The sequence below is a fragment of the Lates calcarifer genome, linkage group LG1 (assembly GCF_001640805.2).
Source record: "Lates calcarifer isolate ASB-BC8 linkage group LG1, TLL_Latcal_v3, whole genome shotgun sequence".
Taxonomy (NCBI): Eukaryota; Metazoa; Chordata; class Actinopteri; family Centropomidae; genus Lates; species Lates calcarifer.
This window is the reverse complement of record NC_066833.1, coordinates 9,610,140-9,673,903: the sequence shown is the minus strand read 5'-3', so window position 1 is coordinate 9,673,903 and position 63,764 is coordinate 9,610,140. Positions and strand designations below refer to the sequence as shown.

Here is a 63,764-nt window from a genome sequence, read left to right as displayed (position 1 = left end):
GATGCTATACTATAACATTTTTTGAGCATTTTTGATGCCTTATTATACTATGACATTTTTTGACCACTTTTGATGCCAGACTATACTATGACATTTTTTGAGTGTTTTTGATGCCTTACTATACTATGACATTTTTTGAGTGTTTTTGATGCCTTACTATACTATGACATTTTTTGACCACTTTTGATGCCAGACTATACTATAACATTTTTTGAGTGTTTTTGATGCCATACTTATACTATGACTTGTTTTGACCATTTTTGATGCCTTACTATACTATGACATTTTTTGAGTGTTTTTGATGCCTTACTATACTATGATTTTTTTTGAGTGTTTTTGATGCCTTACTATACTATAACATTTTTTGAGCATTTTTGATGCCTTACTATACTATGACATTTTTTGAGTGTTTTTGATGCAATACTATACTATGTCATTTTTTGAGTGTTTTTGAGCACTTTTGATGCCAGACTATACTATAACATTTTTGAGCATTTTTGATGCCTTACTATACTATGACATTTTTTGAGTGTTTTGGATGCCTTACTATACTATGACATTTTTTGAGTGTTTTTGATGCAATACTATACTATGACATTTTTTGTGTGTTTTTGATGCAATACTATACTATGACATTTTTTGAGTGTTTTTGACCACTTTTGATGCCATACTATACTATGACATTTTTTGACCATTTTTGACGCCTTACTATACTATGGCATTTAATGGCCACTTTTGATGTCTTACTATACTATGGCATTTATTGGCCACTTTTGACTGTTATTGATACCTTACTGTGCTGTTTTCTGAGCATTGTTGATGCCTTACTATACTATGACATTTTTGATCATTTTTGATGTCATACTATACTAAGACATTTTTTACATTTTGGCATTATTTTAACGACATATTTTTACTTCTATTTTGGATTGCTGTTATTTCTGCATAGTTTTTATATTATTTGTTAGTTTTACTCTAGTATTACATTACTTTTAGCATTACATAAATCTTTTCTTATCACATTTTACAATTTACAGATTAAACTAAATTCAAATAAATTCTATTTGTATAGCACAGATTTTAGTAGTTTCAACTTGTACTGTTGAAACTAAATCCAGTAACAGATTACTTTGACTATTACATCTTACTTCTGATATTGCTCATTACTTTTACATTATTTGAATTACCTCTGTCCTGGTCTCAAACAACTTTTTCATTGTTACGAAGACTCTGTGATTGTGGACTACGTCTCTGTGATCGCGGACAATGTCTCTGTTCGTGGACGATGTCTCCCTCATCCTCAACAATGTCTCTCCGATCATGGACCATGTCTCTGTGATCGTGGACGACATGGTGGATGAAGTGGTGACACCTGGAGGAAATCAAAGAGAAACATACAAAGGAAAATGATCAATACTCTACTACCTATTCCTCATCAACAGTTTATCCATGAAAACAGATAATTATTCAATGATATGTTTTGATATTTTCATTTTATCCTTCAATTCCTCCTTTTCGTTGAACTGTTCTCACATGAACTATAAATAAACTTGATTAGTGAATTAAGTCTATTTTTGACAAATAATGAACTATTCAGATTGAAGATCAAATACTGAGGATAAACAGTTTGATGTCAGTGCTCTGTGTTGGACAGTTGATGTAAAGTTGTTTGTGAATTACCTGGAGGTCTCTGTCCTGGTCTCAAACAACTTCTTCATTGTACGAAGACTCTGATCGTGGACTACGTCTCTGTAATCGCGGACAATGTCTCTGAGATTATGGACAAAGTCTCTGCAACCATGGACAATGTCTTTGTGATCGTGGACGATGTCTCTGAGATCATAGACGGTGTCTCTGTAACCATCGACAAATGTTTCCATGATCGCGGTCATGCCGTCGAATCGAGGAACCACAGTGTCACTACCGATTCTTGCGCAGAGCTCTACGAAGCATGGGACAATGTCTCTGATCACGGACAACGTCTCTCTCGTCTTTGACAAGGTCGCTGCGATCGTGGACAATGTCTCTGATTGTGGACGATGTCTCCCTCATCCTCAACAATGTCTCTCCGATCATGGACCATGTCTCTGTGACCGTGGAATGACTTTGTGGATGAAGTGGTGAAACCTGGAGGAAATCAAAGAGAAACATACAAAGGAAAATGATCAATACTCTACTACCTATTCCTCATCAACAGTTTAACCATGAAAACAGATAATTATTCAACATTACAGTTGAATGAGAACATTTAACAAAACCTTTTTATGCCTTAATATTCAATGACATGTTTTGACATTTTCATTTTATCCTTCAATTCCTCCTTGTCGTTGAACTGTTCTCACATGAACTATATAAATAAACTTTATTAGTGAATTAAGTCGATTTTTGACAAATAATGAACTATTCAGATTGAAGATCAAATACTGAACATAAACAGTTTAATGTCAGTGCTCTGTGTTGGACAGTTGATGTAAAGTTGTTTGTGAATTACCTGGAGGCCTCTGTCCTGGTCTCAAACAACTTCTTCACTGTATAAAGACTCACTGTGATCGTGGACTACGTCTCTGTAATCGCGGACAATGTCTCTGAGATTATGGACAAAGTCTCTGTGATCATGGACAATGTCTTTTTGATCGTGGACGATGTCTCTGAGATCATAGACGGTGTCTCTGTAACCATCGACAAATGTTTCCATGATCGCGGTCATGCCGTCGAATCGAGGAACCACAGTGTCACTACCGATTCTTGCGCAGAGCTCTACGAAGCATGGGACAATGTCTCTGATCATGGACAACGTCTCTCTCGTCTTAGACAAGGTCGCTGCGATCGTGGACAATGTCTCTAATCATGGACGATGTCTCCCTCATCCTCAACAATGTCTCTCCGATCATGGACCATGTCTCTGTGATCGTGGAATGACGTTGTGGACAAAGTGGTGACACCTGGAGGAAATCAAAGAGAAACATACAAAGGAAAATGATCAATACTCTACTACCTGTTCCTCATCAACAGATTAACCATGAAAACAGATAATTATTCAATGATATGTTTTGATATTTTCATTTTATCCTTAAATTTCTGATTTTCTTTGAACTGTTCTCACATGAACTATATAAATAAACTTCATTAGTGAATTAAGTCTATTTTTGACAAATAATGAACTATTCAGATTGAAGATCAATTACTGAGGATAAACAGTTTTTTTTTAACTTTCTTTTTATTAATTTTTCAGTTCTTTTTTTCAACAATAAAGGACAAACAAGGTAACATAAAATAAAGAGAGAACTAAATTGTATAGAACAGACAGGTTGACAAGATTGACATAGGCCTTACATTAGAGCAAATGTGGTTATCAATCACCATGACAATGAGTTACACGTTAAAGTATAAGAAGTCCACTTTTCCCAGTACTTAGTAAACTGCTCAGCTTGTAGTCTTAGGATGAAAGACAGTTTTGAGGATAAACAGTTTAATGTCAGTGCTCTGTGTTGGACAGGTGATGTAAAGTTGTTTGTGAATTACCTGGAGGCCTCTGTCCTGGTCTCAAACAACTTCTTCACTGTACAAAGACTCTCTGTGATCGTGGACTACGTCTCTGTGATCGCGGACTACGTCTCTGTGATCGCGGACAATGTCTCTGAGATTATGGACAAAGTCTCTGTGATCATGGACAATGTCTTTGTGATCGTGGACGATGTCTCGGAGATCATAGACGGTGTCTCTGTAACCATCGACAAATGTTTCCATGATCGCGGTCATGCCGTCGAATCGAGGAACCACAGTGTCACTACCGATTCTTGCGCAGAGCTCTACGAAGCATGGGACAATGTCTCTGATCATGGACAACGTCTCTCTCGTCTTTGACAAGGTCGCTGCGATCGTGGACAATGTCTCTGATCGTGGACGATGTCTCCCTCATCCTCAACAATGTCTCTCCGATCATGGACCATGTCGCTGTGATCGTGGAATGACGTTGTGGACAAAGTGGTGACACCTGGAGGAAATCAAAGAGAAACATACAAAGGAAAATGATCAATACACTACTACCTATTCCTCATCAACAGTTTAACCATGAAAACAGATAATTATTCAACATTACAGTTGAATGAGAACATTTAACAAAACCTTTTTATGCCTTAATATACAATATGTTTTGATATTTTCATTTTGTCCTTAAATTTCTGCTTTTCTTTGAACTGTTCCCACATGAACTATAAATAAACTTGATTAGTGAATTAAGTCTATTTTTGACAAATAATGAACTATTCAGATTGAAGATCAAATACTGAGGATAAACAGTTTAATGTCAGTGCTCTGTGTTGGACAGTTGATGTAAAGTTGTTTGTGAATTACCTGGAGGTCTCTGTCCTGGTCTCAAACAACTTCTTCATTGTACGAAGACTCTGATCGTGGACTACGTCTCTGTGATCGTGGACTACGTCTCTGTAATCGCGGACAATGTCTCTGAGATTATGGACAAAGTCTCTGTGATCATGGACAATGTCTTTTTGATCGTGGACGATGTCTCTGAGATCATAGACGGTGTCTCTGTAACCATCGACAAATGTTTCCATGATCGCGGTCATGCCGTCGAATCGAGGAACCACAGTGTCACTACCGATTCTTGCGCAGAGCTCTACGAAGCATGGGACAATGTCTCTGATCATGGACAACGTCTCTCTCGTCTTAGACAAGGTCGCTGCGATCGTGGACAATGTCTCTAATCATGGACGATGTCTCCCTCATCCTCAACAATGTCTCTCCGATCATGGACCATGTCTCTGTGATCGTGGAATGACGTTGTGGACAAAGTGGTGACACCTGGAGGAAATCAAAGAGAAACATACAAAGGAAAATGATCAATACTCTACTACCTGTTCCTCATCAACAGATTAACCATGAAAACAGATAATTATTCAATGATATGTTTTGATATTTTCATTTTATCCTTAAATTTCTGATTTTCTTTGAACTGTTCTCACATGAACTATATAAATAAACTTCATTAATGAATTAAGTCTATTTTTGACAAATAATGAACTATTCAGATTGAAGATCAATTACTGAGGATAAACAGTTTTTTTTTAACTTTCTTTTTATTAATTTTTCAGTTCTTTTTTTCAACAATAAAGGACAAACAAGGTAACATAAAATAAAGAGAGAACTAAATTGTATAGAACAGACAGGTTGACAAGATTGACATAGGCCTTACATTAGAGCAAATGTGGTTATCAATCACCATGACAATGAGTTACACGTTAAAGTATAAGAAGTCCACTTTTCCCAGTACTTAGTAAACTGCTCAGCTTGTAGTCTTAGGATGAAAGACAGTTTTGAGGATAAACAGTTTAATGTCAGTGCTCTGTGTTGGACAGGTGATGTAAAGTTGTTTGTGAATTACCTGGAGGCCTCTGTCCTGGTCTCAAACAACTTCTTCACTGTACAAAGACTCTCTGTGATCGTGGACTACGTCTCTGTGATCGCGGACTACGTCTCTGTGATCGCGGACAATGTCTCTGAGATTATGGACAAAGTCTCTGTGATCATGGACAATGTCTTTGTGATCGTGGACGATGTCTCGGAGATCATAGACGGTGTCTCTGTAACCATCGACAAATGTTTCCATGATCGCGGTCATGCCGTCGAATCGAGGAACCACAGTGTCACTACCGATTCTTGCGCAGAGCTCTACGAAGCATGGGACAATGTCTCTGATCATGGACAACGTCTCTCTCGTCTTTGACAAGGTCGCTGCGATCGTGGACAATGTCTCTGATCGTGGACGATGTCTCCCTCATCCTCAACAATGTCTCTCCGATCATGGACCATGTCGCTGTGATCATGGACGACATGGTGGATGAAGTGGTGACAGCTGGAGGAAATCAAAGAGAAACATACAAAGGAAAATGATCAATACACTACTACCTATTCCTCATCAACAGTTTAACCATGAAAACAGATAATTATTCAACATTACAGTTGAATGAGAACATTTAACAAAACCTTTTTATGCCTTAATATACAATATGTTTTGATATTTTCATTTTGTCCTTAAATTTCTGCTTTTCTTTGAACTGTTCTCACATGAACTATAAATAAACTTGATTAGTGAATTAAGTCGATTTTTGACAAATAATGAACTATTCAGATTGAAGATCAAATACTGAGGATAAACAGTTTAATGTCAGTGCTCTGTGTTGGACAGTTGATGTAAAGTTGTTTGTGAATTACCTGGAGGTCTCTGTCCTGGTCTCAAACAACTTCTTCATTGTACGAAGACTCTGATCGTGGACTACGTCTCTGTAATCGCGGACAATGTCTCTGAGATTATGGACAAAGTCTCTGTGATCATGGACAATGTCTTTTTGATCGTGGACGATGTCTCTGAGATCATAAACGGTGTCTCTGTAACCATCGACAAATGTTTCCATGATCGCGGTCATGCCGTCGAATCGAGGAACCACAGTGTCACTACCGATTCTTGCGCAGAGCTCTACGAAGCATGGGACAATGTCTCTGATCATGGACAACGTCTCTCTCGTCTTTGACAAGGTCGCTGCGATCGTGGACAATGTCTCTGATCGTGGACGATGTCTCCCTCATCCTCAACAATGTCTCTCCGATCATGGACCATGTCTCTGTGATCATGGAATGACGTTGTGGACAAAGTGGTGAAACCTGGAGGAAATCAAAGAGAAACATACAAAGGAAAATGATCAATACTCTACTACCTGTTCCTCATCAACAGTTTAACCATGAAAATAGATAATTATTCAACATTACAGCTGAACCACAACATTGAACAAACATCAGAGGCTGCTTCAGAAAATCAACAGTTGACTGTCATCACCTCCTGAAGAACCAACAGCAACATATATTTGGGAAAACGTAAAATGATCATTAATTGTGTGTCTGAAGCAATCATGTATGTTACTGTGAACTGCACAACAATAATAATAATCACCCAAGTAAATTTTTGATTGCAGAATTTTAACTTACAGAATACTTTCTTCTGATTTAATACAAACTCATCAGTTCTTATTATATACAGAACTAAATTAATAAAATACCAAGGTTTGAGCTGGGATTTACCCAGTGATACTTAAAAAAAACAAAAAAAAAAAACAAAGCGACTGCCTGTATGAATAATTAATCTCATCAACACATATTTTTCAGACTGGGTAAATGTTTTGGACACATACCTGTTGGTCTGTAAGGTGAGAGCTGGTGTTTCTGTCCAGACTGCAGCAGCTGAACAAGTAGACCTGGACAATACAAATGCAACACTTGATTAACTAACTAACACAAAAAAGAAATGGCAACTTTATACCACTAAAATCCACATAGTGTAGGAGAACACACTAAAACACAATTACAAGTAAAACTGACCTAAAAGAAAAAAGCAATGTGAACAAATTGAAAGAATAACTTTGACTTTAAAAGCTTAAATTTTGGTGTAATCTCAGCTCAGACACTGTGGAGGAGCACAGAGTCAAAATGTAGTTTTCAAACCTTTAACACTAAACTGTGCTCAATCAAGCCTCAAGTCCAAACAAACCGAACCACGCTCTAGTCAAAGAAACACAAACACACTTTAAACCCCGCAAATAAGAACCACCACAATGAGGAAAAAGCCCCGAAGGCATCTTTAAAGAAACAAGGCTAATGCTAACGCTAGTGGCTATTGCTAACGCTGACGTCCAGGTGTAAAGCAGCCACGCACAGACACAATATGATACAAAATGACCACAAATAGACACAGAACGATGAAAACGACCGATATAAACCGAGTTAAAATGGCCAGGGTGGCGCACGAAGTTACAAAAAGATGCAGAATGTCGGTTAAAAAAGGCTGCAAACAAATACAACAGGGATTTAAATAGAGTAGCACGTGCCCCTTGTACTTTAAGTCGTCCATGTTGGAGGTCTACAACTCATGTTAGGGACGCCTCAGTCACGGAAACACAAAGACACGCTTACCACACGCGATAAAAAAAAGTCTGGAAACGTAAATAGGGTCAAAATCAAGGATCAAAAGATATAATTTAAAGAGAGGGCTAATGCTAAAGCTAGCCGCTAACTCAAATGCTAACGCTAGCCGCTAGCTAGTTCGCTATTTAACCTTACCTTCGTTCCGCATGTGTATTCAGCGTCCAGCCTCACTCCTGCTCGACAAAGGAGCAGCTCAAAAGCTTGTTTTAGCATTCAGGCTTCTTCCGAAATTCAGTTTTCTCACAGTACTTACAAACAGAGACAACGGCTCAAACGCTGGTATTAATCTGTTTTCCGGCTCCGTTTCTCCGCCTCTCTGGGCTCCTCCCACAAACTCATGACCAATGACGACACACACACGACGACCAATCACAACGCACGCAAGACGACAGACGGCAGACAAAAACGCCAATTGGCCAGCTGACTCTGTTCCGCCTAGCAACCGCCTCTGATTGGCCTTATAATACAGCCACGGGGAAGGTGGGATACCGATAGCCCAACATTAGCTTTTTACTTCCGGAGATTGTATTTAGGCTTCAAACACCAGAACAGTGGTGTTAATATGTGAGGATTATCTGATTAACTAAACCAGGAAGAGAGGTTTTAACAGCAGCCAAAGCGTTCCCCAACCTGCAGGTCTGGGAACACAAACTGAAGCAGGAGGCAGAACAAAGTGTTACACTACGAGTCAAGGATCTTATCAGAGTTTATTTTCTTTTTGTAATGGGGAGAATGCACAGACAAGGCAAACAGCACAGATGTCACATTTTACATTTTATATTCAGATTGCTAAACAAATATACATACAACAAAGCAAAAAAAAAAATGCGAACAATTGTTTCATTTTACGGACTTTTTTTTGTCCAATGAACTGTGAAGAAACTTTGTATTTGGGGCGTAGAGTCTGAAGTGTCACTTACTCTTATGAAATACATGACAGGACAGTTTAGATTTAAATCATAGGTGTAACACAGGAAAAATACTGGTAATCCTTTAAAAAAACATGATCAAAATGAATAATAATGATGTTAGAACAGTATGAAATTACATTCAGGTCCTGTTTAATCATTTTTAGCACTGAAATTAGATATGAACACAAGATGAAATAATAAAATGGCTGTAAGAGATGAAGACGATGCAGATGATGGGTTCTGTTCTGCTGCTTGCATGTTTGATTTTAGCTTAAAAAAAAGGCTCGTAACACTAGTTACACTACACCCCATGATCTTCACACACACTTAATTTAAAAAGTAACAAATGTTGTCAATATTTTAACTTGGCAGTACAAAGAATGAAAACAACTCTACACTCGACACGATGTCTGTACCGTTTCACTCATGCTTCATGCACGACTCAGTCAGATCGATAACATGACGATGATTTACAGCCAGTTAAGACACAGACGATGGATGTCACACAGTGACAGGATAAATGAAGCCACACACATTATCTGTGTGCTCCAGCAGCTGAAGCTAGGCTAACTAACTTAGCATGTCAATGGAATGTCAGGGCAGGGGTCGGGGGTCAGGTGGAGAGGGGGGCAGCGTCAAGCACCAGCCACTGAAATGCCACGCTCGGGCCAGATTTGGCACGGTCACCAGATTGGACTGTTCACACCCAAACAAACAGGAGTAATGGTTGTAAAAGAAAAATTAAAAACAATAATAATAATGATCTTTTGTCTTGTGGTTTGACAACCATTAGAAGAGCAGGGGGGCGCTCGTCTGAAAACACAGTGACGCAGGAGTGCTGTCCTCGATTGTCAGGAAGTTCAATGATTCGAAAAGGAACAAACATTTTGCTTTTAGCTGCTCGGCTACTGACACTATAAAGACTTCATGTATTTACAGTACATCAAAAAAAATCTGCATTAATGTGACAACTCAACCTCCTACTGTCATTAAGCGTCCACTGCGGGGCGGTCCGATCGGACAAAGCACCGCTTAGGAACTCAAAGAGGCACCCTAAATAAACTACACAACTCTTTGATGAGAATGTGTTTCACATTTTGAAGCTGCTGATTCTTATAAAGAAATATAAAATATAAAGGCCTACCAAGCCTACAGATTGTCAAAACCTTAAAAAAAATTGGTCAGACACTTTCTAAACAACAAAAAAAGAAACATTCATTACTGTAAATGCTAATTTGTAAAGGCTTTGGCAGCTGTGTTAGTTATTATTATTATTATTCAACTACAGAAGGTTTAACAACCCCACAAACTTCATTAGACAATTAAACCTAAGTCAAAGTAATAAATGGAGAATGCAGCAAAACTATAACACGTACGGTCAGGGGAACACTTTTCTAGTTTGACACAGCAGCTTTTCAGGAGAAGCAACGCGAGCTAAAGTTTTTTACTCTCAGCTGAGGCGAGCTCTGCGATGTTGTAGTGCTGCTCCAGTGGCCAGGGCTTGGCACACCGAGACGCGACACGACTGATGCGATAAGTTGGCGACGGATAGGCGGGTGGGATGCGCACCACAGATGATGGGACACAGCACAGGGGGGGTACGAGACGGCGACACAGGAGGAGGGGGATACGGCGACAAACATGCTAACAACAGGAGATGATGGAGAGCGCCATGACAGCAGGAAGACGGGCCCTGCTCCACCTCAGTATCTACAGCTCTGTTTTCTTTAATGGTTCAGAGCAGAGGTGGTGTTTTCTGGTTGAAGCTTTATTTTTTTTTTTTTGCTGCACAGGGAGCAGACAGATTGGAGCTGACGGAGGAGATGGTGTCATGAGATATGCATAAACCGCCGCTGCATGATTGGAAATGGAGGCACGGGGCTGTGAATGAGACTCACATTGCATGCAGGACTGGGATGCGTTACACTGCAAACAAAGCGTGATAAGGCCAAGAAGAACAATACTGAAACATCCAGCTCTCCCCCTCCTCCTCCTCTTCTTCCTCTTCTTCTACTAAAAGCCAAAATCAAAAACGATGCGGTCCTCGAAGATGGCGATGAGCAGCATGATGCCGAACCCGGTCAGCATGCCCAGGTTCTGCAGGATAAAGTGTCCCAGCTGGCAGCGCTTGTGGTCCTCGCTGTCCCCGTGAAGCATTTCTGGCAGCTATGAGAGAGAGACAGAGCAACCAGTTGGTGATGAGAGACAGACTTCCCCTGGATTAGCATTGCAGATCAGGAGGCAGAGGAGAAAGTGAAAGTTAAGCTGATGTTTGAAAGGAGGGAAGGAGGGAAGGGGAGGGGGGTAATTATCACTCTGGGGCTGTCGAATGCACCGTGCCAACTCACCATATCCACCAGAGCCACGTAGAGGAACATGCCAGCTGTGATGGCGAAGATCCAGTTGGTGACATTGTGTGTGTACTGGCCCACAACCGTGCCGATCAGCATGCCAACGTAGGCCATGAGGGCGGACAGCAGATTGTAGACAATGGCCTGCTTCACCGACATCCCGGCTTTCAGCAGCACCGCAAAGTCACCTGTCAGCCACGACACACACACACACATATGTTTAAACACCATTACACCAATTTCCACGTGTCCGTCTCTCATTCTGACACACAGCTCCCAACATGCAACACTGGTGTCACGACTGATTCTGCCGCGTTCACAAGTTGTATGTAAAGGTGTAAAGCAGTGACAGCACCGCGTCCAGTTCCTGTTTACAGTTTGCAAACTCTCTGCTCCCTGTCGGTGAAAAGGCTCTGGCACATGTCACGCTGTGTATTTTTTCCTGTTTCTGACTCCCTCCACACAGCTGAGAAACAGACCAGGAGCCGCTCTTTCCAAGAAATATGTCTTTAACTCCCCCTCTGTTGCACTTATGATTACATATGCATGCCGTAGCCTCTCTACCCTCTTCAATCATCGCCGGGCCAAATGCGGGAAGAGGCCCAAGTCTCAGCGGAAACGCCCTGGATTTGGAAAGAGAGATGAATACTGAGAAGGGGGTGGCCTACATTTCCTGCTCCGTGTAACAAGCGGCCTCTTTTCCTCGCTAATTACCACAATGAATATATTACCACTCTGCTCTCATCCATCAATCAAAGCCAGGGGGAAAAAAGCAAGTGAAGTTAAAGAAAGACAATCTGCACACACCTCACTTTCAATGGCCTGTTTTTTTTTTTATTGCTGCCTCCCCAGTCCCAGTCCCTCAGACACTCAGACACGCCTTCCGTCGCCTCATCTACTGCAATTAACACACCCATCACTGCCAATTAGCTTCACTCTGGGTGGTTAAAGAACCCTCATAATCATCATCTTTGCCATCCAGCTGCCAGTCGCAGGGAACAGCTTTTGTGTTCGGGAGGAGCTGAGAGCTGCACTCGTCAAACCGCTGGGTTTGTCTGACGAGCCGCCAGACAGGGGAGGAGGAGGTTGAAGCCTCCTTGAAAAACGGGCACTGAATTAAATGGGAAATGTGAAATTGCGTGGACAGAAAAGAGAGCGATCTCTCGAATCCTCACACGCTGCTTGAGACAGGACGTGCTGCAGTTAACCATCTGGAAACTCGAGCACAAGAGAGTGAAAATAAAGAGACAAAAAGTTCTTCTTCTACACAATCCTGAAGCCTGAATAGAGGACGGGAATCGCATTGCATTCTGGGTTGTCGCCGCGATGTTCCTGTTCACGCAGAAACCAAAACATACGACAGATGACGACGGGTAACGAGGATGAAGACACTAAAGAACGATCAGAGAAAAACTGAACCACAAGAAAATCACAAGCAAGACAGAGAGAAAGCATTAGGCTAATTTCAGCCTGTACAATACAGTAACTGTACTCTTTCTAAATAACGCTCCTCTGCCTGGTTTACATCTCATAGTTCTTCTTACTTAATATTTGATGTGGCACTTTAATATCTTCACATCTTTTACCTTGTAGTTGCACTAATTTGTACAGTGAATCTTTCAGAGGTGAAGTAGTTTTGTGTCGTTTATTATTCTGGTGTAGGAGAAGGAGCAGGAGCTTCACTGTCTTCATCGTCCAAGCTAACGGCAACGACTTCTGTGTGCCCACGGTGTAAAGACAGGACCCAGTCAGGATCAAACTGTCCCAGCATCAACTTTCAAATCCAAAACCAAAGTCAGTCTCCATCTATCTCCAGTCTACACTCGCGTTTGTGTGAACCAATGGCCCATAATGCATTGCATAACTGACGTACTGAGCTCTACAACAGATTACTGACAGTGTCCACTCTCCTCACATATTTCCCCCTTTTCTCCCCCAGACAACAGCAGGACAGGATGCTGCAGGGCAGACAAACACAGGCTATTATTCACCAGTTCACAAACTGCCATAATCGACACTACTCTATTCATCAAGCACACAAACGAGGCATGGAAAGTGCAGCGTGATGAGACACATCATTAGTACTGATCTGCAGTGGATGGCCCCATTGTCTGCCCCGCTCTCGCCACCTCTCTCCTCTCACTATAAACAAACAGGCAGAGGAGAGCACCGCAAACAAAACTGCTCGAATCAACCCGAATCAAAAGGGTCCTCGGAGACAACACATCTGAATGCAAATGAACGCACCGGCAGCTGTAACCGTCTCTGAGTCTGACTGTATTGAACAACGTGTGCCAGGCGCAGTGCATCATCTTCACTGACAGGCCATTTCGCCGCTGTCAGACAAAAAGCTGTTAATCTGGCCCCCCCCCAAAAAAAGAGTGATGATTATTGACACCGCTGGGTTTCTAACAGGTTTCAGGGGACAGATGATCACAAGACTCACTCAGACTCGCACTAAAGTTTCAGCTCAAGTGGGAAAAAGAGCAGAGGCAGTGATTTAAACCCCAAATTAACATTATGTGAACTAACTGTGCAGCCTCTGCTCAGCTTTGTTCTGAATAAATGAAGTGTGGAGTGTGTAACGACTAACTGACTTGTTGTTTTTTTTATTTTAACACTTTCTCTTGGTGCGCTCCACTCACCGAGTTCATGAGGTAATTCATGGCAGAAAACAGCCACTGATGTGCTGATGCCTCCCGTCAGGTTTGCACTAAACGCTGCACCTGTGGAGAAAAGTTCACAGTGTCAGAGAACGGAAAAGTTCAACATTACTTCATTTTAAAAAAATCGAAGATGTGGGCAGATTTTCAGAGGCGACAGCAAAACAGAGACTCGGTAAGAGTCCCATTTATTTTTCACAGAGACAGTGTTACGTGATGTACAGTTGGACTTTTATTTTTCAAAATAAATAATAGTAAATAATAGTACTCTTTGGAATCAGTGCAGTATTGATCAATAACAGTGAACCCTGCTGCAGTGTGCAAACGTCCACATCAAAGATTTAGATAAACCATTTTACTACTATAATCGCTTTTTATCTTAACCAGACTCCATTGACAAAAGCAGTAATTTAACTGATGAGAACACACTAACACTGCTCCCTCTGTCTGTTAGTTTGTTAAGTTACCATATGGTACTTTTACTCATGTAAATAATCTGATTACTTCCTCCAACAGTGAAAGTCAATCAATAACCCAGACAAACTAACCGATCGAGGCAGTGGTATTCCAGCAGCTCCTGTGTTGTGCTCGGTAAAATTACTGTTTTTGTCAATGGAGTCTGGTAGTGATTGTCAGGTAGTCTGTTCTTGATCAATAATGCACCGATTCCAGAGTTTTGTCTCCTGTTTTGTTCCAAAATACCAGATTATCCTTTCACTTGTCAACGTATTTGGCTATTTACAATCCATGTTCCTTAGATATGTGACTTATGAAACCCTGGATCTGGATCTGTGTTTTTGAGACTGTAATTGGCAGATTGTTAATATTATCTGTATCTGTATATCTGAGTTAATTTCAGTATATGATGGAAAGCAGGAGCAATTTTCTGGCTTTGTTCTTTCTTATTGGTTATTGAGTTACAGCCATTTTTAAACCTTAATTGTCTCACTCTCCATCTGATGCCAGCTTAAAGTCCCAGGATGTTGAATGTAGATGTAACTATAGATGGTTAACACCTGTCTCTGAGGTCTGACTGAAATGCCGTACTTTGGCAGCATCAAACACACTAACATTTGCTGGTGGATTTACACAGGAATTCTTGTGTGTTGTGTTGCACAGTGGACACACTGCAGAGGGTTGTTACCTATAGCCAGGCCGTCACTGAAGTTATGCATGCCGTCGCCCATTATGACCATCCAGGCGATGCTGGCTATCCCCGCATCCTTCATCTCCTGGTCTGAGTGGCAGTTCCCTCCATGAGAGTGGCCGTGGCCGTGGCTGTGCGAGTGTCTGTGCTGCTTGGCCTTGCGTCCGTTTTCCTTGGTGGGTGACAGGGGGTCCTGTTGGGGGTTTGCGGGTGTCAGCGGCGTCTTGTTGGTGGGAGAGTCGGGCGTCTGGAGCTCTGTGAGCTGCGTGTCGTTGTGACCGTTGTCGCAGGAGACGACCGTGCTGTCGGGGTCTGGAAGAAGAGAAGAGATGAGAGGGGTGTGTTTCAGCCCGAGGTTAACGAATCGCTGTGGGACGTGAGCTGCTGTAGCGATGTCTGTGTGTCCAGGTCATGGTACATCTTCAAGAAAACTATAAGAAGTCCAGTTGTCTTCAGCTCTGGCACTTGAGACTGCTGTAACGACTGCTTCTTACCTTCACTGAGCGGCTTCAGGTGGAGCCACTCTGCGTCTGAGCGCCGGTTTAGCTTGTGATCCGACAACTTCCTGCCGATCTTTCCCTCCTCACTCACCTTCTTCATGCCCTGAAAGCAGCAACACAGCTTTATTTCTCTATCCAGCAGCTGCTTGTGATAATAACTGCCAGGTTCGGCCAACAGGGCTCACGCTCATCTTACCCTTTGGTCTTTGTAGTGCTTAAACATGCCGATGCAGTGTTCGATGATGAACAGGAGGTAGATGCCGGCTAGCGCCGTCAGCCCCTTCCACACTCCATCAAAGGCCGTTACCAGATCGGTGTCGTGGCTCGACCCGTGCTCGCCGTGGTCGTGCTGCCCTTGGGACTGAGAGCAGAGAGAGCAACAGAAGACGATGAGAGGCGGAAAAGGATAACACATTCATCAGGACATGGATTTTTATCTCAAATCCCTGATGCCTCTTAAACCACTGATCAGAAAGAGCAGTGTACTCACAAAATCGCTCATAAAAAGAGCAATATTCGAATTAGCTGAGCTGTGAAACACAAGAATTCCACTAAACTTTTTTACAGAAATGTTTTATACAACATAACACGACAGCATAAACTATATTGTCGACATAAAAATAACTCATATAAGCTTTCTTCTTGCTCCACAAAAGATTTTTACTCGTCTTCCGGCTCTCTGTGGAATACTCACATGAGGCAGCAGGTGTAGTAGAGCGTCGCCACTGAGCGTGCCCACTGCCAGCGCCACCAGGAAGGTGAGCAGGAACTTGAAGCAGGATTGGTTGAGGATGGGCACGAGCACCACGCCCAGCAGAGACAGCAGGCTGATGATGGTGATGGACACGAAGCCCCAGACCCAGACCCAGACTGGAGAAAGAGAGGAAGAAAGAAAAAGCTAAATTATCTTGATACAGGAGAATAAATACGACATGAGCAGCTCTATCGTCGCTCGACTTCTGCCTGGATGTTTATTTCCGATCCTGTTCACATGTGAGGGAAACTATGCTCCGGAGGTTTTCCGATCCATGTGTCCTTGTGATGACACACGCTGCCTACGGCAAGAAACGTGAAGTGACATCTCAGCAGAATTTTACTCGCCTCATTTTTCATTCAAGGCTGCGCTCGTGAGACATGAAGCAGAAGAGGAGAAGTCAGAAACGTACACTATCATTTAAACTGTCAGTCCGGCTGTCAGCCCGTGACGCATTTCAAAACAGCACGAGACAGAGTGAGAAAAAGTTTAGAATTCTTTCGTCACAGAGGACAAAATGTTTAATGTGCTATGAAATTCAATGTAACAGCAAAGTGGGTGGTGTGTTTGCTGAAGTAATGCTGGGTCCTTCACTGCTGACATTCAGCTGTACTGTAGGGCATCCACTGACTAAAACACAGCGTGCATGAAATGCACATCTTACAGACAATTGACTTCTGTTTGGTATTTCAGAAACATGTCACAACACACTTGACTACTGCTCTGCACATGCAGTACTGAAAGGTACAGCACAGTATATTTGTTCCTCACTGATTTAGCGTTGATACCAGAGTTCATTCATTCAAAATACCAAAATAATCCTTAGTCGCAGCCCTAAAATACACCAGCAGCACTGATAAAGCTTAGCTCTCACACAGACAAGGACAAACGCTAACACTTAGCCGGAGGGAATAATGACTGATAACAGTAAAAACACACAGGCAACACACTTCCTCTCCTCATCTAATCGACCCCAGGTGGTGTCGCTTGTGAAGAGATGATCTGAAACATGTCTTATGCCTGACAGAGCAGACTTTAGAGCGACTGAATCAAGCTGTTACTGTCCCATTACCCAGCTGTAGGGTTTAAAAAAAAAAAAAACATCACAAAAAAACAGCCTGAGCCGAGGCAGCAGTGTCTGCAATCAGAGAACAGGAGGCTGGAGTTCCTCCTGGGGGAAATATTTCAAGTGAAGAGGCGGACGCTGATGCTTAAGTACTGATTACACAGTCGCTTGTCTTTAGCATTGGGGAAGCTCGCTCCCCAAACCCAGACTTCTGATTGCAGGTCTACATGTGTCCTCTGGAGCCATTTGGTGTTTTGATGATGGTGGTGGTGGTAGCATATGGTTCACATTATTTTCATACTCATCAAAACAACAAGAGGCCCCATGTTGTGTGTGGAGGCATTTGTTACAGTCCTCCACACATTTATTTAGACTTTTCCAGATTTTAGATACAACTGATTCTGTGTTTTTGTCTCTGTTGACCATCACTGGCTGATACATGGCCAAACAAAGCAGCGCCCTCAGCTTCACATTCTGCTACAGCTATAAACTGCCAGTTTATCGACTGTACGTGTTATGGAGAGAGCCTCATGATTAGGAAGGACAAACCGGACGTGCTAAATTCATTTTCTCATCATACTTGAAGATGTCTAAATGTAATAACCCTCACTTCTGCGTTTTACTGTTACAACCATTTTCAAAGTGCCTTACAAAAGTAGAGACGCCACAGTCGACTGCTTTCCTATTTGTTGCATCAGGCGGAACATGGCGTAACCCTGAGAGGCAACTGTATATCAGCCCGACAGTACATCAGGTCCTTCACACTTGTGCAGCTCATCTACTTCTCTGTCTCATTACCTTTATGCAGTTGTGGTTTTGTACGTGTGGATGTGGGCAGGGTGATAGAAGGCGGCGATAAGGAAACAAAAGAGAAGAGAAGGAGAACCACTGGTCTGTGTCTTCTCTCCAATTACGCATCTCCTTTGAGCCGTGGCTCAGAAAAATGGCCTAGGATGTCGCTTAGACTCTCCTAATTGGCACAGTGCAAAAAGAGAGAGGTGTGGGGGACCAGTGAGAAACCTGGCTGAAAATTTTCTGAGCTCCCCCACGGATGCCGGCAGGAGGTAAATGAGAGGTAGCTCTGCGGTGTGTGGTGATGTCTGTGGCTCAGGCTTTGGTACACCACTGCAGAGTATCCAGCGCCTCTGGTTTTCCACTAATGAGCAGCCATTCCTGCCCTTTTGACTTATCCGTGCTGTCTTTCCTCGTGGTCATTACCATTTTTATGATTGTTTTCAGTGGTGGCGCTCCACTGCCTCAGGCACATGTGATACAGGTGTCTCCAGAGGGGCGAGTGTGTTTAATAATTAAAGATTTAGGAGTGCGCACATAAAGGGAATTCCTCCAATCTCACAGTTCAACCTAAATGACACTGTTACTCCAAAACTGGGAGGAGTTCACAAAAGCAGCTTTTGCAGCTAATGATCTTTTCCGTCATAAAAACAGCACTTTCTGCCTCTAATTAAAATAAATTCAGGGTGTGCTGAACATCTTATGACCCCACACAAGTGACAGCTTCTTATCCACTGTGCATAACCAAAATCCAGTGTCACTGCAGGCATAATAACAAACATGAGGACAGCGTGGTCAGATTGAGTATTATACAGGTTCACGGTGTGTTTTTATCCCAGGTGTGGGACGGCTCACACACAGCATAACAGATAAATCCTAAGCCACAAAGATTTGCAGCCTGCTCTTTGGTTTTGTGTGCAGAAAGTGTGATTACTGGTCCTGGTTTGATTTGTGGTGAGATTTTATGGCTTTATTTCATGACCTGTAACTCATTAACTTTAAAACACTGTGATTTCACAATTTGCATTCTCATAAACCTACAAACACTGTGAAGTCCCAGAGGGAGGATTAACACTGACCTTCATTCTTTATGGCTCATCTTACAGCCTTTTTCACTGCTCAGTTTTCTCTGTGATTATTGTTAATTCAGAGATTTGGAGCACGAAGTGAAAGAAAAGAAAAGTCTTTTTCAACACGAGTGAGATGAATCCATAAAAAGAGTGCTGCAGTTAGCGATCATGTCAAGACTATCTCATGATACACTGTGATTTGGCGAACTGGCCGCCTGTTCATTCAAACATTAACTTTAACTCCCTCTCTTCCTGGAAGCAGTGGAGCTGGACTGACTCTTCCACACTGCTCTCCTGATACATTCACTGCCTGTCAGCTTGGCCAGTAGCGATGCATATGCTCACTGGGACTTGTGATTGACTGACAGAATAAATCAACTGATGATTATGGTAAATACTTGCTGCATCCACATCCAGGTCTAAAAATAACCAACATCTCTTGCCACTCATTATTCGCAAATCCGGCTCCATCTGTGAGACCTTTGTGGATATAAATAAAGGTTAAATAAATGTGACTGTGATATTGTGGTGGTGTGGCTGCACAAGTGTTATAAAGATCAAAGAGCACAGTTAACAACAAAAAGGAAAAACACTTCTCTCACTATGAGGCTGTGCTTACAGCTCCGAGTGACTGTAAAACTCATCCTGAGGCATTCAGAGACATCAGAGATGATTTCTTCTTCATCTCTAAATACAAGTTAAATAAGCATCTGCGACATGGAAACAAAAAACCCCTTGATATTAGTCAGGAACAGGCTTTTCAAGTCAGATTTGCTCTCAAATTATATGCACCGACTCGGAATATCCTGGTTTTTATACTAATGTCAGTGTTGAAATTACTCTCTGATGATGAGTATTCACTGCAGCTCTGAATGGCAGGAAATGTAGGAAAAAGTCATCCTCATTCACTGAGGGCCTGCCCTCTCCATGTACTGAAAATGAGAGGGGATGGAGCAAACAGTGGTGGGCATACCCAGGAGATAACGGGTACCATTCCTGCTTCACCTCAATTATTACCATCAGTATAAAATATGGCTTGATTAGTTCAAATAAACATCCTATTATGCAGGTCTTCTCCTCCTTCCCAAGAGAAGGAGCTCTAGGTTATAGATTCTGATAGCATCAAATTATAAACCCAATGGTTTATGGTGATGTCCCTGCGGTTTCCCGCTTGTGAAGATAGCTGCTTCCTCTGGCCCAAGGCAACAGATAAAGACAACAACTTACAGTTGACTTTTTTCCCCACAAATTCATTTCACTATACATGTTATTCTACAGCTAGTTTCACGGTAAATTAATCCAATATTTCAGTGGAATATAAATGTTTTACCTTCTCACCGATTATTGTCTCCATCCATCCTCTGTCTTTTGTCTTATTGAGGTAAAGTCGCTGCCTGAGGTGCGCTCACAGTGGTGATGATATCACTGTGTTATTAGGTTTTGACTACAAACACAGATCAGCTGAACAAACACACTGAGTGGATTCAGATACAAATCGTGTACTGGAAGGTGAAAAGGTACTGTTTCCTGAACCATTGTGCAAATAAAGCTTGTCACAGAGCAGGTAATGTTAAAAGACTGAACGCTGGCTGTATCCAAGCGTTACATGTTTGCGTCTTTGCTCTAGAGCAGGAGCCAGGACCGATTAAAAATATGTTTATTGCCATTTGTACTCCTAGATGCCGTAGGAAATATTTATATTTTAAACTTTTCAACCTAAATACTTGAGAGCTGTTTCATAGAAATGAACTTAAACAAATGAAATTTGAATACTTTTAAACACAGAGCTCTTTCTGAAGTTATGTCCAGATTCACCACTCGTGTTTTCTGGTGCAGTAATTCCTCACCCTTTCACCAGAAAAAATCTTTTGTCGTTAAACTCTGGGTGATTTGTAATCAGATGCTTTAGCTTGCCTGCTTTATGGCTTCACCTGAAGACACATGACATATTTTGGTCTTCCCATTCAAGATAACTCTCGTCATATTTTCTCAGTTGTGCTTGATGTATCCATTGTCGCTAGCTGACAACGCAAAATATGCTGCTAAAGACAAACTAAGGCAGCGAGTGACGTTCGCATGCTTTTAAAACAACCTCTTCTTTTACCAGGGTATTAGTTTTGTTCACAGCAGTGGTTACGTCAAGAGGTCTGGGCTCTCTGTAGTGTTTAGGTTGACACTTTAACTTGGACTGGATCAATAAGATACTCGGCTCTTACCAGAACTGACGGGCTCCAGGACTTCCTGCTCGACATCCATCTGGTGGTAATGGCGGATGCAGACGCGGCTATCTATCTGGTAGACCAGGGCCGGACACAGGTAGGTGAACTGGCTGGGGGAGATGAGTGAATCTGGACTCAGGCCGTAGTAGGTGAGGAGCTGAGTCAGGTTCAAACACTGGAGAGAGAGAACAGAAGAAAGGTGAGATAATAATCCAAACTTGTCAAATACTGCTTAAAACTATAGCTTATTTAAAATATATCTTTCAATCGATGACTGTTTGGAACATCCTGACACTCTGACAGCAGAGTGGGATAAAAAGTGAAACCACTGGAATCACCTGAAGCAAACAGTCAAATTTTATCCCACATGGAACGAGTGTTGACTTGATTTTAAAAGACAGGAAGCTACGATGTTGCTCTGGCTCCTGTGCCAGGTAACATTTCATCACAGACACAGAAAAACAAGGTTAAAGAAGTCTCACCTCCTCATGCTGATGTGACAGTCCACCTGGGATGCTGGGACAGGACGGGGCCCTGCAAAGTCCGGGTGTCGAGCTCTCCCGGTGCCTCTCTCTTATCTTTATGAGAATGATCGTGACCGTGCAGGTGTTCATGTTCATGGTCGTGGTCGTGGTCATCAGATGGAGGTGAAGGGGTTTTGTTGCGCCCTCTTTGTCCTCTGACCCGCCCTGGATTTCTGGGCTTCTTGGTCCGGCTTTCTGTCGGGGCAGGAGAGGACTGTGGCTCCCGAGGAACCTGGGACAGCTCCGGTTGGGAAGAGGGCACCTGCTCCGGGTTGATGGGAGGAATGTCTGTGCTGGTTTGTATTTGATGAACGTGATTGTGGTCGTGGTCGTGATCACCGTGTGGGTGAGAGGTCAGGTCCTTGTGATCAGACGGAGCCTGCACCTGCTCGTGTTTGTGCTCTTTGTCATGTGATCGTGATCATGATCGTGTAGGTCCTGCACATGTCCATGAGAATGTTTATGGTCACTATCCTTCCCCTTGGCGTGATCATGATTATGTTCTGCATCATGATCATGATCGTGGTCGTGATCATGTTTATGGTCGTGCCCTGCAGGTGCACCAGCAACCGGACTGGCAGCAGTCGTCTGCTGGCTGCACCGTGTAGGAACCTGTTCTGTGCCGGGCTGAGTGGGAGCCGGGCTTGTGGTGTGGATGAGCGTGCCCGTGGCCGTGCCCCCGCCCATGCCCGTGCCTGTGATCCTGATCGTGGCCGTCACTGGTGGATGAATGTGAGTGAAGCCCCTCCTGCATATCCAGCAAGTCGAGGTGGGCTACATGGTCGTGGCCCAGATCCTCGTGATCCACATCCACCACCTTTACTTCACCTAGACCCAAGCTAAACAGCAGACTCTGAAATCCCTGGAAGTCCATCCGGTCCTTCTGGCCGTAGCGCCTGAACAGCTGCTGGATGTAGAAGCGCTGCTCCTCCTCCAGAGCGTCCCCATGGGAGCTCCCGGACTCTGGTGTCACGGTGGCTCCTCTCACGTACGAAGCGTCAGAGATCTGCAGGTCGCTGTGGACGTGGCTGTGGTCGGCGTGGTGGTGTTCTCCATGGCAGTGGTTGCACTGATGGAAGAGGAAGGTGAACACACACAGGAAACAGAACTTGGTGTGCACGTGGACTCGCATTGTCCCGTCACTTCTGGTCCCCTGTGAAAACAAGACAGGCGATCAGTTTTTGATGAAATGCAGAGAACTTTGTCTCGAGTCAGCGGAAGTTATTTTCTGAATTGTTTAACGACTCATACAAGTTGTGTAGTTTAAACGTTATTTTAATAAAGCAACAGAGAACAAGACTAGTGAGAAAATAAATGTTTGTATGTCCGGCCATCTGCCCTGCAGACTGAGTGAGCATTGTTGTGTTTTTACTGGCGAGTTTATATTTGTCACTGGTGCTCCATAAACTTCACGTGGTGCTATTAACTTCATCATGTGGGCTTCAAAACTCTGAGAACTTTGAAATGATTTTAAAACAGAAACAGGCTTTTTAAAATTATTATTACTTTGTGGTTCCATGAAATGCGAGGCAGGCAGTTAAATGAGAAATTTAAAACTATTTTGTAGATGAAAACAGAGTTTCTGAGAATTGTTTTCAGGCCTCACAGTCACAGTCTGAGCAGCTGCATCTGTTTTATATACAAAATAAAATCAAACTGTAATCCAATGCAAGCAGTTGTGGTCCACTGTTATGGTGTTGCATTAGAAAAACAAAAAACAAAAGTATTATGGGTAAAAGACAAGAGGCATGGAGTAGCTTTTACTCAGACTCTGTTTAAAAAAGATTATGAACAGAAACTACTAGTATCAGATTAATCAGTCCTGATGTAATTAAATCAATAATCAATATTGGCCCTGAAAAGTCTGATTAGTGTTTGCATTGACACACTGATATCTTATCATTTGACAGGGTTGCAACAGTTCACATATAATTATAAAGAAACACAGGAAGAATTAGGATAATAAGCCTGAACATCAGACATAAAAAAAACACCTAAGCTGCCACCATTAGCTTAGAATAACAGATCTAATAGGTGAATCAGGGGAGTCGTCTGTAGCACAATAAACTCTCTGTTGAGAATTGTGTAACAAATTGCTTGTTTCCCTCCACTCTAAAAAGCCTGAAGCAGCAATATCATTCCAGTCAAATGATCCTCATAAGGTCTTGTGAAGCCTGCGGGTGGTTGATGTGTGAGGGGTGGGGGTAGAGTAGAATAAAGGGAGGTCAGATGAGGAGCACTACTGGGTAATGGTTAGATGGCACACCTCAGAGACCAGACACACACACACACACACACACACACAGATCTTTGGCAGTCAGCTTGTTAGCAATGTTTTTACTAGAGCTAGTAACGACTGTGGGAGCGACAACAACAACAAAAAGACAACAAGATGACTACTCAATACTCTGAAGAAGCAAGAACCTGCTAGACAAAAAACGCAAATAGAACATCGATGAATTCACAACAATTTATCCAACAAAAATAAATGAATACCTAATTATACAGTATCTGTAAGCATCCCGCTTAAATATTTTACAGATAAAACAATTTTAAAAAGTGAGACAAAGCCTTCCTCAAAGCCTTGATCATTGACCAGACGACATCAATAGCTTATCAGACGATGACTATTAACTCATTATTCAGTTCCCTCTCCCCATGTAACAAGATTAAGAGCTTGTGTATAGGTAAAGTAGAGTTTTAAAGTTCTGGGTGATCTGATCTAATATAATGGACACTTTTTTGTCAGAATCTAAATGCAGATTATTGTTGTCACTGCACAAATTACACTAAACAAAAATCAAAACAGCCACAAGAGACCAAAGGTGTTCACTTTTACAATGAGTCATCCAGGTGATAAACCACCTTTAAAGGACCTTAAGTACGGCACACACACTTCAAAAACCACCACAAAAATCACTGATTAATTAACACTGACTTCATTCGTTCATTTAAAATTACCTTGAGAAAACTGGAAGCGAGGCTACTTACCACGGTGTGTGCCCTTGACTGAGTGGTGTGTGAAATTAAGTTTGGCAAAGGGGGGTGAATGATGGCGCGCTGACTCAAGGCTGCAGACGTTATAAGTGCGGTTACAAGCCGACTTCACGGCTGTCGACAAGACAGTGTTTATAAACATGAGACAACAGTGACCTATGAACCTCACAGCAAATAGGTTGGGGCAAAGCCAAGACCTACTTCTAAGAGCACACCCTCTAAAGCAGCAACAGAGCTCGCTGTGTTTTCCTGATTAGAATCTTTCCTCTGTTCGGCCTTTAAGGGGAAAACGGAGAAAAAAGAGAATCTCAATCTAAAAAGTAAGCGTCACAAATTCATTTTAAGTGTGCCCATTTTATATTTTCTCTGAAGTGAGACTGAGTATTCACTTATTTTCTGCGTACATTTACAACTTGATCTTCTAATGAATGAAATAAAAATCACTGCACTGTGTCTTTGTTTCTGTTAAAGGGATGAAATCACTGTTTCACTGTCTCAACACCAGACAAGTAAATACTCCTGTCATTACACTCATTACACTGTGAAATGTGTTAACTTGGTAACTCACTGTAATACGATTCCTCCTGTTTGACCCCCAGTCCTGGTGCTACTGTATGAGGGGGTTTTCCAACTCTTCTGACACATGCACTGTGGGAAAACATGGGAGAAGACGATGAATTAAATTCAGACTCATTCATGTAGACTTCTGTAATACACACATATATATATATATATAAATCTGTAAATGCTCGACTAAACTGTACTTCTAAAGGCCTTTTCACTTAGAGTGAGATGCAAATATACAACGCAAAAATGCGAGATACTTGCCCGCGAATATACAGAAGCTGAAGCTGCACCGCAGCCAATTCCCGACATATTTTTTAGGATGTTTGTGGGACAGTTTGAGGTCCTGTGGGAGGAGGAGGCGGCGGTGGTGCCTTTATTTGCAGTGCAAAAGCTCAGAAAAATCAACCTCCTTTTGAAAAAAATAATCACTTTTTGTTGCGCAGTATTCGCATTCTGTGTGAAGGTACTCATAACGAAAAACAGCTGGAAAAAATTAATTAATTAATCATTAAAAAAATGCCCTCAGTCTGAAAAGACCTTAAGAGTAGTTATTTTGCGAAATACTTTTACTACTTACTGATAAAATACATGTACTTTTACTCCAGTACTTTGGGCTACATGCTTCTCGTCATTTTCATATATCTATAAATAAACTCAGCTGAGCTTTGACGCTCGGACTCAGAGATAATCATTAGCCTAATAGCCAGGGGCTCCCTCAAATAAAATAGCCCAGGGTGGGAGGTCTGCTTACTGGAGCTCACACTGCTAACTGCTACATGGGAGCTAACATTAGCATTTTGATCTGAATTGGATCTCACTCAGAGTACAGTCTAGACCTGGTCTGTATGAAAACATTATCTCATATTTCCCTGCTTCATACACACACTATTAATCATAAAGGTACTAAAACAATGACCATATCTTGTGGGTGTATAAATACTTTTTTACTCTTACTCAGTTATTTTATGAGTACTTTTACCTCTACTCGAGTCATTGTATCATCACCACTGCCAGAGACGTTCATTCATTCATTCACTTTTTAATGAATAGCACTGGTGTGGGCAGGCTGGGGACCCAGCCCGTGATGCCTTCAACTGCACTCTTGAACAAATCAATTAAGATGACAGGAGTCAGCATGGATCAGTGTCAAATATGGTAAAAGAGAGCTCACTCATTGCTGAGAGATGACGACTTATTCACAGGGAGGTTTGTGAGGGTGCTGCATTTTTGGAGACACCGGCACAAAGCCAAAATCTTGCACGTGGAGAGACGCTCAGTCCTAATTTAAAGCAGAATTTGTCTGGCTAATCAAAATCACAAGGACTACATCAAAACCCCAGCTGAGTGTCGCTTTTTGTTTCATTCATGAGCGGATACCGTGCAGGGTTTCTCTCAGGAAATTGGGTAGCAAAGGTGGTAAGGCCCCTGAGGGGTCGGTCTTTATTTCAGGTGTGGCAGTTGGCATTCGCTATAATACACAGCAGGAAACCCTGCTGAGCAAATGTGGAGTCCAGTGATGATTACTGAGCTGCATAAAGTATTCACAGCGATAAACAGGTCTAAAAACTGCCTGAAAATTACACCTGTGCTGGGCTTATAATCATGTTTTTATGTACTGTATGTGTGACCTTTTAGAAGTCTGCTAGACCACAACACAATAAAGCTTTTTCACTGTGGACACTTGAACATGTCACAGTAGGGAAAGAAACTGTCATAACTTACTGAGACACTTGTGTTTTCCCTTCTATGACAAATCAAAATGTCTGCTGTATGAAAAAGGCCTTTAGTGAACCATAATACTGGAAGAAACACTTACAGGTGCATTCAATTACCAGTCAAAGTAATGGAGCAATTAGCTTCTCACTGATGAATAGCAATCAGCAGAGAAAAGAGGAATGTAAATCAGTGTACGAGGATCATAAATACTTTTTTTAAAATTAATATTCTTTACAAAACGTGAAAAGTGCAGTAGGATACAAACAAGATAAACAAATATAAATAAATGTTGTTGCTGTCAATTCTGAAGCCTTTATCTCTACACTACTCCTTCCCACAAATATTTTTCCCATGTCTTTTCCAGGTTGTCCATGACAACAAGAACCTTGTTATTTCTCAAGGGGGAAAAAAAAAAGACTTTGGCCTTAAGCTGCTTCATATGATTCTCACACGACCATACACATTCTTCTCATCTCTGTATCAAGCCACTGTCTGCGAGGAAACAGAAAGAGTAATGAAGCGAAAAAAAATTCTATTCTGGTATTCCAGAAATGACAGCAAACGTCTGGTTACTGTTACTAAATAATTCAGAAATAAATGAGTGTTTTGTTTTTGCCACTGATCCTGATCTGATTTATGTTTCTTACAAAAATCAACACACTCAGGATTGACATGCACTACAACTAATTAAGCTGATAATGAACATCTCTGCATTAAGACAAACGTAACCTGACATTTGACACAATATTCAACAGTGTTTTTAATAATATACTTTACGCTCCAATAGTTAGAGAAGTGTGTTCAAACTAAGATTTCTGTTGCTCTTTAAGGTAAGAATAAATAAAAAACAATGTCTTCTAAAGAGCAAATGAAGTTAAATTCAATGTTTGGGCTAGTTGCTCACTAAGAGAAAAGATTAGATGCTTGCTGACAGATAAATTGTTTTGTGTGTTCACTTGTGTTTACATGATGTATTTTACTACAACTTTAAAGACAATATTTTAAACTTAAAATGTGCATGTGGTTTCTGAAGCAGCATAATATTACGAGCTTTTGAAATCCAATCAATCTTTAAAAAGCAAAGCAGTTTCCCAGAGCTGTGATGGGTTAGGTTGGGATCAGAAACTATTAAGCCTCCTTTTTTTGATTCCATACTCTTTATGCCAGGGAAGCTTTGACAACCAGAAGCTTGCTCAGAGTGCAGGGTGAGGCACACAATTTGTTCTTGAGACAGAAAATAAAAACATGTCAGAGTGGAGGTTTTCTTAGTAAGACCTGAGGCACAAGAGTGCAGATGTCAGCCGCCACATGGACCCAACTCGCTGCAAATGGTCTGTGGGAATCTTGGAGGACAATAAAGTAAGAAAAAAAAAAGAGACGAGACACCTGAGTTCAGGTGATCCATGTGACGAGCTGACATCTAGAGAAATAACAGCTTGTGAACTGTATTCAACGCTGTGTCCTAAGCATTCATTTGACTTGTGGTGAGGCGGCGCACTGAGACGTTACAGCACCGCCGGACAAAATGTGAAATCACTACAGCTTAGCTTAAGTGTCCACAAGAAGCACGGGCAAGTACATGCTGTGTGTTTACAGGTGTACTGCTTTTGTCATAACACGGACAAACACTCAGGACTGCTGAAAAACAAAAAGAAATATTGATCAAGGTTGTCATTATGACAAGTTGAACCAGCAATCCTCCGAACAAAAGCAGCTATCGTGTGGTCGATTTCCTGCAAATCTCCTGACTCAAGTACCTGACACAGTCTCATTGCAGCAGACTCAGCTCAGGTGGTCTAAGGCAGAGACACATATGTTTCAGTATGAGCACATCCCAGTGCACCTGTCATTGACCGAATTAGAAGACAAATTAATGACCAAGAAAAGTCTGAGGCAGGCAAATTACCAGCTTCACCAAACAGCTTTAAATGCCCGTGTCAGTGGCTTAAATAGTAGTAAATAGAAAACAAGCCTGACCCGCCGCATCGTTCAGCAAATACTTTAACACTTTGGGATAACATGACACAAGCAGGTTCAAAGGAAACCAGTGGACACAGGCCGCAACTTCCCCTGAACTTCTCACAAGTCAAACACCACATCAAGCTCAGGTTTCGTGGGTCAACATCTCTGACAGAAGATGCCGAATATAGTCCTGAATTCCTCGGGTGGAAGTGAGGAGCTGCGGCGCAAAACAGCGAGTGATCTCTGCGGTGAGACGCAGGTGCACGGCTGATGCTCTGTGGCCTGGAAGCGTGTTCATCGCAGTGCAAAAGAGTGCGAGACCACAAGGCTAGAAGTAAACAGAACAATCAGCTGAGTGATACACTGAAATAACACCTTGGCAAAACACAGGCTAATGCTTACCTCTAGACAGAAATAAGCCAACGAGGACGGGAGCTCACACCACACCAAAACAAAATGTTCACGCCCAGCACCGACATAACGAACAGGTTGAAATGTTTTGAGGAGTTTGAGTCCAGTGACTTAACTAATTTGTACAGGGAGGAGGGGGGAGCCACAGTGTGTGTGTGTGTGTGTGTGTGTGTGTTTCAGTCAGGGAGCTGAGTCTAGGATCAACCACCTGACCTGCTACTCATGATGTACAGTATATTTGTGTAGCTGCATGGACACGGGTGTAAATCAGCAGACTGAAAAGAGCAAGATGTACCACACTGCCCCAACACAGCGTTCTCCCTGATCCTCCTTGTTCATTAAAAAATGAGATCTTAACCTACAAACACGAGATGCAATGACTTGTGTGAGTCGTTTAACAACATCATTGGGCTGGTGGTGAAATAAAAGGATAATGATGCAATTTCAATGAGGAAAGAACTGATTATACCATAATAAATGTCTAAACTTTCCTCTTTTGCAAGTTGTTGCAGACAAATGTAAATGTTCAGTAGCTCAAAGGATTATTTAAATTTAGTTTAACCTCGTTGTTTTCAAACATTTATTCAGAATCAGGCCTGATAAGGTTAGAAATACATGATGGTGACTGTTGCTACTGACAAAATTCAAGTGTAGGAGGACAGCCGTATGGTCAAAACACCCTGTGTGTATGAGCAGCTGTGGTGTGGGAATGGTGTTACACGTGGCACAAACTGTGGACATATGAGCACTAAAACAAATAGACCAGCTACGCCTGTGTTTACTGTATTCTAATTTGAAACTTGCAGTTGGCAGCAACAGTCACTTCACTGATAGTCTGTACTGTAAGATTCAAGGTGGAGTTACATTTAAAAAGAGTTTAACCTTCAGTAAGATAGATGTTTTTTCTGATAATTTAGAGTTTGTTTAGTCACGTAAATTTCAGCATCACTGTGTTTAATATCCTCATCGTGTAGCTTTGTCCTCAATGGACCAGAAACAACAGAAAACAACAGAAAAAGAACCTCAGGCTGCATACTCTCCAGTTGTCCCAAAACCTCCAAGCCAGGACATGACAATGCAATCCTGTGTTTGCTTTCTTTGTATCCCTGTGTAAAGCAAAAAATAGGCAGCAAATCTCCTGTAAACAGTTACATTTACAGGCCTAAGTTTTCTGTCCACATACAGTAAGCCTACTTTAGATGTTTAGCAAGCAAAGCCGAGAAAAAACAACCAACAATTCCAACAGCAGCATTCAAAGTGTGGGTATTTGATATGAGAGACAAAGATAGTTGCACTGCAGAGCTGCTGGACTCATGAGGTCCCATCTGTGTTTGCACTCAGCCGTATCACTGTACATCTTGGGATGTTTGGGACTTTGGGTGTGTTTACGTAATCAACAGTTATTCATTTAGCACTGTAAGCACTTTAAAATGCACAATAACTCTGTGGAATAGCGTCACGCTTTATTTTCAAGCTGCAATCATAAAGGGCTGCTTGTATGTTGCAGCTGTTAATAAGGTTTGGTTACACCGCTTAACACCAAAAGGGGAACTCCAATCATATCAGAAACAAAGGCCTTTACAGTTCTTAAAGCATGGTAATGGTTAGTTGATAAGCATGGTGCATATGGAGGAACAGGTGACTGTACATATGTGACACAAATCGGTTTAATTTATTAAAAGGAATTGACGTGTCAGCACTGAATCTGTGTTATTTCAGGTCACACCGTCTCTAATCCTGAGAGCGTAACATCTTGCCTTGTCAGATTATTTAGATTAGCTGTATTTTTTTTACCAGTGCACCTATAATTTTGAGTTGTATCATTTGTCTTGTGTTTTGATGAACTCTTCCATAACTTGTATGATGGGAAACGTTTCGGCATCCTACATGACAAGACCCACTTTGTTAATTCTGGGTCAGGTGCCTCCAAATCACACTAGGAATATTATTTTAGTAGCTTCATTAAATGCCAACAACAAAAAAAAACTTTAGAAAAAGAGTGTTTTATAAATATTGTCATGTGAGCAAGGAGCACACACTCACATTCTGTGGGCGGTGTTGGATAATGGCTTGTAATATTAGGTACAGTGTACAGTGATTAGCTTGTTAACTGATTGGAGCAATCACAGGCCAAACTGGATTTATATTTCCAAAGCAATTACCCAAATTAAAATGTGATTCAGCACCAGGAGCTCATATGGGACTGAGAGCCAGACCTGATGTTTGTGGTTACTATATCTGACCTTATCTCTTTTTTTAACCTAATGACAATCAGCCTTTGGGTTAAAAAAGGACTTATCTTATGGCTGAAACATTCAGATCAGGAAGGTCAGTCATGTGGTTTTGTTTTTGCTGGAGTATCATAAGCACCACACTTCCTGTCATCCCCGTGGGGAGACATAACCATGTGACTCCTGGCTTCTGTAAGGTATTTGCCTGCATATATTGTACAATTTATCTTTTCTTCCTCGACCTGTCAGCACTTGGTGTGTTAATTGAGAAGTGTCTAAGTCCACCACAGAGCAAATCCAGCAAAAACTTAGAGATAGAATTTAAAATATGGAAGAGAAAAGCTGTGCCACAGGTGGGATAAATAAAGTCTATCTTAATCTTAATCTCTTAAATCTTGGGAACTTGTTGCACATCTGCATCTCACTTCTCCAAGATTACAAAACCCATCAAGGATAATGTGCAGATATTTTAGAGGAGGGGAGCTGACAGTAGTATCGTTTAATATTAGATTTAGATTAAAATTTGAATTAACATGAATGTACTGGTTTATAAAGATGCCACGTGACTGTGTGAAATTAAATAAATGCACATTTTATGATTAATTTCTGCCTAGATTTCTGTATGAAATAAATGCGTGTAACTCGTTTATCCAGAACTTCATTAAAACACAGCCATGGGAACAATAATAACACCGTCTTGATGTGACCACAGGCAGTCATTTCTCTGCTGAGGGTCCCACACATGCAAAATAACACGGATTAAAAACGCGATTTAAATTTCAGAAAACAACAGACAAACGCAGCCATGCTGCTGGTTACCGAGGCGGAGCAGCGAAACCGCCCATCACAATCAGTCTGATCAACGGAGGCTGCTTCCGCGCTGCACGTGGTGCGCATAATGCAACACTGCGCGAGCTTGCCACTCTTCCTCGTGACAGGAACGTTACTACACAACCGCAGCGCCTTAAACCGGTCAAACTGTTAAAGTAACCAGCACATAACTACTCCCGAATATCCACAGAAACACCCGTACACTTGCCCACCACCCCGGAGATAGAAGTTAAAAAGCAGCCAGGCCCGTTTGTTTTGTTTGACTCGGACGGGCTAACGCTAGCCCGCAAAGGAAGGCAACAATTCAGACAGCTAACGTTAGCTAGCGACTCACAGGAAATTAGCTTTCAGTGTACAAAGAGCAACGCTAATATACGCTGTCTGAGAGCCCGTAACTAACGTTCACAACGGCGGTTAGCAACATCTACACGTTGTGGCAAACGCTGCCCGGGTCCATGTTGTGGGAGTGAATGATAACAAATGGGTTTTTTTATATAGTTACCTCACTCGAGTGCCGTGTGCATCTCCTCTCCGCTCGGTACCAAAAAAAAAAAAAAAAAGGGAAAAAAACCGTCTGGTTTACGTCAACGCACGAGAGGGCAGCCATTCACCAACGGCTCCTGCGGGGTTTCCGTAGAATGGCGGCAGGGGAACACAAGCAGGCTGCGCTAAGTGCGCAGTGCGCCGAAGAAAGCACTGACGTTTCTTTGCGCCAGATTGTCTGGGCTGTCATATGACTAGCTGAGGAAATGATGTTCAGAAAACAATGAATAACCGCCACAGCACAGACAGAACAAAGCTGCCATGATTTAAATACACCCTCTAATTATGACTCATATCATCTCTGTGTTTTGGAAAGCTTTTAAACACAGTAAGATGATGTTATAACCTTTTAATAGAAACTATAAATGTTTGGTTTGTCATTAATTATCATGTCTACATAGAAAGAAAAATATTATATATTAGCACCAAAATCAAAACTGTAGTTCAAAATTGCTTTACCAGGTCAGTGTGGTCTTGTCTTCGTTCAAAAAACATAAAAAATTAGGCAAATGTGCCACAGAAAAACACAAATAAAGGTATAATAAACCTTATTTAAAGTCTTCACAAAGTGCTGTGAAACTGCTGGTAAGTTAGACCGAAGCACAATGAGGACAAAGTGGGAAAAAAAACAGAATAAGCTCTGCAATCCATCAGGCAGAGAGAGGAGAGAAGAGCTGAATATGCAATTGAAACCAGCTGAATCTGTCTTTTTTGGCATGCAGGTTCCCCATTCAACTAGGTCTGCCACAGGTTTGAACTAACACACACTTAACAAACTACTGCAGCCTAAGAACAGTGCATTTTACAGTAATTACCTGAATGAAATCTACTCAAAATCCTACTATAAAAAGTTTGTCACATGTGAAACAACTTGTGCCATTATTACCATTATTTACATTTATCTAATAGTTAAGTGAAGTTTTATCAAGCTAAAAAAATAATAATGAACCATAACTGGATTATTTTTGACCTCAGAAACTGCATTTTTACAAAAAATATCTCAATTCAAGATCCACTTATCCAGAGTCTGCTGGACTAAGATCATTTGGCTTTGACACAGGACTCAAGTTTATTTAGATTTCTGACATCTGTTAGTTTCTGCGTCTACACACACTGCAGGAATTTTGAGGGCTGCAGGGGGGATAAATCTCACACACTATAAAGATAATAAATAAATAAGGAGTGAATTTGGACGCAGCCTGGGTAGAAAAGTATGTTTGGATGTATAACTACTAATCACTGACATAAGTGCATTAAAAAAATCATGTCTTTGATTGACACAAAAGTGCCTCAGGGGCTAACTATCTCTGTGTTGATTTTACGTTTGACCTTTACACTCCGTCTCTGGTTTATTTACCTTTTGCAGTGCTCCAAGAAATCAGGTGATGTGCCCTGAAATTTCATGTCTTTCTATATTATGAGGTGTGTGAACAACTGACCTTCAGTTTGTGTGTGTGTGTGTGTGTGTGTGTGTGTGGGGTGGACATTCAGAGCTAATTTCTGTTGGTCGTGCACCAGCTGGGTCCATTTCCCTCCTCCTCCGGTTTCTCATGTCGGCCGCCCTCCCGTGATCACACAAAGATTAATATCAAGTGATTGGCAGCCATGTTCTCACTTAGCACTCCAGTCATGGTGCCCCAGGGCCTCTGCCAGTCATAAAGCAATGGTGGAAGTGCCATTGTGGCTTTCACTGTCATTTAGCCGGTACCCAGCCCCGGCAGACAGAGGATGAAAAGTGCCAACGGCCGCACTGAATTATGAGCTCGACTCAGCCCCGGCCATATATACACCCCAGCACAGGGAGCCATTTCCTGCTGAAATGCCTCTTGCTGCAGATTACTGAGGTAATATTTCCTGCACTGCAACTAGAGTGGTTACGCTCCGCGGGGCCAATCTACCTGACGCAGCTTTTGCCCACGGAGCGACGGGCTGGCATGAAAGACGAGGCGTCGGCGCGTGGCGGAATTGCCCTTTTTATCACTCAGTGGTTAAAAAGGTGAGGTGATTTTTAATGAGGACAACAAGTGTAATTTTTCACACCAGCCTGAGACCATAAGGGCCTGAACGGCTATCACGTACATAATTACAGACACGAGTGAAATAAGTCTTTCGAGTCATATACTCTATTATAAACCTATATTACCAGAGTCTAATTAAAGTTGTCCATCTTGAATGTGTCCTTCTACTTGATGGTAATAGGAATTGGGAATATGCAGCTTGTGTGTGTGTGTGTGTGTGCATGTTCCTGGCTGACATTTTGCTGATACAGAGCAATACTGGCACCCCAGCAGACCTGCTGGAGCTCCGTCCTGGAGGCCAGCCAAAGACAGGAGGAAAAAGAAGGAAAGAAGGAGAGAGAGAGGGAGAGAGATACGACAAGTGACAAGTTTTAAATATCAGCTCATTAGCCACCTGTAAACCCATCTAATGAGCACTCATGGATTTTTCATTCCCTTTAATCGGGTAGAGGTTGGAGAAAGGCGAGCCGAGCACACTGGCTTGTTTCCCCTCAGGTTTGCTGTACTTGCCAAGGCTGTAATGCACACACATACCACTCTAATGGCCCGACCAGCACCTCACACATCCCCAATCGATGGAGGCATGGGAGTTGGTCCGCGTGAATACCGTGCTTTCCAGCGGACGAGCAAATTTAACAGAAAGTTTCCTTCGTCTTCCGCATCTTGTCATGACTTCCACACTTCTCTGTAGCTGACATTTCTCTCTGACATTTCAGACAGGGGAACGTCCGAGCTGGACGTGCTTTGATACCGTTTAAAGCCTCCTCTGCTTTGTAGGTGTCAGTTAGCTTTACTCCCAGATCTGGTTGTTGAGTGTCACCACACTCCGCAGGGTTTAAAGACTCAGAGAGTTTATCAGCTGTTGACTCATCCTAACGAGTCAGGAAAGGCCTTTCTGCTTCGCTGCTGATTGATTGATTGAGTTTACTGGATGATTAAAAAGCACACGCAGTCATTACATGCATAAAAAACATCACAGCGGATAAAAACACAATAAATGTGGTCTTCAGACAAGAAGAAACAGCAGCTACAGACAACACAATTAATACCATAAATGATAATTCAGTAGATAGCAGGAGGTGAGTAGCTATTTTAACACTTTCTGCTGGGGTTGAATTCACTTCTGCATGTAACTAAACATTTTTAAGTGAAAGATAACAGCAAATTAGTATTATATGTATTTATTTACATATAGAACCTCCCTTAGACAAAAACAAGACGATCAGAAGCTCTATGAACAGACACTGAAGGATGTAAACTGTTATTCACATGAGTCAGGAGCAGATTTACATTGGCACAAGATCAAGTGTTCACTGTAAAAGAGCATTATTCCCTCAAACCAAAGCCTTTTTCCACGTGCAGAGGAGTGTGTTTGATTCCAGACAGCCCTGGCATTTTCTTAAATCCAGCCACAGCTCCTCCTGTCAATAGCAGCTGTGTTGCTATTTCTCTCTCTGTGAGATGTTACAGGGAAGGAGCTGGGTATGTTCAAAGGCTCCCTGCAGAGAGACATAATTTCAAAGGTGCTCAAATTCTCGTGTCTACATACCAGGGCCAATTAAAATAAAATATACGGGATAAAGATGACGGGAGGCGTGTGACAACACTGTTCTCTCCATGATGTTCTATAAGAAGACTGGGTCTTTCCTCCTCTTATTCCTCACACCGATGGAAACCTTCTGCACTTATTGATCCCTTACTCTGCATGATCATATTCTACAGCTACTGGACCATTAACTAAGAGTTTCCCTCAATAACCTCCTGATTCCTGCTGATTGATAGGAAGCAAGGAAGCTGCTGTCAGAGTGGAAATGTATTTATTTTTGGTGCTAGACAAACATTTTCAAACACATAGAAAAGTTTTTTTTCTTCCTAAACTGCCTAAACTTCGCCTCATAATTTATAGTTTTCTCTGATGCCGATACAATAAATACAACTGAAATGTCGTTCTCGAGGGCCTGGACTAACGACGTGTTTAATTGTTTAATTGAGACGACCTGTTGCATGAGCAGAGACAGCAACCATCAGAAACGTAAAGCTCGTCTGTAAACAGGAGTTAATCACTGGTTCATCCACCTTACAGAGTTTCTCCACTCCATCTCCTCCCACTGTCTCCTACACTTTTTATTTTTATTTTTTTACAGCCCGCCTATACCTGGTTTCTCGGGGAGATCACAAGGAAAAATTTATGAGACCTGTCACTCAGATGAAGCATTCGTTCTGGGTGTCATTCTTTACCCTTTATTCATCTGCTATCTTTCTTTCATTCTTTCAGTTTTGGCTTTCTTTCTTGTCCGTCCTCTTCATCTCCAGCGACAAAAGACACACGAGCGCACACATTCATCACACACACTTGTGTCTTTATACTGTATGTGATCAGACACACGAGCTTTGTATGAAGTTAATGTAATGTAAGAGCTTCCTCTTCTTCTGTGGTATCTTCCAGGTATTACAGCTCACACCAGATGATAAAAATAATAACTGACATTTTTATTTCACTTGCATGAGATTTCTGTATTTTCTTATCATTTCTTCTTCTCTACATCCAGTGCTACTCGTGCACAATCACTCCTCCTCTCCTCTACAGTTACAGATAGCCCGCAGCGCAGCATAGCAATACAAAAGGTGATTAGATATATACAGATTTTATTACACTACCCAATCATTACCATAATTTTACGAGTTTTCCGTCACATTTGTTTCGGAGGATGTTCATCTGATGGTCGTGCCTTGCCTCTACCCCGACATCACGATCCATCAGTTTAATTTGAAAGATCACAGACGTATATAGCCACAAGCATCGACGCTGTTATTCAATAAGGAGGCCATGTTTCATTCTTCATCTGTCACGGAGCCGGCGAGAAAAAGTGCAAAGGGAGCGCATCTTCCCTTTTATCCTGAACGCAGACGGATAACCCGTGAGACCCGCCGCTCACACATCTGTGGGAATACCGGTGATTTTCTAAAGGTCAAAGGTCAGCTTCATAAAAGTCACTTTTAACACATCTGAGAATAAGGTAAAGGAAGGCGTGTGAGATAAGAAGGGAATTTAATGCTGAGGTGGACAGAAGATGACAGGCACCAAAGGAAATATATCCAGGAAACGAGGACGCAAAAAAGACAAATGCTGCGGTCGAACAGTCAAAAATAATCTCCTTCCCTGACCACTTCTCCTCGACCTCGATGGAAAACGTCATGAGGTGAAGGAAAGATGTGAAGGAGAACTGATAAGGAATCAGTTTCTGATCGTGTCCCAAACATAAAACAGGAGCTCTGTCGCTTTAAACGCTGCTGCTGCAAGGAATCACGGGACATCATTCTCTCCTTTCCTTTGGTAAAGGAAGCTCCAGTGTCTCCTCTGCTAAAGGAGATAAGACAGGAAGCACTGCTCTGATCATGGCTGACACTCAGATACTTCAGGATCATTCAGTGTTTAGACAGAAACACCTTCCTCTACAACGACTGACGCTTCAAAATCTACTTATTCAGATCATTTTCAAAGCAGCCTGGAGAGCAACTCCACTTCTCCAGGACTTATCTCTCCTTAGACCAATTAAAAAAGAAATAACCTGATCAGGGAACGTAATTATTCCCCGTGCTGTATTGTCATATCCGTCGCCCAGGAGAGGCACGTCTCGTGTCTTGAGTGAATTGAATTCCACTTATTTCAAACAGCTGAATGATAGAAATTACATGTGACTGCTGGAGAGAGAGAAAAAAAAAACAGACAAGCAACATCAAGTCTTATTAAGAGTCATCATATTGTCAACCAGTAAATAAAGTTACCTCTCGCTATATTAACTTAATTCTTCTGTGTCAGCAGAAGCAGTTTTATTTTTTCCACCTTCTGAGTCTGAGCAGCAGCAGTGAAATTATTTTTTTTTGTGCATCTTAAACATTGATTTAATTAAAACTATTGAGCAGGTTGCTCCTGTCAGTAAACACCTATCTGGACATTGACGCTCGCTGCTCCTCGTGGACCAAATAATCCATTTGTCTTCACCGACACACAGTATTAATCTAAACCTCGCAACCTTTTCATTTAAGTTCAATTTAAGCCTTCATTTACTCCTGGAGTTATTCTAATCTTCCTTCAGGAAATCATTGCAGTTGATTTAAGACCGGGCTAAACTCAAATCATGTCTCAGAAAACCAATTTTTGTTAATCTGATTTTAAAGACCACTTTATTCTAGTGTGAGACCTAATCCTTGTCTTTGAAATTGGAAGCCAAAGGGAGTGCACATTGTGATCAGCATGCAGGAGCTCAGTCAGACTGTGCCAGGGTTAGAAAATTCTGCTTCATCACAGTAAAAAAAAATAAAAAAATAAAAAGAAAATAAAAACTTGTTTTACGAGTCCTTAAGCACGGCTGTGGATTTCCCCCAGTCTTTCATGATCTCCGATGACATTTCGATATGAGGCAAAGGGCTTGGTGTTTGAGTTCATTAATAACAGTCTGAAACACAAAGTGAATGAAGATAACTTGGAGTTATTTCTTCGAAAGGTCAAGTGGATCACGTGCAATTACTGAGTGATGGGATTCCGGATTCATCCAAGGAAAAAAGTGCACAAAGGAAGCTCTTCTAACCCTGAAACCTCAGGAATCTCGATTAAAAGTTCAGGACACATCCACGTCTAAGACAACAGTTTTAGCATCTGTGTGCATGGATTTGATAATTACTACAGTAAAGCTCTGTGTAAGAGCTGAAAACAGTTTAATATTATAATTATTTTAATTCTGGTGGAAACTGGGACATTTAAATGATTTGAAGATATTTGTCTGGACTCGGAACAACAACCAATTTGAAACTGGGACAATCCTGGACAAACTGGGACATCGGGTCACCCCAACCTTGTGGGGTCATAGTTAACTTTCCCCCTGAAGTTTGTACATAGAGGCTTGTACCCTCTACTTGTTTTTGTTTCTAACACAGTTGACGATGAACTGGAAAAGTTTCATGCCAACCCAAGCTGCAGAAGTGGAACGTGGGTAAAATGAATGAGCCAAAGGCGGTGGTGTAGTCTAGTTAGTAGTAGTGGGAATTCTGTGATGACTGAAAATACGGTACAACACAAACACAGACTGTGGGTCAAAACAACTATAAAAGTACACATATATTTAGCTTGATGTGCACTTGATAACCTCAGAACGAGCTAACGCCAGATTGTTTGCGTGAAAACCCACGTCGTCAGTCCATTTGTACCATTTTATAAACTCCAAACTATTTGATTTTTAAGGTTACATCACCAGTGACCACATGGGACGAAGCACAAAGAGACTAACACTGGGCCATTTATACCACATCAATCAATACAACTTCCCATTTAAAAGCTCAATGTGAAGTGAAGTAGTTGGCGATCTTTATTGGTGCTGCTTTCTTTATGACCCCTGTTTTCTGTTCTGTTCTTTCTGTTCAGTCATGGCTGAGCGTGTTATGTGACCTATTTGATTATTCTCTTGTGCTGCTTGTGATATAGAGAGAGAGGGAGACAGTGTGAAGGCAAATGGAGTGATTTAATATGAAGCTGTCCTAACAACACCCTTCACAACAAGTAAACACCTAATTTATGATTTGTGTCTGTTTATGTGAAACCTTTTTGTAATGCCTGGTTTTATCTCTGTGAATACGTTAAGTGTCTGTAACGTTCGAGTGCGCCTCGGTCTCTGTCTGGCTTCTCTTTCTCGTCCTCCCTCTCATTATCTGCCATCCGCCAGGAACAGACTGACATCAGAGCGCTGAGAAACTTCTACCAGTCATCCAGCACCGTGGGGCTCTGGCGTTACGTGGCAAATCGTGACACCTCCAGCGCGGCAGATGTGACAACGAGACAGCAAGTCAGTTTTCCTGCCATGAAAGTGGAGCTGTTACTAAATTAATGTGCTATTATGAAGGAACAGCTCTCTGTGACCTTCGCAGAAGCAGCTCGCTCACTGCAGTTCCTTCTTTATCGATAGACTCTGCTCGTACGGCTCCACAGATGAATTTTATTCAGGTAATAAAAATTCACCTGCCGCATATGAATTCCTAATAAAAGTCTCTTAACACTCTTTCTGAAGTGCTGTGTCTAGTATTCCTCACTCTCCCCGTGAAACACACACCTTCTCTTTCTCATCTGGTGCAACCAAAGTCTTTACATAATATCTGGGTGGTGAATAAGGACATTTCACTGGATACAGTTTTATCAGGGAGGTAATGAACTGTCGTCACCAACTGCGCCACTGACAATCTCTAACATCCCATCTTGTTCCTGCAGGCGTGTGCAGGCTGTCATCCCCCAGCACAGTGTCTGGATAGTGGTTTAAATGAAGCAGGGATCACAGTCTGAATGTGGCATTCACCGATCTAACTCTGGACCATTTTATGTTTTAATGTGGCAAAAGAATTATCAGCTCTCACAGTGCAGCTGCAGTTTTCTTTTTCTTATTCTCTGCCAAGAAAATTCTGGCATCAGAACGTATACGCTGTCAGCTAAGCTAATTTGCACTTTGTAGAAAAAGCAATGCAAGAACAAGGAAATATTTATATTCATATTAAACATTTACTAAAGGTTTGCTGTAAACATGTCACTTGTCTTCCCTGAGATTATCCATACATGGCAACTAAAGCACTTCATCAGAGGAAAATAAAGGTTTTCAACTTTGTGTAGTTCCCATAAATGTGAGTGTTTGAGTCAGTCTAACTCTGCACTGGAGGAAAATGACTGTAGCCTCAGTCTTACACTGAAATCTGAGTAAGATCTTAAATGAAGGAAATATATGCTTGTTTCTTCTTACCAGTTAGTGTTTTTTTGTTAAGAGCATTTCACTTTCTTCAAGCGTTGCAGTCCTTAATTATTTTAATAAAGTATAATAACGTGTTGCTAAGATTTTAATTCTGGTTCTGAGTAAGTTAATGCTTGAAACCAGAAGTACTATAATTATGAGGCTGACGAGAACAAAACTGCTTTGTCAAAGTCAGCATCTTATCCTTTTCATCTCTTTATATAAACATATGGTTGTGATCTTCCCACAGGCCTTGAATTGTAATCTTGACATGATGGTCTGTATGTTTTGGTTCTTTTTGCTTTTGAGCATAAGGACATTTTTCTCTTTAAATTCCAGGTTATTTCACCTTGTTCAAGAATACTGCGATAGCATTGGATGCTAAATTTAAGCAAATTTTCCTACATATTGAAAAGATGATTCTAAAATATTTGCTTTCTATCACACTGGTTTTAAGATATCAATGCATTCTTTGTAAGCTAGATAGCTTCATTTGTTTATATCCCTCATTTTATTACTTTTTTCCTTGTTTTTGAAAGCAGAATTTTTGCAGCTTTATTCACGTAGCTGTATCTAGCGTCTAGGTAACGTTCCCTAACCTCCCCTCCACTCTTTATTTCTGTGTCAGGGCATGAAACAAGTGGCTCCAGTTTGATAAATGCTAATTGCTGATCGAGATATACTCGATTTATTATGTATAAACAACGTTTGGCAAAGAATAAGTCCAGCGTGTCTCTGGTGAGTCGGGCAAAGCAGAGAAAGGAGAGAGAGAGAAAGCAATATGTTTTGGCCCTTTGGGAGGCAACTGTCTTCTGTGCAGATTGTAAGTCATGGAAGCATTTTGGGCCAGAATGAATAAGTAATGGAACACAGAGTAAAGCAAGAACAAGCTGGCTGAATATTTCATCCCTGCAGCCCTGTGCTGTGACCTAAAATTTGGGCTGCAACAACAGACTAGTGGCAATTCTAAAATATCATTAAAATGAATGGAATCGTTCCCACTAGGGTGGAAATTGTTCCCACTTTAGCGTGGTGAAGCTTGAGGCCTTGAGGGAGGTTTTTAATGGAGCAAACACTAATATTATTCTCATTCTGAGCTTTGAGTATGAGGCTAATCTCCTGTTCTTAAAGCTGCTCGGGGAACCAATTCACCTGTGGTCGTTGCTTCAGTGTAATCAGCAGCAGGTGCTGAGGTTCCCATTAGCCAGTGATATATTTTTTGTGCTATGTGGAGCAAAGTTTGCAAACTATAAAAACTGCAATGAAGAAAATTTTCAGTGTATGAGAGTAATTTTCTCTTGAACTCAATTTCAGGCCCAAATTGATCTTTTATTTTTGTCATGAGAAGCGAGAGGAATCCACCTTTAAGCTCTCTCTTGTTGTAAAAACAAAAACAAAGCTCAGGAGTCTTTCCTTGTCAGATGCTTCATTTCAGTGGTCCGTATTCTGCAGCCTGCCACTGGCACTTAAAAGTAATTCGCTGTCACACCACCATACAGGTTGCAGCAATCACATGTGCTCTCGCTGTCTAGTTGATGCTTGAAAAATGGGTCTTGCACGGCGCAGACATCAGTAACCTTCTCCGGTACGCCCACAGAGTCTCCTGCATCGTATTCATCCCTTCAGCACAGATCAGCGTTCGGGGTATGACAGCCACAGTTTATTGTCACAGCAACCTATTCAAGTGCAGGAGCCGTCGGTTTGATCCTCGCCCATCAGAGTCCGTCACAGAAAGCAGCGAGGACATAATGTTATTTCTGATGAGACACATGAAATCTTTTTATTTGTAAATGATAATGAAGTTTTCATAGACGGGTTGATTAACATAAAGATACAGAAACAAATTCATGATGACAAATTTAAACCTCTGTTATTCAGACAAAGATGAGAAATGAAACAGACATGAGAGAAGATGCTGTGAGCAGGTTAGAACTGTAAAACTGAATCTGTACTGTAGGAAGAATAAATTGTGTTGCTATGCAACTATCCCTGCATCTGTCAAAACGACTGTACTGGTTTCACGAAGGATTGAAAACAAGGAAAGGTGAGCACCTATAAAGTAGTCAAATGAAAAGAAAATCTTATTCAGACTGATCATAAAAGAGAGAAAAGGAGATAAAGAGAGCGAAACAGAAACCCAAAACTAAACTAAAAACGTGAAATTGTATGATTTATTATCAGAAGTTTAAACCTTTAAACAGTTAAGGCAACACTGTGTAACTTTGCTGAGATGCCCATTGAGGCTCCAGTTTTCTTTCTTCTGCGACAGAACCTGGAAGTTTTGCTGTGTTCCACTTGTTATCAACTGATGTTGCTAACAACAGCTACTCTGAGATACGTCTGAATCAGTTCATGTTAAATGTGAACGTTTCTTTAAGAACGTTCTGAAGCGTTTACGTTAAAATCAAACGTTAGCAACTGAGGTGTTCTTCAGGTGGAGCAGATTTGTTTTGAAGTCTGAAAGAGCAGCTATAAAGTCTCTGTGAGCGTCCATGTTCTCACTTATGAACTGCGAATGCCGTCAACTCAGAGGAGACGTTACGACTTCCGACCTTCGACACAGCGCTTCACTTTGTCTTTCTATAAACTCTGCAGCCTTATGTGAGCTGCTTCCTTTTGCAGAATTTATTGAATTTTAACTGAAGATTCTGTCGTGTTTTGGTCAATTAACATAACGTATAATTAACTCCAATCATTTTTCCATTAATCCCTCCACTGTTATCGGGATGGTTACTTATTAAAGATGAGGTCTCCTAATGGGTCTTAACTGCTTTGACCAAGTGCAGGAAAAGAGCACCGGAGCCGATGTGTGGCAGTAACTCGAGGGCTTTTGTTTCCAGCAACAGAGACCACCATGATGTTTATTCATGCCTCCTGCCGAGGGACTGTTGCGTTCAGGTTGCCCCTTCTCTCTGGCAAATATGAGACGCCTCAAAAATTGGCAGCACAAGGGGGAGGACTTGATTCACAACCCTCATTAATAGTCGAAAGCTGTGGCACCATCTAATTATGAAGCTCATCCATCAACTGTAACAAGGGCTGTCATCGATATTTAGTTGGGCATAAAAGCCGGCACGCTCTGCTTTATATGCCGAGCGAGATGCCACAAAGAATTTGCAAGTTCCCAGTCTTGACACTAATGGCTCTCCATAATTTAATGAATGATGAATTAAACCGAGGTGGGAACCTTGGAGGACTGGACGAACGAGCTGGGAGATACAAACAAAAGTCACTGCCTGTAATTTACTTGAGAAACTCTTGACCTATGTGAGGGAGGGAGGAGCATCACCTCACCACCTCTGCTTTGAGCTGAGCGGGGAATCGGGTGTTAATATGTTTTTCTGCGGCGAGCTGTCATTGGAATGCAAAGGCCAGCACCGCTTCTCGCTAATTAACACCTCTTAATTATAATGAGTTGACTGATCAGCCATGCGCATCAGCAGGAAGAGAGATGATGGATAACAGTTGACGTTATCAGTTATTGCTTCTATGCAGATAACCCAATAATAACGATCACGACTTCTAGGATGAATCGCTCTGAACGACGGGACCGATCCTCTCTCAGTGAAACAGAGGTCGGCATTTGAAAGAGCTGCTCTTTGACATTGTGCTCACTGATGTTTGCCATTAACAGAAACTAAGATTTGTGTTTGTGGCTGTGAGTTGTGCTCTCATGGGTGGGGTGAGATAATATGCGCCGCCAACACGTGCACATTGAAATTCCTCCTCACAGGGCTGCAATTTTTCCTTCTAATGAAGCCATTATTTTGCCTGTATCAAATTTGGTAGTGTGAGGTTAATGGCTTCATTAGGCAACAAATCGCCACCCAGGGCCTGGGTAACGCTCTCTGCCTGCTCCGTCTTGGCTATATTTCATCGTTTGCCATCTATGAAAGTATTGAATTACAGGGAAACAGATTAGCCCTGGCTAAAAGCACGGGATGCTTCTACTGCAGAATGAAATTCAGAGCAACAATTTATAATAAAAACAGGGTCTGGTGCTGATGATTTAGCGCCCTGTGGGCAGGGAGCCAGCACTGGTAGGTGTCCTCCAGACTGGTCTGGATACGACCCACAAGAGGCTTGTCTGAAATAACATTTGTCGGCACGGTTTGGTTAGCTTTAGACACAAAAACTACACGGTTAGGTTGAGGAAAAGATCGTGGTTTGGGGTCGAAATAGGTACTTCGTTAGGGTTAGACGACCTTCATCGTCATGGTTATAATAAGAAAAAACCTCCTCCTGTCACAGACTTTCTCTCCATTTACTGACTGTGGGTTGTAATAAGCTGCTTTCACAAACGACCTCTGGCTTATCTTTTACAGGAGGACGGTCAGTCTTTGTTAGGACTTGAACGTAGACACTCCTCTTTCAAAAACACTTCTCTTACAATAAGAACTTCTCTTCCTGACCCATTTATTAAACCAGACAAAGTGTGTCCCTGAAAAAATCATGAAGCATTATAATCACTCTCCTGAGCACTGTAGAGAGTATTGAGAATAAGTCTACATCATGAATAAAGTCTGTTCATGACCATTTACAACGACACAAAAAGAACAACAACCAAGATAAATGACTGACTTTTCTGTCCTCTTTTATGAGCTTTAAACGTGACAGTAAAGTGCTGTTTAACTAAGCATCTGGTGTCTACCAGCTCCTATTAGCTGTACAGCTCTGACTATTCTGTCCCAAGAATACTTGATGTGGACAGGAGGGGGTTGAACCGCCAACCCTGAGATCAGTGGAAGCTAAACGGCACTAAACTGCTCGGAGCTGGGTGGTCATCATGATGAGGTTGAGTGCGGGGGTTCTTGATTGTTTCACGTGTATTGAATAAAAATACTTCCAGTGTATAAAAAAATATTCAGATCCTTTACTTAAATAAAAGTATATACTGCAAATATCAAAAAACTTAATGTCATCAATAAAAGTAAAAGTCCTACTTTCAAAATCTGACTCAAGCAAAAATACACAAACGTACTAAATACTCAATATGCAGAACAGATAGATAGATAGACACACCAACATATCCAAAGGTCTAAAGATGCAGAAGAAGAAAAAGAAGAAAGCCTTTACAGTCATTGTACTGAAATACAGTGAACTTTGGAGCGCTACTTCCATATAAAAGAAGACCTACATGCAAATAACATAAAAATGATTTTAAAAAATAAAAATAAATAGATAAATGTAAAAGTGCATTATATGATAACAGTAAGGCCTCTTTCACACTGTAAAATGTTACACAGTATGTATTAGTTTGTTAGCAACCTTTCAAAAATGTTGCAGCTCAGTCAAAATGGAGCTAATTCTTACATGAGCAGATGTTACACAAGTGTCAAAGACAAAAATCTGTGTTTAAAACGGCAGAAAACATAAATCCTAATGCTAAAATACTCTGACTGAACGTACCAGAGGCCCTGCGGTGTTTGCAGCCTCTACACATTCTTCATGAGATGCAAGGTTAGTTCATTTCACAGTGTTTTAGAAACAATCATGATGCACTTTTTGAAATAGGGACATGAGCCTGTGATATGTGTCTCTCTGTAATTATGGGCAGCCATGCACTCAAAACACAGGGTTTAGCAGGCGATGCCTCGCCGCTAACTCTGCGTGCGGCCGCTATGTTTAATTCATGCCCGTGTGTTTGACTCATTCTATTCCAGGTGAGTCTGTGACAGTCTCTGTCAGTATAATGGAGCTGGAGGGGGGGGTTCTCTGGCAATAAAAATGATAATCAAATGACAGACAGACGCCACATTGAGCAAATAACTGGAAAGCCAGCGGGGTGAGTCAAGTGCCAAACAGCTGCCTCGAGAGTCGAGCTTTTTCTTGAGGTTGTGATCTTATCTTAAATGACAGGATGCTGCAAAACGGGGATTCAGGGGGAAAAGGAAATCCTGGTTAAACCCTGACTTCAATCACCCCTGACCTGCTCTCTGGTAAACAAACGCAAAACTAACTGTTTTTCTTTGTCATCAAAAGCTTGTATCTGTTAAATCTGTCAGTCTATTTTCACATCACTGATAACAGTTTATAAAAGCAGCAGCAGCAAGAAAGAGCAAAAACTGAACGAAAACACTCACATTTTCTTTGTTGTCACTGCTGCAATTTGACATTACACTCATTAAAACTAGCCAGAAGTCCGTGGCTGCTTTTAGAGGATTTATAAAAACGTGTTGGGTTACACAAAAGACGGATTATAAATTGTTACTGGGAAGAAAAACCTGAGCTTTTTTTTAGTCTTCTTTGAGCGAGCGGGGACATATTCTGAATGCATCCTGTATTTCTGTCAGACCTGTGCTACTGTTTCCTTCAGCTTCAACTATCTGTGCTTAATGATAAAGCATCTGAAGAAGAGTGTTTTTAGCAGCTTATTTCAGTAACTGGAACCAAAACAGTGACAGATGTGGCGCTAATATTAAAACATCCCCCAAGAAACCAAACATCATGATTAGAGAAGAGCAGAGGAAACTCCTGCGACTACATTAACCAGCTTTCTTTTTTTTTTCTGGTGATTCTCCAGCTAGAATCAGATTAATCTTCTGTGTATCTGACGGATAATTTCATTACATGTGTTTGGAGGTTTACGACATCCGAGCCCAGCTGTAGTCTAAATGAGCATAAATGACTGGTTTAATACATTTAGGTGATGTGGAGACGACCAAAGACCAAGGCAGGTTTTTCATGTGTGTGTGTATTTCCTCCTTCAGCCACTGTGGGTTGAAAAAACAGCTGTTAAATCTACGCTAACACGTTTTAGCTATAGATGCGTTTAGCTACGCTGTTGATTCTGAAGGCCTTCTGTTACCATGGCAGCACAGGGCTGAAATCTGATTGGATAAAAGCTCTAACATAAACAGGAAGCAGGCTACTGGGAACAGTTTAATACATGAAATAACGGGAAAAAACATACATAAAAATATAATTCAGTGACCACAACGGCCAGAAAAGTGTTTCTGCAGAATGTTACGGTGTTGACCTTTGACCTATTGGATGTAAACTGTCATCACTTGATCATTTAATCAGAATTATCATATTATTTCTTGAGTTATGGCCAAAAAAATTCTAAATTATTAACTTCTGAAGGGATGATAAGAAAAGAAAGAAACAGTTTGAATCAGCGCAGTGCAAACGTGATAAAACGTGATCATCATCAGTTACGAGAATGTCACTGAACAATTTATCAGGTTTGACTGTGTGTACACACACTCACACAAACAAAAGACCTGTCCACTGTAAAACAGACAAACATTACTCGTCTTTATGACAGTGGAGTAATGACAGAGCCCGTCCTGTTTTGCACAATTAGCACAATTCAAGCATCAGACATCAGTTACAGTTACATCTCTCTGCTGGCCTCCCACACACATCCTCCTGCCATCGTGAAAATGATACAACTCCTACACTTTTAAAACAGACCCAGCAGATCAAACGCCTGTGAAAATGGTTTACAGATGTTTATTTTGTGATGATTTGGTAGGAAAAAAAGGGGTCTTTCTGGGGGCAGTGTGCAAGGTGAGTTAATCTGATTCATGATGGAACAAAACAAAACTAATGCAGAGAGGCAGACAGGCAAGATTCAGCTTAGCAGAATGTATTCAGACAGTGAAAATATTTGATGGAATCTAAAACAGAGAGATTTTTTGACAGGGTAAAAAAATGTCCTAAAAAAGCCTCTGTGGTTTTTGGCGTTTGAAACAGACAAACTGTATTATTCCACACGGTTCGTTTACAGAGGCCTCACGTCTGCACGGATCAACAGGTAAATGATTAACGAGAGTCTCAATTAACTCTCGGAGCTGCCGCTGTCACATTCATCTCTCCCCTTAGCCAAAGTTGTTACACTACTCTTATGATTTCTGTCCCACAGTAATGATCTCCTCTGGGGCCGCGATGCCACTGGAGACGAGACAATACGCAGAAAAAGCTCAAATCGATGAATAATGAATACCGATCAATCACTGGTGGTGGAGGTGGAGGAGTACGTGGCAACAAAGGAAGCGCTCCCGGTCTCTGGCATCTCTTTGATTAATGCCTTGTCTGGCAGTGCATGGTGACCAGGACTCCCATAATGCATTGCAGACCACTGTCTGGAGACTTAATTTTCTTCAACCTCGATCCCCCAAACCATCTCCATCCTCTCGTAGCTTTACGTGATGATGCCTCCCAGCTGACTGAGGCAGTAATGCGGCCATTAATAGTGTTGCCATGGCAATTAATCACAACCCAGGACTGAATCAAAGCTGGCTGCGCCGGCTGAAACAATGGGTTTTCGGGGGGCCACTTGTTGTTGCCCTTGGTTTGACTCACACTTACTGCATACCACCTGTGCAAAGCCACATTAAAACCAGCCTTTCAGATCAATAAATCCACTTAATTTCAGACCACATAAACCTACCAGCTTTAGAGAAGCTTAACGGCGCTGCTGCATCGTGGTTATACGGCGCATTTCTCAACAGTGTAGCTCCTGTAGGTGACTCATTGGTTTAACAAACGAGATGAGGTGTGAAACGACAGATAAGACAAAAACGTAATTTGATTCCTGTGGGGAATTATTAGACCGCTGCAGCAACGGCAGTAATAGGATTCAGCAGGAAATGCACAGAGGAATGTGAATGAATGGTAAAATAACTAAAAAACAAAACATCTAACAAGAAATAAATGAAATGCATGAAGGCACCAGATTTGGTGAAGGAGTTAGAAGAATAAAAACGAGTGAGCTTTAGCTGAGAAACACTGATTCACAGTTGGTACATACTGTACAAATGTTGCAGGCAGACATTACATATCTTACAGATTTTACAGTCAAATTATAATTCTACATAGATACAGATATCTACACTATTCACTCTACTGTCATTCAGTATCTTTAAAAACAAATGTCCATATATGCTTCCTTCTGTACAGTAGTTTTCATTGTTCGTGGCGGGGTCCGCCATTCCTGCACTGGATTAAAGCTGCTGTCACACACAAGGGATTCACAGGAAACAATGTAGATTTGTAATCCAGCATTACTGTTAAACAGTTTATCATTTGTTTCGTTCTGTATCAAGTTAATGCAAATCCGAGATTTCCTGCTGCTGCCTGTTCATATTAAAAGGCCTGTTATGACCCTGGGTCATAATCTGAATTAGTATTAATATTGGTTTCTGTCTGTAGCTGTTGCTGTTCTCCCTCCCTGCCTGCAGCGGTCTTTCATCTGTTCCTGTGATTTTTCTTTAAAGTCTGGCACTCGCTACAAGATTTAAAAAATCTGACCTGATGTAGAAAAGGTGAGAGAGCACACACATGATGACAACACATCGATTCACCACCAACAACCAGAGTTTGGACTCTATTAACTCTTATTAATACTGAATATGTTTAATATTACAAATCAGGGAGGGTAAAATCAGTCTGAACACAGCTCACACTACAGGAGAATCTGACAAGACCATCTTTACAACCATCAGATAATCAGGCCTGAGGACTCTGAACCCCTGGAGAGGATGGATGCGCTTCAACCGGACTGTGCCTTGTTCTTGCTTCGATTGATCTCAGTGTGTGATCAAAGTGAACACAGTGTAAATAAATGCCTAAGAGCAGTTCAGGTAACTGCAGGAGTGAGAAGCCTTTTTAGTTGTAAACCTGTTTTCTCATGTTTATGTCGGGGAGTTAGGGGTTGGATCCCTGTATTTATTTTTGTTTTCTTTCATTTGTCCAGACGCTTTAATAGATTGTTTTGTTTGCTATTTTGTCTGACGCCACTTTTACCTGTGAAAAGCAATAAATCAATTTTGTTTAGACTGAAATTTGGTTGTGGCACTGGTCGTCTTTGGGGAAAGAGAAAGTCACTTTTAATGCTGCGCTCAGGTTTCCCCCTAGGCCAGGCGTAACAGGGCTTTTATTGTGAAGTAGCGTGTTTTATCTGCTGGTCGTTTTTGTTTGTTTTTTGACGGTGGGTCAGTTTGTCAGTCCTGCAGGGTTTAATGGAGCAGCCACAGTGAGATGCGACAGGCTGGACACCTCAAGCTTTGGTCTACACAACCTCTGCTCCTTTTTTTTATTCAGATAAGAGGACAAACCTTTCAGAAATGTCTGCCTTTATATTTCACTCTGGACAAAGATAATCAATAATGGCAACACTTACTGTCAAAACAAGCTCCTAGACTAATTTTGGGTCTCCTGGGAAATTAGTTTGAAGCATCTTTTGAGAAAAATTAAGTTTTAGCCTTGAGCACTTAAAATGGCCGAATATAAAATTATTGAAATTGTGAGCATAGATCTTTGCGAGTGGTCTTTATTGCCTTCCCTCTGCTCTTCAGAGGCCACAACAAGTGCACACAAGCAAAGGCTGGATTAGTGGGTAATGGCTGGCATCAATATGACTGTAATGTCATTTCGTGATGCATCCCGGTCGTTACCGGGCCGGCAAAGAGTGGTCCCCAGCTCGCTGTAATGACTGGGATGTCAGGAAAACAAATGTTATTACGCAGCAGTATTAAATATAGCTGTTATTTCTGTGACAGAAGTGGGAGAGGAGAGCAGTCAGCTGATTTCTAATGCGTTTCTTTCAGTCAGATGAAGGCGACCTGCTTTACTGTGTTTCCTCAGCAGCACAGAAATATTTCACTCCTGTGAAGAAACAGTGGCTTTCTTTGGGTTTTACTGAAGCCAGATTGAATCATTTTTTTTAGCCGTCACAAAGACTGTAGAAAGATATGATTTTTGTTGATGTATTGAAAAGATTTTTTTATGCTTTCCATTGCTGTGTGCCGTGCAAGTCCAATTTAAAAAAAGAATGGGTCATTGTTAGTTAAAGCTGATGGAGTAGTGCCTCTTTGTTCGCAGTAACTGTGGGAGATAAAGCTGAAATAACTGGGGTTGGCAGTAAATTGCAGACTGACTGGAGTAGTTTTAATTACTGTAGTAAAAAGAGAATCAGCCTGTACTTGGTGTTTATTAGCTGCTCGGGTGTAATGTTTGATAACGGGGCTTGAATTGAAAATTAGTCTTTGTGATTCCTCTCTTCTTTTTTGATGTTTCACTGACTGATAGTGGAATTTGTTGTTTTATGTGATGCCTTTTATGTTAATAAGAATAAAAATAATCTACAGAACTGGATCTGAAATATGAGGCATATGTCCCGAATTACTCAGTGAGACAGTTTTTATTATGAGCACGGCTGCACAGGCTGAGATATGACGAAAATGCATTCTGTAATTTAACATAATCCTTTGGTTATTTGTTTTGGTCTGGGGAAAAATAAATACAATTCTGCACTCAACAACACCAAGGTAGAAGCAAATGAACAGCGACCCTGAGCGTATGGCTGCAGTTCAAAGTTGCTGAGGGGACAGTGACACAGTTTGGATAGTTAGCGTCGCAGCAGAGTGTATGAGAACGGAGACGATAAGGAAAAATAAAAGCGAGGGGAGCTGCATCTAAAGGAAGTAATGAGACCTCTGTGGTCTGTATCCTCCCATCATTTCATCATATGCAGACTCTGGTGTATTATTGCAACTCTTCTCCTGTATGGATTCATCTTGTGCTTTAAACTGATGATACAAAATCTGTATATATCTACGCTAAGCTTTCATTTGTCCCCCGTCATTCTCAGCTGGAGCGGCACTCTTCAGACATCAGAAGGTCAGGCTGCACAGCTGCCCACCGCCGTCATTACGCCTGCTGCTTTTACTCACTTTTTGAAAATGGTCTCAGAACGTGTTATTATTAAAATGGACATCGTCTCTGAGAGCACTGAAGGATTCAGAGTAATGAGGGGAATTGGCAGACAGCGTCCCCTAGTTCAAATCATCCTCCATCAGTGCTGCTGGAGATGTCTGGCTCTCCGTGTAACGACTAATTTAGCAGTGAAGCAGGGGCAGTGTCTCAGTCTGTCCATCTTTGTGCTCTACACATAATGTCAGTATCACTGTTGACACAGGTGAAGGAGCATGTGCTTTTCCCGTGTGAAGAAAATGTACATATATGCTCCTGGCCAGATGTTCAGTAAACAGCAGGTCTACAGGGAAGAGAATAAACCGGTGCCTTGACGTATAAAACTAACACTGTTTGACCCTGTGTTAACTCTCTGGACCTTTTATTGTTTCCAACACTGACCAACACATTCTTCAATATACACATCCACAGTTTCGTCTTTACTCACCAAGAGCTGTCTCCAGCAGTGGAAAGCAACGCCAGTGTTAAAACTTGTTTTGCTTCTATTTCTATCACTTTTCACCCAACGAACAGAACATTATCACATCTACAAAGAGCAACTTTCTACGTCTAGAACTTGGAATTAAAAAGAGCTAGGCAGTCCTTTATCTCTGAGATTATTAGTAAAAATATCAATATTGCACATCAGTCCCTCCTGAACTATTATCCACCAAGACTTGTAATGACTTTGCTTTTTTTTCACAGATAAAAGACAAACAGTCTGTAACTCAAATAGCTTTGTTGCCTGTGCCTCTGCATAAAACCTCTTTATTTACATTGGCATATTTTCACACCCTAGATTATGCAGCCTTGACAGGAATTGCTCAACACCTTAGGCCTACTACCTGCTGCTTTGACACTCTGCCTACAAGCTTTTCTAAAGATGTTTTTAACGGCATGACACCAGATGTAAAACACATCGTTCTCTTCAGTCAGGCCTTTTTTCAATAACTCTGAAGACCACAGTTATTAAACCTAGCCTGGATGGCTCAGTGATAAACAACTATATACAGGAAAGATCAGTGAAAAGGTTGTTTTTCAGCAACTTTGCTCTTTATTAGCATAAAACGATTTTACTTTTCTGTCTAGATTTCGACCACACCACAGCACTTAGACTGCAGTCAAAGTTTCAAAAGACATTTGTCTGAGTAGCGATGATCATCATCATAAATTTCTGTGCTAAATTGGTTCAAATCATATTATATACAGGGAGTACTGTATAGGTAATGAGTCTGAGTGAATTATAATCACATGCAGAGTTCCTCCTCTTCTATCCAACATCTACATGCTCCCCCTCCGCTCAGATTATGGAATATCCTGATATTTCTTACCATACGTATGCAGATGACACACAGCTCTACATAACAGTATGACAACATGACTACAATCCTTTACATTCACTGAATAGGTGCTAATATGTGCTTACAACTGGTGGAACAAGCTTAATGAATACCTGAGATCTGCTAAAACTGTTCATGTGCTGCAGCCTCCTGATAAATTTTTAATCTTAATTTATTTGCTTGTTTTAGCTGTTTCTGTTTTTGTCATCTTTTAAATTCTACTAAGTAAAAACTTATAGATATAGTATCTTCAATGGACAGAACAGATCCTGTCATCTAAGTCAACAAAAGAAAGTGAATGTGTTTGTTTTAAAAGTAAATGTTTAGTGTTTTTGTAATTCTGGTATCACTTGTATTATATTGTGTACATTTTTTTTGTTCTTATTGTATTTAATTTCTTCCATAGTGCACTGTTTGTCTTTGTGGAGCACCCACAACTTCGTTGTACTTCACTGTACAGTGACAATAAAGTCTATTCTATTCTAGTCTATTCTAAAATTAAGAACTATTCCTTTAGTAAGTAGACAGCACAGTCCTGGTTCTGAATGGCATTTGAAATTGAACACCCAGACACTTAGAGAGACTCTGCTCATTTATAACAGCAATGTGTGTCTAAACAACTTATGAAATGCTGTGGTTATTTTTGTTATACTGCAATGTTACACAAATACTCTTATGAGAAGCTCTTCATGTACAACATTTTGTATTTTGCTGAACACAATCTGTGGTGTGATTTAGATATATTACGATGGGAGAGCGGTTCCACTTGATTAACCTCGTGTCAGAGCACCCATGAAGTTCTGCTTCTTTTTTCTTACCACCGGCCTGTGTGCTTTGGTTTCCTCATTATCAAACACTCTGTGCTGGCAACACTAACTACAGCGCTCGTCAGGCACCAGACTGAATCTAGGTTAACTCAAATCACAGAGATGAAACCCCATGTTTCCTTTAACAAACCTTACTCCTCTTATTAATGTACCACCCAATTTACACAGGGATCAACGCTCATTAATCATAATGAAACACAAATATTCCCAACAGTTTCACATCTCTCCCAAGCAATCCTTCCTCATTTGTTTTCTCCCTCTTAATAAAGATACAAAGAGTTAAAGAATAGGAAGTTTTTCACATAGTGACATTTTAAATACTCAGCTTATAGTGTCTGTAAAGCTCCAAGGATGAGTTTTCTCACCTTCCCAACCTTTAACTTTCCAGCACAGAAAGTCAGGATGTGCACAGCTACAAGAGGAGGCTTCAGTGAAGGGGAGAAAATGAGAGAGAAAAATGCATCATTAAGATTTCCTAACACTGTCCTTGCTGCTAATTACATACAGTAAGAAACCTCTGAGGAGGATAAGGTGTTGCTTCATGTCAAAAACCTTTGGTGGTGGTTTTTCCTCTCTCCCTCTTTGTTGATGATGTGGATAATGAGCCACCTGTCTTACTGGAGTCCTGCAATATTTCACTCAGTGTGTCATCTGTTGAAGCACAGGGAATAAAATGCTCGGTGTGGTATGAAAGAACAGAAAAAAGTGGCAGATTCTTGGCTCAGTTGCTTAACCTGTCGCCTACAGAGCACACTTTAATCTTTTTTGGCAAATTGTCTGTACCCTATTTTTCTAATCTGCAGACTTGCTCTGGGAGCACTGGAGCTGAAATCTGTAATGTTTTTCAATAATATATCATTAAATAACTGCATGGTGGAGTTAAATATCCATAATAGTGGAAAAAACAAAAATGAATTTTCCACGGTTGGTGATTCTCTCCATACTCTGCTATTGAGAAATGTAGACCCAATTTTTTTAGGCTAATGCCATTTTTCTATGACATTCATGTTCACATGTTCATTACCAAGGAGGACAGGCCGCCATTTCTGTGCTGACTGAAGTCTACCGGAAACCCACAGACCAGTACCGACTCTTGCTCCCACCACCCACTGGAACATAAACTTATCAAGACTCTACACCGCCGGGCACAGAACATTACCTGCAAGGCACATGGAAAAGAAAAAGAACACTGACACCTCAAGACAGCCCTTTGGAGAAATTCAAAAGAATTTTCAACATCCCAGTGCACTTCAGATCCCGCAACACCCTTAGGCAGAAACTGGTTCATCCCAAGGACAAGACTCCCAAACTCAAGCTGAGTAACCTTGTGTACGCTGTCCAATGCAGTGAGGCGTGCTAGGGCCTGTACATAGGTGAAACCAAACAACCACTCCACAAGTGCATGGTCATCAGGACAAGACTCAGCTGTTCATCTACATCTAAAGAAGAAGGGACACTCCTTCGAGGACAATGAGGTCCACATTTTGGATAAAGAGGACAGATGGTTTGAGAGAGGAGTAAAAGAGGCCGTCCATCTTTAAACAGAGGTGGTGGCCTATGACACCAACTGTCAACCACCTACAACGCAGTCCTGAGATCCTAACCCAGGAGATTTAACCCTCATTCACACCTCGAGACACGACTCACATGATGCCAGGGTGGGTCAGCGACTTTCAGGACCACCTCCAAGAGGTTAAATACCTAAGAACAACAAAATAGTGGGACAACTTAGCCAGCATGACGCAGGATGCTCCACCATCTTTGCTGATGTTGTAAAGCAAAGTTTATATTCAAATAAGTCGGTTTCATGGCTGTGATCAGCCAGTAACAGTAAATATTCACTTTAAGACTACAGAAAATAATTGGTTCTTGTTTGATCATCATAGACTACAGTACAGTGGGGTTAATACTGACAATGTAGGTAAAAGCACAACTTTATCACCTTAAAATGTATTATTGTTGTTGATGGCCATATTCTAGGTAAAACCCATAAGGTGGATGTATAGTGTGACGGTTTTTAAGTTAAAAAGATATCAGTTTACTTACTAACAACAGCTCTAGTTGTTTTTCACACATATTTCTCTGCCTCTCTTCCTCCCTCGGAGGAGCAGTGGGGACTGGGGAAAGTAGGAGGTGGCCCCTTCTGTGCAAAATGCAAATGTGAACTTTTCAGAGAGACCGGTGTTGATGCCCAGGTCTCCCTGGTTAGCTGAGGAAGAACAAAAGAACCAGTTGATGTGCCTCCAGGTCTGACGAGGTGCCTATTTGCGGTTTCAGTGGGTGGTTAACAAGAGTGCTCTGGTGACTGTGCCTGCAGATAACACACAAAGGTGGTGATGCTAACTTTGTGGGTCACTGCACAGGTGGGAAACTTTACTTTTTAGTCTTATAATCCACAGATGATATGGAGATCAGTGTTGCTCAGTTGGTCAAACCTATCAACTGAAAACAGGTGATTCTAAATGGATGATCCTCCGTGAATTTAATTGAATGCTAATACAGACCTGCTACCTGCTCAACACACACGCACAGTTAGAGGCTGAGTGATGAACATGGTGATGCAAGAGAGTGAATATTGGACTTCCGTTAGCGTGTGTTTATTAAAAAGTTTGCCTTAACTTAAAAGCTGCGGCTGATGGTATGATCATCAGATGAAACAATTGAAACCTTAAAATATCAGAGGTCTAAAGATGTGTGGGGGAAAATGGCATTTAGGTGTTAATGTATGTGACTGTGAAGGAAGGAAAACACTGCTCTCAGTGAGAGGTAAAAAAAACAACCAAACCTAAAAAACCGCTGCTCCCTTTGAAAGATGCATTATGAAACTGGCCTTGTTGCAAAGCAGATTCATTAGATGGAGTTCACCGTCATTGATTGTCAGAGCTGCGTAGTGAAAGATGGCCCAATAACCAGCATTGCATGCTATCGTGTTTATTGCCTTGTTTAATAATCCATCTTCATCTTGTGAGAACAGACTGTATTGTGCATTTGCATGATGGAGCAGTGGGACACATTTAGGGTGTCAGCTGCTGCTTCTCCTAAGTGATTGTAACGTGATCATGAGCATCGATGCAAAGTGTGTTATTAAACAACAGCAGTGTGGATGAGCTGCATGTGTCACAAACTGTACGGGTGCTGTAACATGATGTTGAGCAATGAGCGTCACTGATACTCTCCGATCTTCACCCACATTGAATCATTTTGGCATGCTCCCATTTTTTGCTACTGCTACATTTTCACTGATTCAGAGTTCTTCATGGTGGCTAATGCTAAATATTCATCTGATCCATTGTTTTTCCTTCATGATAAACATTTATTTTAGGTTACCGCAGATTTAAAACACACTCAAAAACAAACTCATTCTGATTACTGATTGGCAGCAGCCCAATCAGTCTGTTGGTATTAGTAGTTCCTTATATAGGTCGAGTTGATAATATTAGTGTTCATTTTACTCACAGTAGACACAGTTTCCCTCCAGATTTTCATAATTAATGATACAGCTACTGTAGAAGAGCAAATGAATTCATTTTCATTGAACAGAAAACCACATGTGGCTCTATAGTTTGGCCGAGGTGAAGTGCAATCACAGGAGCAAAGATGTAATATAAAGCTGCTGGTTGTTCTTTATAGTCGAAACAGGCTCTTATCTGTCAGGATTTGTTGTTATATTTTAGGCAGAGTTGGATCTTGCCTCAGGGCAAAAATAGGTCCTGCTGACCCACCAATTCTCCAACTCCTTGTGCATCATGTAGAGTTTCCTTTAGTTAATAATAAAAGTTAGTAGTTTGTGGTGATGATTGGTTTATATTGTGCTTTATTGGTATATACATAGTAGTTGATCAGTTTACCTTATGGTGAACTGGGAGCCTTCAGGCTCATTGAGGGCCCTCTTTGCCCAGTTGGTAATCAAAACTAATCATGCATTTCAGTTCTGTGTTGACTGACGTCACTGTTTCAAAATGCTTTTAAAGTAAGTCATTGGAAACTATAGAAAGTGGTGACTAAGGTTTGTTGTTTAAAATGAAACCAAAAAGATCACAGAAAAAAATGAAATTTATGTATACAAACTGTTAAAGCTGCAGCCTTTGTTGCCGTCTCTCAGCTCGTCTGTCAAAGTGAGTAATTTTAAGACTTGGCTAGCCGAGCTTGTTAGATATCTGCACCTTTGTGATCGATCAAACAGCTTCTAAATCCTCCTATTCCCTCAGCTGCCTCAGTCACTTCTTCACTGGATCCATTGTTTTTTGTTCTTCTTTGAGTTTTTGTTGCTGCCATTTCTACCTCCCCCAAGGTTACTGCTGCCTTTTCAATCTCAGTGTACCCCCACTGGTACGCTGCGCAAAAACACAAACATTAGAGATTAGCACTCAACTGTTTTGCACATACATTTGACTTTTTATTGTGAGTATAAAGCTGCCTTGAAGCCACAGAGCCCCCAAAAATACATGCTATAAATACACGCTTCTAGTTTTATCAGAATGTTCTGGACCTGGTACAAAAGACAAATTTAGGCAGGGAGTAAAGAAGGAGATACATCACACTCACACTGCATTAATTTAATGGATACTCTTGTCCAAAGCAACCCTTAATGAGTGCCCTCTACAGTGTCTATCCTGGAAGAGATAGACAACATCAAAAACAGTGAGTGCATCTCAAGTATCTGTTCAGTGCTGCAGTACGAGTTCTTTTCTTTTGAAGGAAATGAGAGGGTCTAGGTGTAGTCTGTTAATGTGGGTTGGGGGATAAACAATTACTCTGCTGTTCTGAGTTCACTGGAGACTTTCTTCCACTAATGTGGCACCAGAGAGGATAAGGACCTGGACTGAACTGAGTGACCAAAAGGTCCACGGAGTGACCAAGGTCACCAGGTCAGTGTGGAGTGGTTGGGATTTGAGTCAGCACCTCCAGCTCTGAGGCCAGAAAAAGGTGGATTGCTCCCTCTGGACTGGGACTGACCTACTGACTGCCCCAAGTGAAATCTTGTTCAAATCGACAGGTGGATTAGTGCACTGTCAGCGGTAATGCAGGTGTTGCACCGGACCATTGTGGCAAAGAGGAAGCTGAGCCAGAGGGCAAACCTTTTCATTTACCAGTCGATCCTCATCCCGACCCTTTGCGTCAAAAGGAGCCAATTGAGGTGGTTCGGCATCTGATCAGGTCGCCTCCTGGACACCTTCCATTGATGTTTTTCTGGGTATGTCCAACTGGGAGGAGACCCCAGAACAAGCTGAAAAATTACATCTCACCTGGCTTGGGAACATTTCTAGATCCCTCTGGTTTGTTGCTAAGGCATGGACTACCTTGGACTACCTTTCCTAGCCTACTTCCACCATGATCCAACCCTGAATAAGTGCCAGAAAATGGATGGATGGATGGAACATTATCTTAGCATTGCTAATGGTGATGGACATGTCTTGGTGTGGGCATCCGTTTCCTTGGAGAAACACAAGTCATCATCTAAATTACCTGTGGACATGGAAGTCTTCTGATTACTGAAACCTGCCAATAGTCCAGTCATTCATATTCATTCTCACCTGCCAAGAAATTTAGTTTAAAGAGAGAGAAGATGCAAACCTCAAACCTTTCCTCATGGAAAGACCAACCACAAAACAGAAGCAGGATATTCAAACATACAATCATGCACATTTACAGAAGTCAAAAATAAGGTGCACCCGATAGTTTAAATGGATAGGTAAACACATGGGACACCAACCACTGAATATCTAATTACATGACTGCAACTGGAGCTGGAGGCTACAAAACAACAATCTTTTGCAGCAATGACTAGCACTGGGAGGTTACCAAACATCTTATACTTTATGATTTTCTATCAATGAATCAAATACCACAGTGTATAAAATGAGTGTGAGTATACCTTCATACACATTTGAGGATAAAGCAGACCAAAAACTATTATTTTTATTCACTGCAGTTCATCGATATTGTGGTACTTAATGAAGTAGCCACCGTTTAAATGTGAGAGTATCTTCATTTCTAAAATAAACAGATTTTCTAAGTGGGTTTTTTTTAAGTTGAAGCATTTGATATTTGATATTTAAAGTATTTCTGAATTGCAAAACAGCCTTTGAACCTCTGGTTTGTGCTATTCTGGCCAAGGTTATTTTGAATATGTGAAGTAGATGTGCAAGGATCCTGCTGCTTTTGAGGACCCCTTTTCATCTGCTGGCATATTGTTCTCGGACACAGTCGTCCTTGAGCCTTTTGCAGTACCACTGCTATCTTAGTTTGTAGTTAAACAGAAGGCAACAAGTATCCCGTTTTTAAGGGAATTTAGATATTATCTCGACAACCTACGGAAAGAAATACCTCTTCACCTTACCTTGGAGAAGTCAGTACATCTTTTGCTTTCATCTAAGGCAAAGTTTTTTTTGCATTCTGCCTCATTTGTCTCCTTATGTGAAGTCAGAAATTGTTTGCCTGCTTACTGCTGTTCAGACCATTTGAAAGGAGTCATGACACTGAATGCTGCACAGTATGAAGTCACTGAACTAATTAAGTAAAGTAATGCAGTAGTCCACATCAATCAGACGTTTTAAAAGCAGTTGAAAGTTGGACTGATAAGAATAAAATGGGGGGAAAAAAGGTTTTTTTCTTTTCTTTTCTTCTCTATTAGTCAGCCCTGTATGGGGCAGCGCCCCACTAGGAGGAAAAATCATTACCTCGCACTTTGAGGCTCGCACTCCCTCTCTTTGTGCAGCACAGATAAGGTTTGGCGTTAACTTCCAATGCTCTGGACCCTGTGCTTGCACATGTACTGTAAGTAAAAGAACAAAGAGACTGTGAAGTCATATTGCCTTGTGCCTCTGGCGTATTTTAAAAGCCCCCCCACCAGGCACTCAGTTTCCCTTTCATTGTGCTTATATTGCAAAGCTATGGTTGGGTTACAAATGATGGATGTGTATGTGTGTGTGAAAGAGCGAAAAAGAAATAGAGAAAGAAAGAGGCAGAGATAAAGAAATATGATTGATTGCATGAGTATTACAGAGTATGTGTGCTATCGAACCCTCTGTGGTTTTGATCTGCTCTGAGCTGGAAGTGAATCCTGTGTGACTCCTGCAGTTCACAGACATATTTGCCTTTTGTTGCGCCAATGAGAGAGTGAAGAGATGACGAGAGAGACATTCAGAGCGGCTGAATGGCACAGACAAGACAGCGTGAACGTCTGTGCGTCTGGAGCACAATTCTTTCTGGTGATCAAGTGCTGAGACTCGCAATCGATGGCAAGATTTTCAAAATGGATGCGAAAAAGATGTCACTGTATGTTACTATTTGTGTCACTGTGTGCTGTATGCTGCTGCAACAGGCACAATTTAAGTGATTTGTGTGAGCGTCAGAAAGCATTTCCACCCAGTCTTTAGTCGTCAGTGTGCAGCAGATCACTGTAACAGCTACTCCAGCCGCAAACACATGTTGGTGTAACAACAGTAAAAAGTAAAACAATAATTGATGTAAATTATTGGGTTTGTGACACTTGCACTGTGACAGTGTGCAATATCACAGGGAAGCTTCTGTTTAGCACTGCAGACAGGCTGCACTTATATGAGATGTGTGCAAGCACGTGCAATTCTTATATCAGTGGCACTGCAGCATATGTATGTAGGAAATTCAGTGAAGAGTTGCAGGCAAAATTCGAAGAGAGAAGTAAATACAACCCCTGCAACAAACAGACATTAAAAAACTTTCCTCAAATGTTAATGCACTTTTATTTCACAAACATACACCCATCAGCCATAACATTAGGACCACTGGTGGATGAAGTGAATAACATCGATCATCTCGTCATAACACAGAGTTCTGCTGACGAACCTTTGGTCCTGACATTCATTTGGACGTTGCTTTGTAACCAA

The 63,764-nt window shown here is 41.4% G+C and overlaps 2 protein-coding genes across 7 annotated transcripts; both read right to left on the bottom strand.

Moving 5' to 3' along the window:
- Nucleotides 1-8,680: 8,680 nt before the first annotated feature.
- On the bottom strand, nt 8,681-22,117 carry slc39a10 (solute carrier family 39 member 10). Its single transcript, XM_018683164.2, has 9 exons — nt 21,948-22,117; nt 21,463-21,640; nt 16,259-16,434; nt 15,761-15,925; nt 15,559-15,667; nt 15,062-15,376; nt 13,900-13,980; nt 11,252-11,442; nt 8,681-11,069 (listed from the first exon to the last, which is right to left on the bottom strand). Exons 1-9 carry the CDS (start codon nt 22,101-22,103, stop codon nt 10,917-10,919), a joined length of 1,524 nt encoding a protein of 507 aa, XP_018538680.1. The 5' UTR covers nt 22,104-22,117; the 3' UTR covers nt 8,681-10,916.
- A 166-nt stretch (nt 22,118-22,283) lies between these two features.
- LOC127142365 (zinc transporter ZIP10) lies at nt 22,284-33,835 on the bottom strand. 6 transcript variants are annotated; one of them, XM_051069997.1, is made up of 3 exons: nt 33,707-33,835; nt 25,555-25,634; nt 22,284-23,142 (listed from the first exon to the last, which is right to left on the bottom strand). In XM_051069997.1, the coding sequence occupies exon 3, from the start codon at nt 23,119-23,121 to the stop codon at nt 22,528-22,530; it is 594 nt and encodes a 197-aa protein (XP_050925954.1). In that variant the 5' UTR covers nt 23,122-23,142; nt 25,555-25,634; nt 33,707-33,835; the 3' UTR covers nt 22,284-22,527. The 6 variants fall into 6 exon arrangements, with proteins under 6 accessions (XP_050925954.1, XP_050925951.1, XP_050925952.1 ...); XM_051069994.1 differs by lacking the exon at nt 33,707-33,835 and adding an exon at nt 33,207-33,360; XM_051069995.1 differs by lacking the exon at nt 33,707-33,835 and adding an exon at nt 29,634-29,790.
- Between the last annotated feature and the right edge of the window lie 29,929 nt (nt 33,836-63,764).

Coding starts and splice junctions, on each gene's coding strand:
- slc39a10 (XM_018683164.2), bottom strand. CDS start 22,103: ATGACCACGACCACGACCATGAACATGAACACCTGCACGGTCACGATC. Junction 16,435..21,462: donor CCTGGAGCCCGTCAGTTCTG/GTAAGAGCCGAG, acceptor CTCTTTCTCCAG/TCTGGGTCTGGGTCTGGGGC. Junction 15,377..15,558: donor CCTGAAGCCGCTCAGTGAAG/GTAAGAAGCAGT, acceptor CTCTTCTTCCAG/ACCCCGACAGCACGGTCGTC.
- LOC127142365 (XM_051069997.1), bottom strand. CDS start 23,121: ATGCGAGTCCACGTGCACACCAAGTTCTGTTTCCTGTGTGTGTTCACC.